General features: G+C 41.1%; 9 protein-coding genes across 19 annotated transcripts; 4 read left to right on the plus strand and 5 right to left on the minus strand.

Moving 5' to 3' along the window:
* Positions 1 to 536: 536 nt before the first annotated feature.
* On the plus strand, positions 537 to 2,864 carry LOC115692232 (transcription factor JUNGBRUNNEN 1). The gene is made up of 3 exons (XM_030619024.2): positions 537 to 773; positions 1,645 to 1,952; positions 2,300 to 2,864. The coding sequence occupies exons 1-3, from the start codon at positions 584 to 586 to the stop codon at positions 2,726 to 2,728; spliced, it is 927 nt and encodes a 308-aa protein (XP_030474884.2). The 5' UTR covers positions 537 to 583; the 3' UTR covers positions 2,729 to 2,864.
* Positions 2,865 to 5,729: 2,865 nt separating this feature from the next.
* LOC115692230 (elongation factor 2) lies at positions 5,730 to 9,984 on the plus strand. Its single transcript, XM_030619021.2, has 4 exons — positions 5,730 to 5,781; positions 6,731 to 6,779; positions 6,883 to 6,970; positions 7,215 to 9,984. The coding sequence occupies exons 2-4, from the start codon at positions 6,777 to 6,779 to the stop codon at positions 9,653 to 9,655; spliced, it is 2,532 nt and encodes an 843-aa protein (XP_030474881.1). The 5' UTR covers positions 5,730 to 5,781; positions 6,731 to 6,776; the 3' UTR covers positions 9,656 to 9,984.
* Positions 9,985 to 10,587: 603 nt separating this feature from the next.
* LOC115692231 (KRR1 small subunit processome component homolog) lies at positions 10,588 to 14,088 on the minus strand. The gene is made up of 11 exons (XM_030619023.2): positions 13,758 to 14,088; positions 13,550 to 13,660; positions 13,358 to 13,426; positions 12,620 to 12,676; positions 12,335 to 12,373; positions 12,128 to 12,232; positions 11,964 to 12,046; positions 11,777 to 11,858; positions 11,437 to 11,580; positions 11,257 to 11,331; positions 10,588 to 11,064 (listed from the first exon to the last, which is right to left on the minus strand). Exons 1-11 carry the CDS (start codon positions 14,016 to 14,018, stop codon positions 10,930 to 10,932), a joined length of 1,161 nt encoding a protein of 386 aa, XP_030474883.1. The 5' UTR covers positions 14,019 to 14,088; the 3' UTR covers positions 10,588 to 10,929.
* Positions 14,089 to 14,330: 242 nt separating this feature from the next.
* Positions 14,331 to 21,338, plus strand: LOC115692233 (UBP1-associated protein 2A). Of its 6 annotated transcripts, XR_004007102.2 has the most exons (3): positions 14,331 to 15,973; positions 18,750 to 18,854; positions 19,017 to 19,253. XR_004007102.2 is itself a non-coding variant. In XM_056317113.1 (2 exons), the coding sequence occupies exon 1, from the start codon at positions 14,446 to 14,448 to the stop codon at positions 15,961 to 15,963; it is 1,518 nt and encodes a 505-aa protein (XP_056173088.1). In that variant the 5' UTR covers positions 14,331 to 14,445; the 3' UTR covers positions 15,964 to 15,973; positions 20,687 to 21,338. The 6 variants fall into 6 exon arrangements, 5 of the variants coding, with proteins under 5 accessions (XP_056173088.1, XP_056173085.1, XP_056173087.1 ...); XM_056317113.1 differs by lacking the exons at positions 18,750 to 18,854; positions 19,017 to 19,253 and adding an exon at positions 20,687 to 21,338; XM_056317110.1 differs by lacking the exons at positions 18,750 to 18,854; positions 19,017 to 19,253 and adding an exon at positions 19,873 to 20,148.
* Positions 21,339 to 29,938: 8,600 nt separating this feature from the next.
* Positions 29,939 to 31,395, minus strand: LOC115692265 (probable BOI-related E3 ubiquitin-protein ligase 3). Its single transcript, XM_030619067.2, has 2 exons — positions 30,831 to 31,395; positions 29,939 to 30,734 (listed from the first exon to the last, which is right to left on the minus strand). Exons 1-2 carry the CDS (start codon positions 31,260 to 31,262, stop codon positions 30,117 to 30,119), a joined length of 1,050 nt encoding a protein of 349 aa, XP_030474927.1. The 5' UTR covers positions 31,263 to 31,395; the 3' UTR covers positions 29,939 to 30,116.
* A 6,850-nt stretch (positions 31,396 to 38,245) lies between these two features.
* On the plus strand, positions 38,246 to 43,314 carry LOC115692240 (protein Iojap, chloroplastic). Its single transcript, XM_030619037.2, has 5 exons — positions 38,246 to 38,620; positions 39,301 to 39,424; positions 40,779 to 40,917; positions 41,032 to 41,120; positions 42,768 to 43,314. Exons 1-5 carry the CDS (start codon positions 38,405 to 38,407, stop codon positions 42,887 to 42,889), a joined length of 690 nt encoding a protein of 229 aa, XP_030474897.1. The 5' UTR covers positions 38,246 to 38,404; the 3' UTR covers positions 42,890 to 43,314.
* A 601-nt stretch (positions 43,315 to 43,915) lies between these two features.
* LOC115692239 (uncharacterized) lies at positions 43,916 to 48,338 on the minus strand. 4 transcript variants are annotated; one of them, XM_056317136.1, is made up of 4 exons: positions 48,101 to 48,338; positions 46,004 to 47,089; positions 45,130 to 45,460; positions 43,916 to 44,436 (listed from the first exon to the last, which is right to left on the minus strand). In XM_056317136.1, exons 2-4 carry the CDS (start codon positions 47,043 to 47,045, stop codon positions 44,421 to 44,423), a joined length of 1,389 nt encoding a protein of 462 aa, XP_056173111.1. In that variant the 5' UTR covers positions 47,046 to 47,089; positions 48,101 to 48,338; the 3' UTR covers positions 43,916 to 44,420. The 4 variants fall into 4 exon arrangements, with proteins under 4 accessions (XP_056173111.1, XP_056173110.1, XP_056173112.1 ...); XM_056317135.1 differs by having other exon boundaries at positions 46,004 to 47,092; positions 48,101 to 48,337; XM_056317137.1 differs by having other exon boundaries at positions 46,004 to 47,092; positions 47,962 to 48,102.
* Positions 48,339 to 50,417: 2,079 nt separating this feature from the next.
* Positions 50,418 to 56,619, minus strand: LOC115692242 (protein NARROW LEAF 1). 3 transcript variants are annotated; one of them, XM_030619038.2, is made up of 6 exons: positions 56,225 to 56,619; positions 54,840 to 55,425; positions 54,569 to 54,712; positions 52,588 to 52,828; positions 51,496 to 51,996; positions 50,418 to 50,965 (listed from the first exon to the last, which is right to left on the minus strand). In XM_030619038.2, exons 2-6 carry the CDS (start codon positions 55,326 to 55,328, stop codon positions 50,529 to 50,531), a joined length of 1,812 nt encoding a protein of 603 aa, XP_030474898.1. In that variant the 5' UTR covers positions 55,329 to 55,425; positions 56,225 to 56,619; the 3' UTR covers positions 50,418 to 50,528. The 3 variants fall into 3 exon arrangements, with proteins under 3 accessions (XP_030474898.1, XP_030474899.1, XP_056173304.1); XM_030619039.2 differs by having other exon boundaries at positions 54,840 to 55,476; XM_056317329.1 differs by lacking the exon at positions 56,225 to 56,619 and adding an exon at positions 55,630 to 55,791 and having other exon boundaries at positions 54,840 to 55,476.
* Positions 56,620 to 59,157: 2,538 nt separating this feature from the next.
* On the minus strand, positions 59,158 to 60,145 carry LOC115692243 (auxin-responsive protein SAUR76). Its single transcript, XM_030619042.2, has one exon. The coding sequence runs from the start codon at positions 60,054 to 60,056 to the stop codon at positions 59,655 to 59,657; it is 402 nt and encodes a 133-aa protein (XP_030474902.1). The 5' UTR covers positions 60,057 to 60,145; the 3' UTR covers positions 59,158 to 59,654.
* Positions 60,146 to 65,578: the final 5,433 nt, after the last annotated feature.

Below are 65,578 nucleotides of genomic sequence, written 5' to 3' on the forward strand. Positions count from 1 at the left end.
ACCATTTCTAAACGATTCTGGTAGATGCCTTTGGACGTGGCCCGACTCCAAACTCCCTATCTATGGTAACTGCCCCATTGTCATTGGATCCTTGGGTGATGACATGCTTTTTTTTTTAATTATTCAACCAAATTCTCTTCCCATTATGTAGACCATTTCCGCGCATAGATCGTCTAAAGTAAGGTTGGTCTCAATGCTTCTAATGTCAGCCATAGAGAGCTATTAAATTTTCTCCCATGTCGGGTCCACTCTTGCCATTATTGGTGGCTTTGACTAGTTTATGTTGTAGTTTGAAGTGCACATGAGTTGGGACAAAACGCTTTAGCTTCTGGGGCCTTTAAAAAAGTCATCTGTAATTTTCACAGAGGCTCCGAAATTGAAAGACTCGTTCCCACCTCTCAATATCTGGTTCAATTTTAGCTGATACAAGCAAATAGTCAAACCTCTTGACTTTGACCTTGAAACTAATCACTTTCACTAACTTGGCGTTATAAAGAAGCTTCTCCTGTTTCTCAGAAGTGCACTCCTAATGGTGATCTCTTCCTTGATAAAGAGAGAAATTAGCTATAGGGCGAAAAAAGAAATGACATCCCCGGATGCAGCGAACTCGAAGCCGGATGATGAAGTTCCTCTGCCAGGGTTTCGATTTCACCCGACGGATGAAGAGCTGGTAGGGTTTTATCTTCACAGGAAAGTTGAGAAGAAGCCCATGAAGATCGATCATCTCATCAACCAGATCGATATCTATAAATATGACCCCTGGGATCTCCCAAGTACGACTTTTCTGTTTCTTGCTGGTGATCTTTCTATTCCAGCAACACATGAAGTGAAATCCTGGATTGTTTTCTCATCTCTATTCTATTAGTTTCTTGACGATTTCATATATGCATCATCAACTGTTTTAAGGTTTTCGCATGACTGGTGGACTTAACTGGATAATCTAGGGTTAACTTTAAGACTAAAGAAAAGATGGTGTATACCGACGTGCTGAAGTACTTTGAAAACAGATGGTTTCTTTGCTAAAATAAAATGAGCTGATGGAGAGAACAACCCTAATTTTAGTTAACATGGGGTTCTTGCACATCACGCATGCGATTTCCAGCCAAATCAACCGTCTCATAAACGCACTGATAGTCAAGAAAGCTATACTATTCAATTGAACTTTATGTAACTATCTTATGCTAGCTGACCTCCAAAAAAAACGTATTCTTTCTTTCATATGCAAGCTCGCAGTTGAAAGTGTTAAGAGATGATTTCATAACCATGAGATAAGTTTGTATTCCGTAATTTCTACCTGTGATATATCCTTATCATCCATGATCACTTTTGAATGTTTCTATGTTTCAAAAAGCCCCCAAAATCAATAGAGATAACAAGTAGTCTAATTATTATAGTCTTGTGAGATGTTCAGATTAATAATAAAGGTCTAGCAAATTTTTCTAATTTCTCCGCAATATCATGAATATCCATGCCCTTCGACTCGTTTCAAAGGATGGCTAGGTCAAAAACTAGTGGTATTGTGCCCAATAGCTTTTTTGGGGTTGTCCATTTTGATGGAAATGATGATGATATTTTTTCTAAAACTATCAAACAAGATTATGAGATCTATCTATTCTCACTGAAGTAGATTTTGATTGGCAACAGAAGCAAGTGATACAGGAGACAAGGAGTGGTACTTCTTTTGCAAGAGGGGAAGAAAGTACAGGAACAGTATAAGACCTAACCGAGTCACAGGATCCGGCTTTTGGAAAGCAACCGGCATCGACAAACCTGTGTACTCTCATGGAGGAGAAGGCCATGAGTGCATTGGACTCAAGAAGACTCTTGTGTATTATCGTGGATGCGCTGGGAAAGGAACCAAAACCGATTGGATGATGCATGAGTTTCGTCTTCCTGTTGATAGCCCTAGCCCCAACAGTTCCATCATTGATAAATCCACTCCTCAAGAAGCTGTAAGTATCGATGTAATCTGGCCAGAATCTCGATCCTCTAGGCTAAACCAAAGTTTCAAACATGCGCAAGCTTTGAGCTCACAAAGGGTCAGATTTGATATTTTGTTTCCATTTGGACAACTACAGAATAAAGCTAGGGTTATTAAGACTTGCTTACAAAATACTAAGTGATGCGATAAACTTCTAGTAGGTGTGGAATAAGGTTCATTTGTTCAAATAGTCACTTGTAATCTCTACAGTTTTATTGTATCAATCGTGTAGAAGAATGCCGGTATTACTCTTGACTAGTTGAATTCATGGGGTCATTCATACAATGAGCTTCCGATTAATTTTGCATGAAATTGCAGGAAGTTTGGACGGTATGCCGAATCTTCAAGCGCAACATCTCGTACAAGAAGTACACCCCGGATTGGAGAGAGCTACCACGCAAACAACCTACAGCAGCAGTGGTGGATACAAGCAGCTCTAAAACATGCAGTATGGAGTACAGTGACCAGGAAAGTTACATCAACTTTGGTGCTCCTGTAGATGTCACCAACTATCATCATAACGACAAGAAGCCAGTTGTGGTTGGTCATCATTCAACCGAGAAGAACCAGCATCAAATGCAATTGGGTGCCTTGGGAGCATTCAGCTCGACTTCTCACTTGCAAGCTCCATCCATAGCCTCGTCTTCCAGCCAATTTAGCTCGGATGTGATGGAGCACCTCAATTATGAGAACTGGGATGAGCTTAGATCTGTCGTAGAGTTCGCCTTTGATCATCATCATCAGTAGTCTTTGCGCTTGTAGATACATATGCAGCTTAAATCATAACTTCGCTGGCCTTGCTTAGTACATAAAAGTTTGAGTTAATGAGGTTGTGTGTACAGGAGATCATTCCAATTTGAATCTTATATATTTAGCTTTGCTGCTATGCATGTTTTGAACCATTATTATTATACTTGCTCATGAGCTTCACATGATTTCTGAATGGTGGCTTAGCTCAATTATCTAGAGAGATATCGATAGTTTCTGACTTGTTGCTGATCCACTAGTATTTGATTTATTTTTAGTTTATGATATGTCATGAATTATGACTCTCTTCCATATATCTTTATTGCAGAATTCTATTATTTCGTGCTCAAATTTTGGATATCTTTCCGTACCAGTAAATTTCAGTTTGTGTTGGTAAATGTAAAAAAACCGTCGATAAAAAATAGGATCAACGGCCCTTTTTCGGGTAATTTATTAATAACTTATGCACACTATTGTAAAATTGACAAGTCATTTTATATTTTGCAAATTAGAATTTTTTGTATTAATTTACCAAATTTTATTTGTATAACTTATCAATGCATCGAATTTATAACTTTCATATGAAATACCAACTTAAATTAGAGTGATTAACCAACTTTTGTCAGATTAAATTCCCAACTGGTTTGGGATTACCAACTCTAATTTGTATGACTCACCATTGTTTAATTGTTTTTGTTAACCGCTAATATTCAATAACATTTTTAGAGATTACCCACCATAATTATCGTGATGCTTTTTTCTTATTAAGTTGTCAACTAGTTTTTGGTCATCAACTCTTATTTGAGTTACTTACTAAGTTAATTTACTTTTCTTAGGAAACATTTCTTTTGAATAATAACTTTTCTTATCTTTTACCCATTCTTATTTTACCTTTTTCAAATTGTGCCTTATATTTACCGACTCTTATATAAAATTACTAAATTTAATTTTTTCTAAGTTTCTCCAATTAAGTTATCAACTAATTTTGGTTAAGTACCCATATTAGAGTTAGTTAACAACGTTTTATTTTTTCTGATGTATCGACTTTTTTAGTAGCTTACTTTATCGACAATAAAATTGGTAAGTCTCTGAGCGAAGGTTAGTAATTTTACATAGTTGGTAAATATAAGAGTTGGTAAGAGTTGAATAAAAGTTAGTAAACAATAAGAGAAGTTCTATTTTTTCTGTTAGAAATAACAGAATTTGGTAATTTTAAATGGTAATCAATAACTTTGATAACTAATTCAAATAAGAGTTGGTAATACAAAATTACTTCATATTCAATTGTAAAAAGAGGGTTGTTAAGTAAGGCAAATTGAAGTGGTAAGTCATTCGAAGAATTGGTAAATTTAGAAAAAAAAAACGTTGATAAGCAACTCAAATAAGAATTGGTTACACAAAATTGAATGTTAACTTAATCAGAGAAAGTTTGTTATAAAATCTATGAAATCACAAGGAATTCACCTGATAAACATGGTAACCAACTCATATAAAAATTGGCAACGCAAAGCTTGTTGGTAACTTGATATGTATCAATCACTTCAATTGAGGTTGGTAATTTCTAAAAAGAATGATAAATTAAACGAGTTAGTAAGCATGACATATAAAAGTCGATGACATGATAGAAAAGCTAATAAATTTTGAAAAAAAGAAGAAGAACCATTGGTAAGCAACTCAAATGAGACTTAGTAAACCAAAACTTGTCAATAACCTAAGGGGAGTATAAATGGCAAGTCACACTAATAAAAATTAGTATACTTGTATAAGAGATAAAAAAATTTAAGGTGATTGGAAGAGAGACAAAGAAAAATTAGTAACGATGACAAAAATTGATAAACTAAAAAGGAACCAAATAAAAGTTGGTAAGTAATTCAAGTAAGAGTTAGTGATAAAAAAAATTAGCCGTTAATTTAATTGGTAAAAAAGTCAGTATGTCACTCGAATAAAACGTTGATAAATACAGTTTGGAAAATTTAACGTGTTAATAAGAAAACAAATAAAAGTGAACAAAAAAGAAAAGAACCGTTGATAATTTATAGTCTACGGAACAAGAGTTAATAATTTTACCAAAAAAGGTCAACGAGTAACACATATAGTCTAAAGAGATATTACGTGATCACTAATTATCTCCACCAACAAAATCTTAATATTTATCAATTCTTTCAGAAATCATTAATAGAAAAACGCCGTTTTTTTTTTTGGAATGGAACAATAGAATTAGGGGTGATCGGTTTCATAGCATCATGTTCCCACTTTATCAATGGGTTTCAAAAGTAGGAACTAACCCACTCTAAAACTTGGAAATGGACTAGGTAGGGTCGGTTCCCAGTTTGTGGAACCGGGAACCAGCCCGCCCTATCCTAGAGCCGAATCGGACTAATTTCTTCCACTTCTTCTTCTTTTGTTACTTCTGTTCCCAACAAGTGGGAGTTCCCCAATATTAAAAGAGAAAAAAAATTTACTGAGCAGGGTTTACTTCAGAATAGAGAATAAAAATTAAGAAATATTAATCGGTCGGTGAATCAAATTCCTTACGTGGAATTGGGAACCACTCAGAACCGGTCAGTTCGGTCCGGTCCGATCCGATTCCTGGGTTGGAACGAGACCGGTGCTCACCCCTAAGTAGAATCACCCGTCAATCTACGAAAGCTTCCCTTCGTGTGTTTAAAGGGGAAAAAACAGAAAAAGAGAGAGAAAGTGGGAGTTGCGCTAAGCATCGAGTAAAATATAGATAGCGTGGGTCAAAAGCGGGGTTGGGCTTCAATAGCAAATATCCAAAAGCCGGGGAAGATGGGCTCTGAGAAGCCCAAAAGTCACCCCTTGCAAAACGCACCGTATAACGAAGGGGATTTGAGAGAGAGAGAGAGAGAGAGAGAGAGAGAGAGAGAGAGATTAGGGTTTTCGAAGAGGCGGCATATCCGTCGCACATCCCAGCTCGGTATCCTCGCTCCCCTCCCCTACTACTATATAAAGCAACCCCCGTGGCTCACACCCTCGCCTTCACTCTCGCCGCCTCTCTCTCTCTCTCCTCTCCTCTCCCCTCCTCGCCTCAGGTACGCCCTCTTCCTCTCCCCCCTTCTCTTCTTCTTCGCCGCCGCCGTCGTCGCCGTCGTCGCTTCTTAGATGTAACGAATCTCCTGCTCTCCGCCTTCTGGGTCTTGTTCCGATCGTTTTGATTCCTGGCGTGTTTTTTTCTTTTTAAGCGGGTGCCATCTTCTTTTCCTCTCGTGTGTTTATATATATGTGGTGCGAGGCTTTGTGGTCGGATCGGCCGTCGGTGTCTCTTCTGCTGTATTTAGCTTGTTTGGATCCGTTTGCATGTTTTCTGGATGCTGTTTGTTTTGTGAGTATCCGATAAAGTTTGGCCCTTTGGATTATACCGATGCTTAAAATGAGTCTTTTCCGTGTTGCGTGATCTGGGATTTTGCGCCTTTGCTGCTTCCTGTGTGCCTGCTTTTGATGATGTTCGTCGAGCTGGTAGCGGTTGGTATTCCTTAGCTTATTCGCTGATCTGTCGCTTCTTTTTTTTCTGTCGATTTCTTTTATGGCCGATTGTTCGATCCAAAGTATGAAAAGAAGTTGTTTTGAATAGTGTTTTTGTCTTGTGATTTCCATGAGCTTTATTGGCTTCCTCGAAAATAATTTCTTAAATTCTACAACTTCAATTTGTTTTTGTTGTTGTCTTGCCTCACGAATATTACAGTCGCTTAATATCTTGACGTGGCTGCGGTGTTCTATCTCGATGTTTATGGTGTTCTTGTTTATTTTTTTTACCTTGTCTCGATACGCTGGATCGTAAAGCTGCAGCTTTTCTAGCTGTAGTAGGATTTCTTTCGTGAAAGACAGTTCCAAAGGCTCTTCTCAAGATGAATTGTGTTGCCGTCACTAGTGAGATATATTTTGCATGCGGTTCTGGGACTTTTTGCTTTTTTTCCCTGTTCATTATTGTCCACGTTTTCTTATGTTAGTTCACTGAATGTGGTTTGATCCTTCTCTTTGCAGATTTCTTCTAATTTTGTGGAGGAGTGCCTTTTAAGAACCCGTCAAGATGGTGAGTTTGGTGTCAATTGATTGTTTTTCTGGAAAAAAAATCCAGTAAATGTTGATGTTTCTGCTGGAATGCACAACTGAATAGTCTTTTTTGGTGGGTGCAGGTGAAGTTCACGGCTGATGAGCTCCGAAGAATCATGGACTACAAGCACAACATTCGGAATATGTCTGTCATCGCCCATGTTGATCACGGTATGTTTCCCATGATCAATTGTTTTGACAGCATGGGCTATTGTATCTGTTTGACAATTAACTAGCTTCTGAATCAATTTCATGTATTATCTCACGTTTCACCAGTTGTATCTTTGTATTTAGACTAGGTTGTCTGTGTCCTCAACATAGTAGCCCTAGTTGATCTAGCATTCCTCTGCTACCTTTTCTGTACATCTCCTCCGCATTTAATTTGGACTGAGGTGATCTTTTTTTGACTTTGCAGGGAAATCCACCCTCACCGATTCCCTCGTGGCTGCTGCTGGTATTATTGCTCAGGAAGTTGCTGGAGACGTTCGTATGACAGATACTCGTGCAGATGAGGCAGAGCGTGGTATCACGATCAAGTCTACTGGAATTTCTCTATACTATGAAATGTCTGACGAATCCTTAAAAACCTACAAGGGAGAGAGAAATGGCAACGAGTATCTGATCAACTTGATCGACTCACCTGGGCACGTGGACTTCTCTTCTGAGGTCACAGCTGCCCTCCGTATTACCGATGGTGCGTTAGTGGTTGTGGACTGTGTTGAGGGTGTCTGTGTCCAGACAGAAACTGTTCTTCGTCAGGCTTTGGGTGAGAGGATCAGGCCTGTCTTAACTGTCAACAAGATGGACAGATGCTTCCTCGAGCTGCAGGTTGATGGTGAGGAGGCATATCAAACATTCCAAAGAGTTATTGAGAATGCTAATGTCATCATGGCCACATATGAGGATCCCCTTCTTGGTGATGTCCAGGTGTACCCAGAGAAAGGAACTGTTGCTTTTTCTGCTGGTCTGCATGGTTGGGCCTTTACTCTCACCAATTTCGCCAAGATGTATGCATCCAAGTTTGGTGTTGACGAGTCGAAGATGATGGAACGTTTGTGGGGTGAGAATTTCTTCGATCCTGCCACCAAGAAATGGACAAGCAAGAACACCGGTTCTGCAACATGTAAGCGTGGTTTTGTCCAGTTCTGCTATGAGCCAATCAAGCAGATCATCAATACGTGTATGAATGACCAGAAAGATAAGCTGTGGCCCATGCTACAGAAGCTTGGGGTCACCATGAAGTCTGAGGAGAAGGATTTGATGGGTAAGGCATTGATGAAGCGTGTGATGCAGACTTGGCTTCCGGCAAGTACTGCTCTGTTGGAAATGATGATATTCCACCTTCCATCTCCATCTAAGGCTCAGAGGTATCGTGTTGAGAACTTGTATGAGGGCCCCCTTGACGATCAATATGCCACTGCCATTAGGAACTGTGATCCTGAGGGACCTCTCATGCTCTATGTCTCCAAGATGATTCCTGCTTCTGATAAGGGTAGATTCTTTGCTTTTGGTCGTGTTTTCGCTGGCAAGGTCTCTACTGGTCTGAAGGTCAGGATCATGGGTCCCAACTACGTCCCAGGTGAGAAGAAGGATTTATATGTGAAGAGTGTCCAGAGAACTGTTATTTGGATGGGAAAGAGGCAGGAGACTGTTGAGGATGTGCCTTGTGGTAACACTGTGGCTTTGGTTGGTCTTGATCAGTATATCACGAAGAATGCAACTTTGACAAATGAGAAAGAAGTCGATGCCCACCCAATCCGTGCCATGAAATTCTCCGTCTCCCCAGTCGTGCGTGTTGCTGTTCAGTGCAAGGTGGCTTCTGACCTTCCCAAGCTCGTTGAAGGACTTAAACGTCTGGCCAAGTCGGACCCTATGGTGGTATGTAGCATTGAGGAATCTGGCGAACACATCATTGCTGGTGCTGGAGAACTTCATTTGGAAATTTGCCTGAAGGATTTGCAGGATGACTTCATGGGCGGAGCTGAGATTGTGAAGTCAGATCCAGTTGTGTCTTTCCGTGAAACTGTGTTGGAGAAATCGTGCCGTACTGTCATGAGCAAATCGCCCAATAAGCACAACAGGTTGTACATGGAGGCTCGGCCTTTGGAGGAGGGGCTTGCTGAGGCCATTGATGATGGCCGTATTGGTCCCAGGGATGATCCCAAGGCTCGCTCAAAGATCTTGTCTGAAGAGTTTGGCTGGGATAAGGATCTTGCGAAGAAGATTTGGTGCTTCGGTCCTGAGACTACTGGACCTAACATGGTTGTTGATATGTGTAAGGGTGTTCAGTACCTCAATGAAATCAAGGATTCTGTTGTTGCTGGTTTCCAGTGGGCATCAAAAGAAGGTGCTTTGGCTGAGGAGAATATGCGTGGTATTTGCTTTGAGGTATGTGATGTCGTTCTGCATGCTGACGCCATTCACAGAGGTGGTGGCCAGGTCATTCCGACTGCTAGGAGGGTTATCTATGCTTCGCAGTTGACAGCCAAGCCCAGGCTTCTTGAGCCTGTCTACCTTGTCGAGATCCAAGCTCCGGAGCAGGCCCTTGGAGGTATTTACAGTGTCCTTAACCAGAAGCGTGGGCATGTGTTCGAGGAGATGCAGAGGCCTGGAACCCCTCTCTACAACATCAAGGCCTACCTTCCTGTTATCGAGTCCTTCGGTTTCTCCAGTACATTGAGAGCTGCAACCTCTGGGCAGGCGTTCCCTCAGTGTGTCTTCGACCACTGGGATATGATGTCGTCCGATCCTCTGGAGTCTGGGTCTCAGGCATCTCAGCTGGTTGCTGATATCCGCAAGAGGAAGGGCTTGAAGGAGCAGATGACCCCGCTGTCTGAGTTCGAGGACAAGCTGTAATTGCAGGATGGATTGAGGATGCGATATTCGTGGCTCCGCGCACTAGTTCTCCTTTCCTGGATACTGTCCCTTGTGTAGTAGTAGTCACAAACTTTTCAGTTTAATTGTTCTGCTGGTCGTCGTCATGTTTTTGAGTTTTTTGAACATTGTCCTGGTGTCTTGAGAGGTGCAATTTTTATTCTCATAGGTGGTTTTGTTTGTTGGAGCTGATTAAAGTTCATGGTGCCATAATGTACCAGATCATCGCAACTTATATTGTTGACTCTCCCACCAGAGTTTTTTCGCTTCTAGAGGTTTATTATTATGAATAAGTTTTCTTTTGTTCTCCACCAGAGTTTTTTCGCTTCTAGAGGTTTATTATTATGAATAAGTTTTCTTTTGTTCTCCACAAGTTTCTGCATTAGAAGCTTATATTTCTCGAGATTTTTTTAGAGTTGAATGCTATTAAAGTCGGAGAGCGTGGATCCTTTTTTTTTTTTTTGTGATTAAATCAACTAGCTAGCTGGTGAGGCAAACCAATTTGTGTTCTGCGTGTGGCGACGAAAAGCATCCACCAAGTTACTCAATAAGCGTGTCAACGTCTTGCTTCCCATTCCTTTTCTTTTGCCAATCGGTGTTGATGATGCGTTTTCATCTAGGACTACTGGGATTGATTGAATATGGGATCCTACTTATTTTGATTGGGAAATGACAGCATATAATCAGCGCTTGGTGCGTCAGACGGGAATTTACTATCCTTCTCTTAGTGCGCGAATGCAACGATTTGTGAGGATGCTAAAAAGAAACCACAAACAAGCGTGCAGAGGTACAGCAATAAACGGGATTGTGGGCACAGCCCTCGTCTTTTAATAGCAAAATATCACCCGCCACACATACGATTGCTAAAAGGACGACCCCCAAAGGAAATTGTGGACCCAATTGCCAGAATACCGTTTGTGATAAGGTGACTTGACCGACCATTAATTCGGTAATTCATTACTATAAGTTCTGAAAAGGGACAAGTTACGGTTAAAGAGCAAGGGTTTGAGCTCAACGACATAGCCTCATAAAATATAACGGGCAAATGAATGCTCGATAGGCATTAAGTTTCATATAACAGGCAAACTACTTGAGGATGGTGCGAACTCTCCAAAATTGGGTTCAGGACCGTTCCGAACTCTGCAACACGGTCACTGGTCCACAACTCCACATTCCTTGAAAAGTTTCAGAGGCAAATTCGGCCAGAGCAGAGTTGCGGTGCTTTCTAGTGTCACAAGTCACGACATGCCTCCGCATCACGAATTCTCCGATCCCTCTGACTTGGACCGCTTAGATTTTTTCCTTGATGGTTGTTCTCCGGATGAAGCAATGTATGCTTGTGGGTTTATGTTCTCAATGGACTTTTGCTTGCCAAAATCCTTCACCTTTTTCTGCAGCCATAGTTATACCACGTGTCAATTAACTTGGAAATCTGCATTAACTATGACAGACGTGTTCCCATCTACTATGAAAGCATTCAATTGATTTCCCTTCAAAAGGGCACGTAAGAGAGACTAGTGAGCTTCAATGAACCAGGTGCAATTATAAAATGTAACTTCACAACCAACTTGGCTCTAGCTTACCTTAAGGGACTTGGCAATGGCAGCAACATCAGTTTGATCACCTCCAACTTGGGTAGAATCTTTCTTAACTGATTCCTGTTGAAGCATAACCACAATTGACAAGAAACCTAACAAGAGACATTGACAGGAAATTGAACGGCCTGATCTTAAAAGACCGGGTAAAAATTGTTTGAGTCGAACCTCGGGGGGAATAAATGCAGCTTCTCTTTTCCTTTTGTTTTCAGCAGTTTTTTCTGCTTGCTTCTCCTGCTTATCTCGCCATTGCTTTTCAGACTTCTTTTTGTCGCTTAAGAAATATTCACCGCTCTCTAGTTGCAAATCAATCTAGCAATATAATCGGAAATTAAGCAAATGAAGATAGGACAAAATATACTGAAGAAGTTCAGATCAGCACCAGTCCAGGGCCAATCAATCTGTTCCATAGATAATTAGCAATTGCACGGGGAGACATATCCATCAATCTGATTTTTAGTGCATCAACTATATTTTAGATGTTGCATATCACAAAGAATAATCTCACCTTACTAGGTGGCTGAGGAGGAGGAAATGGAGTATACGGTTTCTTCTCTTTACTCTTAACCTTCTTCTGTTTGACATTCTTCCTGACAAATGTGACCCCAGATATTAAAGAAAACATCACAAGAACATCTGATGGTGGAACACTGAATATAACTCATTAAAGTAAACAAAAGAATAGGAAATCATACTTCTTGAACTTCGGAAGAAACCTATCCCAATTTTCATTAGCAAACGCGGGATCTCTTTCAAGGTCCTTCTTCATCATGAGAATCTAACATAAAAAGGAGAAAGAGAGAGAGCATGAAATAAGTTCTGATGACAATAATTGCAGAAAAATTCCATCATCTGTTACCTTTATGTGATACACAGGATGCATTCTATTCTGGATGCAGTCTTCTACAATCCTCCTGACTTGTTTTAATCCCTTAAATGACCCCATAGCAGCAACAGTGTTTCCCTACAATTATAAAGGCAAAATGAAAAAGTGTTTCTCCAGCACCTGAGAGGTGGAGACACTGTCAAAGAGAATGCTTATTGTAAAACAGAAACAAGCAATTACCTGTACGAGTATATAGCAGCTGGTTAAAATTTCAAGAGCCTGCACACCAAGTTACAAATTAAGAGACATCAGCCAAAAAGAATTTTAAAATCATACACAGTACTTGAAAGGGAATTTTAATGTAATATGGTTAACCAATGGCTTCAGCATAAATAGAAATCAATCATTCAAACATCCGCAAATGTTCTTCTTTATCGTTCAAGTTTAAGCTCTTTGATTTTCGAACACTGAAGAGGACAGGCAAATTCTATCATTCAAACAGGCTGAAATCATTTACTGATATACCTTCAGAGTGGATGAATTGGGGCCTACAAGATGTTGTCTCCGTTTAACAAATCGCTCCTGCATAAAGCACACAAGGCCAATAAGAATCTTACAAGTAGTTAAAAGTTCGACATGATTCTAAGCTACACATTTACCAAGTTTGATTCAAAGAAAATAAAAACTAAGCAGGGTCTACCGATAGCATTTCAAGCAAATCATGCAAGCATGAATCGTCATAACAACTTCCCACTTCATTCTTTAAAGAACCAACAATTATTTGGAATCTTTCAACAACCAAATTCCAGAAAACTAGAGAAAAGAAGTTCTTGCTTTTCTCCCCTTTTGATCACAAGCCCACTTAACACTGAAGCACGGCAGTGGTTTTTAACCGTGGTTGAATTCTCCCAAATTGACATGCACAGAACCAAGGAACCAGAGGATTAAGCCATTGAACATTGAATAGAATAAATACGCATCCATGATCAATTGTTCAACCGAGATATGCTACTTAGACATACAAGTTGACATTTAAGCGTGTTTCTCTGGTTTCTTCAAAGTCCAAAAAAGGCTGGGGCGAACTCAACAATAATAATAAAAAAAAAAGTTTGACATTGTTCCACCAGTCATGTACAAGAGGTAAATTTGCCAGTATCAACAAATTGGCACCTAGGAGGGAGGCCCTTCTTTCAGATATTCCGCGCATTGTTTGTGAAACAAAAGATACATCAGCATGTACCGAGAAACATAGGCATTACGCACCTTATTCCGGACCAAGTTGCCGATTTTGATAATATCACACTGCACCTCATCATCCAGTATTTTTATGGCCTGCACAAAAATGGAAGAACCGTTCGATATAAAGGCTTAGAGGAATAATCATCAGTTCGATTGCATATTGAATAGGATGTCCAATCGAGTAAATGAACAAGGCGATGAGAAAAAAATGCATACTTGAGGGGCGGGGACACTTCTAGAGAGGAGCTTGATAAGGTCTCTAGCTTTGATGATGATATACGGGTCCCTCGTCTTCCTGGTAGTCGAAACCGTCATCGACCCTTCAACCTAAGCACATCATAGGATCATCGCGCGCTGTTAAACTGCGAAAGATCGACCTTTGTCGAGTGAATATGAATTGGGAGAAGGAGGAGGAAGGACTTACGAGGTTGAGCTCGCAGGCGACGGCGTACTCTTTGAGGGCGGACTTGACCAAGGGCCAGGCTTCCTGAAGGTACTTCTCGCGGTACTGAGGGAAGAGGGTGGAGAAGGAGCTGACCTCCAGCATGCCGCCCTCGTTCCAGGACGGGTCGAACTTCTCGATCCTCCAGCGGTCGATGCTCGGGTCCTCGTCCCACGGCTTCGGCTTGTCGTGCTTCCCCTTCGTCTTCCCCTTCTTCGTCTGCTGTTCTTCCTCCGCCGCCATTCTCGCACAGAGACAGCGAGAGAGAGAGAGAGAGAGAGAGAGAGAGAGAGACAGCGAGCTCGACGGTCCAGAACCGGAAGGGTCTCCAAAGGGGGAAGAGGCGTATCGGTTTTCACGTCGGCGGCAGCCGCGCGGGGATGCGTCTAAAGGGTAGGGCTTGGCTTGGTATTGGGCTTGGGCTTGGTCTTGGGCTAAAAAAATGAAGCCCAGTCTCTGGACTTCTCTGATTATTTGGGCCTGCACGGTTCAGTCCGAAGCCCAGATCATTTCTTCCTCCTCTTTTCTCTGATCGACGTTGTATCTTGTCTTCATCGTCTCTCTTCGCTGCAAGCAAAAAAACCCTAGCTAGACCGACGAGCCTGCGCTAAAATTGTCCTCGGGCCATCTCTCTCTTGCTGCCAAGTTTCGTCGCCACCCAGTTTGGATAATGGCGAGAAAGCGAAAGCAGGAGTCGACTCCGAGCGTTGCCGCCGAAGCAAGTCAACCGCCGAAGAAGCAACAACAACAGCAACCGATAAAGCAAGAGCCGCAGGAGCTGCAACAATTGAAGCAGCAGCAGCAGCAGCAGCAGCAGGACGCTGCGGCCCGAGAACAGCACGTTGTTGAGTATGAAGAAGTAGAAGAAGAAGAAGAAGAAGTCGAAGAAGAAGTCGAGGAAGAAGAGGAAGTTGAGGAAGAGGAAGAGGAGGAAGAAGAGGATGGGGAGGAGGAGGAGGAGGAGGAGGAGGAAGAGGAGGATGAGGACAATCAGACCGCTAATGAGGACGACGACGACGAACCTATACAGCAGCTTCTAGAACCATTCAGCAAGGACCAACTCATCGCTCTGCTCTCCGAAGCAGGAGCTGAGCATCGCGACGTGGCTGATCGGATACGCCAGATGGCCGATGTGGATCCGGTTCACCGTAAGATATTTGTCCACGGGCTTGGATGGGACGCCACTGCAGAAACCCTAACCAACGCATTCAAGCAGTACGGTGAAATTGAGAACTGCAAGGCCGTCTGTGATAAGGTCTCCGGCAAATCGAAAGGATACGGTTTCATCCTCTTTAAAAGTCGTCGCGGTGCGCGCAATGCCCTGAGGGAGCCCCAGAAGAAGATTGGGAATCGCATGACTGCGTGCCAGCTTGCGTCCATTGGCCCCGTGCCTATTCAATCTGGAGTGCAGTCAGCCCCTTCGCAGCAGCAGCAGCAGCAGCAGCATCAGCATCAGCAGCAGCAGCAAGTGTCTGAGTATACACAGAGGAAGATTTATGTGAGTAACGTCGGGGCAGAGTTGGATCCAAAGAAGTTGACTGAATTCTTTGCCAAGTTTGGTGAGATCGAGGAAGGGCCATTAGGGCTCGACAAGTTGACTGGCAAGCCGAAAGGGTTTTGCTTGTTTGTGTATAAGACTGTCGAGAGTGCCAAGAAGGCTTTGGAAGAACCGCACAAGAGTTTCGAGGGTCATATGTTACATTGCCAGAAAGCTATTGATGGACCAAAACCTGGGAAGTCTCAGCATATGCAACATCAGAATGCAAACAATCGCCAATCCCAAAGGAATGACAGTGCAGGGTTTGCAGGTGCAGCTGCTGCGGGACTTGGGCAATTGAACCCTGCAGGAATTGGGTTTGGTCAGGGTGCTGCAACTGCACAGGCATTGAACCCCGCACTTGGGCAGGCGCTTACTGCTTTGCTTGCAACTCAAGGTGCTGGATTGGGGCTAACAAACTTGTTGGGAACTCTAGGGTCAGCTGCGGCTGTTAATCCAGCCGTGCCACCTGCTGGTCATGGATTGCAGGCAGCCTACGGAAGCCAGATGAACATTACCCCTGGATTAATTGGAGGAGGATATGGAAGTCAAGCTGGATATGCAAACCAGCAAATGGGTCAAGGTGCAGCTGGTAGAGGGCAGCATGCTGGACAGTTTAGTGGCAGTGGACCATATATGGGTGGTCATTAGACCCTGAGAGGTATGGATATGGGTTACTCTATAGTGGATAGTCTTACATCTTTTATTGAATATTCACATGAGCGATGTAGCAGTCTAATTTTTTGACAGTTTAGGAAGTGATAAGGGCGAATTTTATTGTTGCTTGATAACGTAAGTGAGTATAGAAAGGTTAATGAGGTTTATTATAGGGTGCTAGGAGTGTGACAGATAGGCAGCCCATGTATGGAAAAAGCTTAAGACCCCCAAAAAGAGCTCATCACTATGTCTAGCAATGTGTTCACACCAACTAATAATTTTCCTATGACAGAATGGAAAATTCTAAACCTGTTTACCTGCAATTTAACTATTACAAGATTGTTCCTGCTTGGAGTGTCTCAGTTCCCCCTTTCCTTCGAGCCAAAATGAGGAGGGAGACTGTGAAATCCTTCTCAGCAACTGGATCTGTGAACCCTGCCATGCCTAAATTTCATTGTTTAACAGAACCTTAAGCCAGTTGAAGCAAAGATTGTTGTCCGTATTTTCTTGCTCATGAGCAATGAAACAGAAGGTGAAAAACAGTTTCTTCTTGCTCATTACAGAGTGTCTTTTTAACTGTAATTGACCCCTCTGTAATATTGATAGGAATCTGCTCCCAAGTGGTCTCTTGCACAAAAAAGGAGATCTATGTGAAATTACTGCATGCTTACCACCTGAACCCTCAATTTCTTCCAAAATTTTGTAACATAATTTCACGGAAAGGCTCTAGAAGTTTTATCACCGGGTTCCTTTCAGTTGTGGGTGAGTGTTTTTCGGGGTTTTTTTGGGGGGTGGGTGGAGGTGGGGGTGGTGTGGGGGTTGGGTTGAAAGAGTCTAAGATTATTTTTACTATTTACTTGCATTCAACATATTCCATTCGCATACTGGCAGAGAGTTCCTTCATAAACCAGATATAAATGCTGAAAACTCTTAAAAAAATATACGGAAATTTTACTAGGTAGAAACGCAGACCAGACATTAGATGGCACCTTCTTGATTCATGGCATATGTCTGATTGGATTGATTGGGAAATGACAAAGCATTCCTATAAAATAAGCTAATTCAGAAAAGCTCAGGAGCTCATTCCTTACAAGTCTACTCAGCCTCCATGTTCAGTCCTCTAGAACTAATAGTGATCTTCTATTGGTTAGTTTGATTGATGAAAGGTCCATCTTTCCTTTTTATTAAGGATAAAGTCCTGACTATTGGTCATCCTTGTTTTCTTTTCTGAATTCTATCAGTTCATTTGTTAAGAGCGTTTCATTCACGACATACTTTACATACATTCGCTTTTTTCCTAGTACTGTTAATTTTTGCTTTGTTGCACATATTTTGTTAAATTCGGTTGAGCTAGAATGGTAGAATTGGTTTATTTGGTATGGCATGGCTGCTTATGCTTACTGTGCTCTATATTTTTCGTGAGCTTTTCCTGAAAAGCTTACTGTCAGTTTGGTTAAGAAACAGAATATAGCGATCATGAATGTTATAGCTGATCGTTTCTTATGCTGATATCCTCTTGAATGATCACTCCAAAGTGGTTGTTCCCGTCTGTTTCATCAGTGCACACCTTATGAGGTTTTTCTTTTTTATTTTATTTTTTTCTCATTGTGTGGGTTCTGCTTTGTGGAACTGGTACTTGGCAGCTTTTCCTCAAGCCATCAGCATCAGTTGGACAGAGGGTAACTAAGCCAGTTCATTCTTCTTTGTTTTTTCCTACTTTGGATGCAGAATTAATTTTTTGATTGGAGCTATGCGTTTTTAAGTTAATTTTGTCCATATAATGTTCTATTTTAACAATTTTAGTTTTGGTTAACTTTTTGTTCAATGGCAAGTTGGATAGACTGCTATAAAAATGAGTAAAAAATAAGCTCAATCGGGAGATAAAGTTCTTATAGAATTAGTAAGATGATGATATCTCGGAGCGTTATGCGCTCTGCAGCTCTGCGGCTCTGCAGCCATCGAGTGTAAATGAGTTGTTTCCACCTTAGTAATTGGTATGCAATCAGAATGTCTTTAACTTTACTTATTAAAAACTTTTAGAGCAATCAAAGATCAAACTTCTGGCGATATTATCATTGCAAATTTTGTGTAATTCATAGTTGTTAATTTTAAAGGATTTCGAGTCTGCACTTTCGAAAAAACCTTACGGTGTTTATTTCGCGAAAAACGAATGATTTGGAAAACATTTTCTAAAATATGATCGTCTGAATTACTTACAAAAATGAATGCGGGGAGGTCGCAACAATGAATGAATGAAAAATATTTTCATCGTCCATGAAAATGTTTAGACATAAACTTTTATCGATAATTAAAATAATTTTATTGGTTAATTATTTTAAGCAATGCAAGCGATCATTTTTTGGAAAATGTTTGCCAAATCATTCGTTTTCTGCGAAACAAATGCACCTTAGAGTTTTCTTTCATCAAATACTGATTGGAAAGGATTCAGCAAGTGGTCTAGCTGTCTTTTAATTCATACGTGATTATTTCTAATTGAATTTCGGTCTGTATCACTTTTAAGTATTGCTCAGTAACTTTTTCTGCACTTTCATATCGTGTTGTATAATGTGATATTATAGATCTTTGGTCAATGGTCTGAATAAGAAAAGGAAATGGTACTTGGATTTTAGTATGCATCGTGTCTTGGCTGAGAAACTTGTTGAGTATTTCACATGACAAGACTAAAAATACTGCCATGGGAAGGGTTTTACTTGCTTTATTTTCCTTTTTGGTTTTGCATAAATGTTGTGCATTCATATTTTCTGTTGGTATTTTGCCAGAAGCTCAGACTTATTCAGCTGTTTTCTTCGACACGGTAACAAGCTATCTTTTCATAGACATTCGGAATTTTTTTAAATTTAATTCCAAAGTAGCAGAAAATTCAAGTGAGTTGCACAGATAACAAGCATTCAAACACTTTCCTTTCTTGACAGACAATTTCAGTACCATTTGCTGCAGTTGAAACGTTCTTTTGAAACGATATCAGATTCTGAAATACTTTTAGCAGTATAAAAGTTTTTATCGTGTTTTACTGATTCATTTTGCAGATCCAACAAAGGTGCATCAGTCTTTTAGTACTGCCTTGGTGATTATTCTGAAGTTTCAAGAGCTCATGCAATCGCCTTGTTAATCATTGCTACCAAGACTACAGTATTTAAAATGTCAAATGGTGCTTCCAATTTTATGTACTTGTTTTTACCTACTCTTTGCCATTGTGCTACTTCTAAAACATCCAGTGTTTTGAATTTTTAATATGGTTTTCAGTAAAAATTCTGTAGTTTAAATTCCCAAATTTGTTTTCTTTGTGTTTGTGGTGTCTTCGAACTCTCCTTGCTATGGATGTTATGGGACCTGCATTAATTCTCTCTGATTGGTTTTCCTCTAAAACCGGCTTGCAGTCTATGTTTTGTAACTTTGCCAACTTCCTCAAATGACGAATCTTTGCTTAAAGTAGGGTGGCTAGTTCTGATTGTCCTGGGTTGGTCTGATATAAATAAGATTATCTTTTCTGGTGTAGAATCTTCTAAGTTAGTTCCAGTGTGGCCATTACCTAAAGCTAGACCTTTCACACCCAGAAAAAGTGCTCAATAGCCGTTATAAAATGTGCTGGGATTTCTGTTGATAATATGATCCTCAAAGAGACAATCTGTTTCGTAGCAAAGTGCTATGCTAAAGGCAGTTAATTTTCTGTTACCAGCTGGGCTAACAGTTAATTGTGTGTTCCTTTTCTGTTTACGGTATGATCAATCTACCGTTGTTTTATTATTTAGATTTTCTTTTATTTTCTCCCCCTATATCAGTGTGTTATGTAAAATTAGAGTGTATTATACTTAGTTTGATGCATGGATCTGATGTTATCTAATGGGTGATAAGTATGGACTGTGATCATGTCTCTGCAAGAAGCTGTCCTCGTCATCTTCCTCTTGCGGACTGTTATTCGCATGGTCATTCCTGCTGTATGTGGATTTCTCAGAAGCAATAATCTAGTGGAGAAAAATTGAAGAAATCTACCATTGGGTCCATGAACTCGAAGAGGTTGCGGAAATTGAGTTCCCATTTTTTGTTTTTTGCATGTGTGGAAGCTGTACCCCGCAATCTATGGATATGCTGCTTGCTTTGTCTCATTTATTGTGAAAACTTCTGCAATGGAAGATTGAGCTAAAATGTAAACGGATTCAACTCTGTAGAAGGATTTAGGTAGAGGATTAGATTCCTTGGAACCTCAAAACGTTCGTGTGCAATTATTGTAAGGTCTTAGCTGGTGATCCTTGGAGGATGGCCAGAAAGAATTAGAATGATTTGAAAAATGACCGGAGACAATTAAAGCCTGAAAAGATAGGGCCGCTGATGAAATTGTCTTAATTCAACATCCTTGAAAACTGCGATATGTCAAGTGCCAATGACAAAATGCGAATGAAGGGAGTCAAACGATAGTCGTCGTTTTTTGTCCATTTGCTTTTATAAATTGTAATAAATTATTATTGTTCTTGCTTCTTTTTGTTTTTCATCTTTGCTTGAGATCAAGGGTAAAAGAGAATCTGCTTTCGCGCTTTTAGCTGTTCAACCAAAAAGTTCGTTAATATATTGCTGCGATCCCAACAATGTTAAGGGCGGTAACTCGCTACCAAGTAATCTACTTATGTTAATAGTACTTTTGCCAAAGGGTTCTTGTGTCTATCGGACATAACAATCTCAATTCTTTGTTCCTGGAAAGAAGGATGAGGGTGTGAGGGCAGTGCCATCAAATCTGAGTATATGGATCTCTTTCCTAGCTGAGGTATATTGTTGAGCTAATCATAGCTTGAGGCACATTGTTGGAGCAGTAAGAAAGGCCATCAATGTTGGAATGGATGAATTGCTTAGAAGATGGAGCATTGTACGTATAGAAGGCATTGTTGTGTAAAATCCACTGGTGAACTTTACAGAAGATTTCGACATACCGTCTTAGTTGAAAGAGCGCCTGGAAGTGGTAGTAAGTGATTGTTGGGTTGGAGTCTTGTATGAATGTCACGATACTGATTTAATAACAAACGGGACGTGCTCGATGGTCGAATAGCCTCATTTGCAGGAGATGAGTTTATGGCCTGTTAGAAGTAGAAGACGCTATGGTCATGGAGGAAACATCTTAATTGGAAAGTCTCCAAAACAAGTTGATGATTCCAGTGTAGAGTCCTTTTTTGCGCAAATGGTCGGAGGTCAGTGATGAAATGTGCACTCCAATGTGCATGCTCCATTCTGTTCAGCCCGCTGTCTGCACGATCATTAGTGTATGATTAAGGGAAACAGTATCGAGCCAGGGGCATTAGGGGAAGTGATTGAGAGTTGTGGCCCATTGTATCTTCCTAGTATTGTACTTCTACGATTCTTCATTTAGCTGTTTTCAATTCATGCAAAGCTCATACACATTAGTCCATCAAGAAACGGGCTATTCGTACATTTTATGAAATGTATAACTTCTCAACTTTCTTTAAACTTCGTATGTATCGCATAACATTAGGGAACATAATTACTCGACCCACAGTGGATATTATTTCCCGCTTTCCAGGTATCTCTCTCTGGCCCTTAATTTTTGGGTCACATTTGAATCAACAGGCAATCCAATATCTGCAGTCAATCGTCATCCGGAAATTCATTACGAAATGGGTATCTTTGAAATATCAGTCAAAAATCAATGAAAATTTCAAAAAAGAAAATGAATAGGATATATGACGACGAAATACACATATAAGGGTTGCACAGCTAACAATGTCACCTAACACTCGGTGCATGTTCAATTCATGGAGCTATTTATTCAGATGTTTGGTGATAAGACCATCATGTATGTTGCATAATACATTTGGGCATGTCGGTGGTACCGATTCGATTAAGTCATTTGGATGAAATTGTGTTTAACAAGATGACAATGGCCTGTGTTGAAGTTGTCGACTGAACCGATACTTTTTAGCTTTAGAGATGCGTCATATGCACCAAAAAGAAAGAAAAAAGTCAGGTAAGTGGAAGATAGGAAGACATGGCAAAGGAAAAGGCATTCCCCCAATATGCACTCACCTGGTCCCCTCCCATGAAGTGATCTTCTTGTCGGTGTCTGGTTCGATTTCAAGTTCGGACACGAGCTTTTCCACTGTTTCAGATGCAAAACTTTCAAAAAGCGAATAGGGAAAAGCGGAATAAGACTCAAGCACAGTGATTTTGATCTTTTTGCCGTTTGACACCGACAGGAATTAAACTCACCCCTTCAGTTTTTTTTTTTTTTTTTTTTTTGTATCACTTTAAAAAGTTCGAAAAAAAAAGGGCAGCACGCTTAAGTCCCAATCCGGTCTCACAGCGATCTATCTATCCACCTAGAAGATCCACTCCCATGAAAAAATTAACATGTGATGTGCCCCCACCTCACACCAAACGACATGAATGACTTTAATGCACTTGCTTTTTCAGTGATGCCTAGGCTACACAACAAGTCTTTGCAAGCACAATAACACTTCGTGGTCCACTTTTTCAGAGAGAGAGAGAGAGAGAGAGAGAGAGATTTGCTTCTTTCGCTTCACCCAACCCAAAATCGGGGAGGTTGGGGAGGACCCAATGGATGGATGAGTGAGACGTGATAGTACAAGCACATGAATCTTGGGTTAGTGGTTGAAGCTGATGTCCACACCAACACACTCTCTAGAAAAACCTTGAAATCCATAAAAAAGAAAGAGGCTTTAACAACATCAGATCTACTTTTTTTTTTAGCTCTTTTCTCCTGTGACTTTGCCAACTCACTTTTTCAGAAAGATATTAGTGGGGAGGTTCTAGTTTCAAATATGCAATGGATAATGTCCTTATCTTTGGCCTCACTCCACTCACGCCCCACACTAAAAACATGTTATCCCCCACCCAAGCTTGGTAAAAAGCATACTCATGGCAGGCCATTGAAATTCCCGCAATAAAGCAAAGTCTCATTGTGAAAGCTAATGATATCGATTCCATCAATGTGCATTCCTAAAAATATGCCCTCTCTCCCTCTCTGTCTTTGTGAATTGCTCACCTTGACCCCACCCACATTGCCCTTTTCATTGAAAAATACAAATAGTCACAGTCCTCCCATTCTCCCACCTCCATCAAGTAGGAAAGGAATAACCCACACAAGCTCTTGTGGGGAATCTTTTCTTGTCGATTTTAACCTAGCTCCTAGTTTTTGTGTTTTTCTCCCCACCCCCTTTCGAGCATGCGTAAAATTTAAAAGCTCGATATCATGAATTGACCTTTGATCATCCGTTGGACCCCGGGGTGCTTTGAGGGCGGCTGAGGGAATTTCCAATCGGAAAAGTCTAAAATCTTAATTAGGCACTCGGGGGTGGTCCAATCAGGGGTGCAATGATGACTTGTGGAATGGGGACATGGCGTGTGTGGGTTATCCAGTGAAAAGACAAGGAGGTGGATTAGCAGAGAACAATGAAAGCGACACTCTTCAATTATGAAATGATGACTAATACAGAACAGGGGTAGCCCCCACCACATCTCGCAATCATCTCCTGCCTCATTTGATAGGCTTCCCATTTATAATGTTGTTGTACCGTCCCTTTGCTCGGCCTTCCCTATTTTAAACACACACACGCGACAGAACAAACAAAAAAATGGAGAAAAAAACACGAATATGTGTGTGTGTCGATATTAGAAGGTGGACAGCTTAGGTGACACCCATCTCCATCCTCTCTCTCTCCTTCGCACCAGAAGCAAAGAGGGCACATCTCACCTCCCAAAAGCATGCACGTCGCTTTCCTCTCTGGCAAAATCAGCTTTTCTCTTCTCTCTCTCTCACTCTCTCTCTCGAAATTTGTCATTGTCCTCGACGTCTGCGTTAGGGTTGGGGCGCACTGCTCTGGTGTATGCGTGACGGTCAAGTCGAGCAGCAGGCCCTACTCATATCCAAACGTCCTTTTATTGTAAGGCACTCATTTTGATGTGCATCTTTCCTCTTTTATCATTTCTTCTCCATTGTCAAGGAAAGTTCCTCCCCCCCTCCCCCCCGCCCCCATCTTCGCAACTTCCAGTCCCCTCCTTTTAACTTTCCCACCGCGTCGGAAGTTTGGGTCGTCATTTTAGAGAATATTTTTGGCGATCTCCATGTCTCTGCGTCAACCAAGGTTTAACCAAACCCGATCTCACTGTGAGAATCAAGAAACCAAATTGCAATATACAACGTGCACGTCTTTGCTAGTATACTATAATTATTGAATAAAGAAGGTCCACGCTAATAAGCGAACTGATTACGGAAGACTAATGCACATGAAATAACGACGGTAACCAAGTTGGGATTACGCTAAACATCTTCCTTATCATGTCTACTTAGTCAAAGGGGTTTGCTGTGGGGGCCACCTTGTCCTTGTTTCGGGATTAGCGATACTTTAAATCTAGTTGGTGATTTTGCTAAAAGCGCTTTAAAAAATCGGTTGATGATCCCAACGTGCAATATGCCCTGAGATATGATCCACCCCAACCCCATTTAGACACATAAAAAAATTATAGTTCTCCATCGAAAGCGCCAAATCATGTTTCCCAAAGATACCATTTCTTTTGATGCAACTGGCATTAGAATATTGATACCATGTTAAGGGCTTAGCAAACATAGCACTCACGCATTCACAATTGAATATACGTCTGGCTAAGTACTATCTAATCGTTTTGAGACTCACCCATAAGTCGTGAATGACAAGAGCATCGACCGAGCCACGAACACCATCAAACTCGACCCGATCTATGTGCCGGTCAAACTTAATGATGATAAAGGAAAAAAAAAAAAAGAGGGAATCATTAACATGAACGCTATGGATATTTCTAGCACAAAAAGGAAAAAAGGTAGGCCGGTCTCTCGTTAGGTCCCCAAAATGTGTGACAAAACAATAGCATTCGATTGCCGAGTACATTAGGAAATTGCTAAGAGATAGGTCTAATTTACTGACATTATGAAAGAAAAGAAAAAAAAAGAAGGAAGAATGCAAAATGGGGTGTGAAGTGGGGAGAGTTGATATGTTATGATATGATATATGATAGTGCTAGGAGATGTTACATGTGTACAAAGCACGAAAGCAATGACAAAAAACCCAAGAAGAGGGAAGCGCACTCGATCGCTTGAATAACCCAAAAGAATCTCCTTCGGACAGCCGTGTGGCAAAATTCGGACAGCAAAGACAAAAGCAGAATCGTCAAATCAAAATTTCTTTAATCATTTCTTCCGTATGTTGTTAGGATTACGAATTACATCATCATTTCTTTTCTTTTCTTTTCTTTTTTTGCGTCCTCCCCGAAGGAATTGCGGAGCATCATTGCATGTGGCAGATTTGCCGATTGACGAGGCACGCAAAAGGACAAAGCCATCGTCCCCCCACTCCCTCCCTCCCTCCCTCCATCCCATGTGAATCCGTCCTTTATATAAATCTATTACCTTCCAAATCAGTACCATTAAAAAGGTTCCGTGACCCCCCATAATTTCATGATTATTAATGCCCCCAGCAAGTTCGATTTCGTGGACATGTGCTGACAACAACAAAATAAAAAAAAAAAAAGTTGTCTTCTTTTTTTAACTCATGAGACCTGACATGGACCCAACCAAACACAAATGTTAAAGCCAACTTCTGATCACATCGATTCTTTACTCCAATAGTTTAGTGACATCGGTATTCATGGGACGAGGCATTATAAGGAACGTGCATCGGAAAAGTCATAGATACTATACACAAGACGTACCGTTTTGGAGGAAAAAAGAGAAGATAAGTTCATGGGTTTTTCATATCGGTTGCCGACAAACTATGTGCCATCACAAGAATAAACAATCGTACCATGTGATGAGTTGGACGATGACCATACGCGACATGCGAGTATCGCGCTCAATTACAAAGAACAACCCATGAACAGATTCCGTCGCGCTAGATGAAGCATGTAACTAAGGAAATCCAAATACATTGCAATTACGGGTGGGAGAAAGGAGGGGAAGTGACACAATTATTAGCATCTTCAGTGAATGAAAGGGAGTGGGGAGACATGGTTGGGATATGCATGGAGCCACGCCATTATTGACGATCTCTCATAGTCAAAAAAACACAATCCCCAACTGGATCAAATCGCCCAATAGCGTCCCTCGTTCGTGATTTCGATTGCCATTTTTACCCCAAATCACGTGATAAAAAGAAAGAAAGAAGAAGAAAAGGGAAAAAGAGAAGGGGGTGGAGAGCACCGTGGTGGGGGAGACGCAGACTACTTTGAGAAACACCCCCACCAAAACCAAAAAGGGGGGATGATCCATCCATCCCCCTTCCCCCTTCCCCTTTTTTACAGGTTCAATGGCTTCCCGAAACTTTTTCCTGTTTTGGATTGGATTGGATCCATCATTCTTTCTTCAAATTGGGTGCTGCCGAGTACACTTATCATACCCTATAAAGTCCGAACGAACAATATAAACCTTTTTAATGCAATCTTCTTTCTTTGATGAATCCCTGTGGCTCGGATGAATATACAGCATTATTGGCCCCCCTCCCTCCCTCCCTCCATGCCTCTCCCCGGGGGTTGATTATAGTAGTGGGCCGCAATCCCAAACCGATTTAGGAAGACGACCCCATTCTTAAAGTTAGACCGGAAAGTTTAGGAGGTTCATTACGGTCGCTGTCGAGGTGGCCCCCCCCGTTCACGATAAGCGATGGTGCGCATATCGAGCACCACTACCTTAATCTCATCAATCAAAATAATAAATATAATAATAACGACGAAAATAATAATAATAAAAAACAATAAATGATGATGAAAAGGAGGAGGGAGAACTGTGCTGGTGGGGGGAATCAGATTCACGTGTTGTAAGAGGGCATGCCGGGTCATGAAGGAACAACAGATGGTCCTGATCCCGTGGGGTCCACCCCCTTCCCCCAAAAAAAAACTAAAATCTAAAAAAGATACCGTTGAATAATCAAAATTTTATTCATTTTTTTAAATCAATAATGTAATAATTTCCCCACCTTCTCTCTCTCTCTCTCTCTCTCTCTGGGTGCGTGTTGTCGCTGTTAGCCCACACTAACAATCAATGCCATGTTTTTTGGGCGCATCGTCGTTCCAATTCTTTACACACCAAAAAGACAATTCAATGCTTTGCTTCCAAAAAGCACGAACGCATCTGCCCAAACAAACCATTGAATCGGTCCACACACGCACGACAACCCAAAAAAGGAAGAAAAAAAAATTAAAAAAAAAAAACTATAATTGGATCGCCACAGCACACGACCAGTCCCCATCCCAAAAGCACGATTTTCCACGGGAGCTGATTCCGATGTTCGTTCTGATATATATTTATATATATATATAATTTAATTACAAATCAGCTTTGGGAATTGTCCCCTCGCATTTGAACCATTCCTTTCTCCACATCTCATCAATTGCCAGGCCCCACCTTCCTCCTCCTCCTCCTCCTCGCCCATTCAATAATTTTAATTGATAAATATACACGTCAACTTCACCAAATTCAATGGGCAATTAAAATTCCTTTTGGAGTTGGACGGACGACAAAGCAACGTTACTTCCTTCCCACCCACCCCTCTCCCTCTCCCTCTCCCTCTCAAAATTAGCGCGTCCATTTTTTTTTGTTTTGAGACGTTTTCTTAAGTTGAATTCCAAGTGGGTCTCTCCCGTTCCATCCCCCGTTTGATGGTTTTGCATGTTAATAATGTATATTCAAAACACCAAACGTGAGGATGCTATTCGTCTTGTTCTCATCTCGTGTGTGTGTGTGTGTGTGTCCCACCCCATTCGTGTTTTTTAAAGTGATGTTGATGACGAGCGCTCAAAGCCGACTTAATAATAGTAATGAACATCCTTTTGTATTCCTAGAATGAGGTCATCTATCAATCAACAACCCCCACCCCGCTTCTTCACTCCTCTTCATCCCTAAGTAGTCACGAGGAAGGTGTTGCCTTTCTTTAGTCCTAACCCATCGTCATCCTCATATTCTTATGTACGCACTCGATAAGAAAATCCTTTTTCAAAAGCGTGGATATCGATATTAGGTGAAGTATCGTATCCATAATCCGATCCAAATGTCGACATAATCCCCCCTCCCCCCCTAATGTTCCTCCGAGAAGCTAAAAGCCAAACCACTCGATCAAACATAAATGTCATCGCAAATGGTTCCGATTCTACGTCAGCGTCGGATGGGCGATGCCAAGAAAGAAAGCCAAGCAGGAGCTTGTCGTGCCATTACCATTCAATGCATGCGGAACGCGCGATGAAGGCTCGGCTCGGCGTCGCACGCCTCTGTACCTTTCCCATTTCAGCTCTTTAGCTTCACAACAAGAAAACGACTCGGCGGGTCGCCTAATAACAACACAAGAGATAGGAACATGGCAAAAAAGATCGGGTACACCCCAAGTCACTAGGCCTCGGCTAATAGCATGTGGTTAACATGTAGCGAAACCTCCAAAATGGGGCAATCGAATCCAGTCTAGAAAGAGACAATAATTTCAGAGGACAAAGGCGACAATAATGACGCGGGGAAGGGGGAGGAGGGATTGGGAATTGGATGGAGATGGAGGAAGAGAGATTGGATCGGGGACCATCAAACAACACAAAGGGACACTACCCCAAAATTAGCATTAACCCTTGCTGTCCCGTCATCCATTTGTCTTTACTGCTTTTCCCAAAACCACACACCCCCCCCCGCACAAATCAACTTCGGCTCTACGCTTCCCCATCGACATAGACATAGAGACATTGACATCGACATAGACATCGAAATTGAATTCTAATGTAAAATGAAAAAGCCTTTTTTCTTTTTGTCATTGTAAACAATTTCAACAGATACGAAGTCTCGTGCTCTCATCTGTCGTTGGGCCCCCTCGAAGGAAAAGGCGTGGATGGCAACAATTCTCGTGCTCTCACTTTCCATTATCGTCCCCGAATAAAGTCGGAAAATATCGAAAATGAGAAAAGATCAGAGATTAGAGAGAGAAAGAGGAGGTGATTGGGATTTTAATGCAAAGCGAGAGCGACCTGGGAGACAACACAACAACGTGATTAGGACGGACCCTGGTTCAACCACCCTCCTCCTCCCACCTGGTCCACCTCGCAACTCCCAACCCACTGATCTTTATCTTTTACACGCAGATTAAGCATAAAAAATATCACGGGATTTCGAGATTTGCTTGCAGAGCTTTGAAGGTAAAATCTCTCCTCGATCCAATCCACGCAACAAGGCTGACGTGGTTGCGTAAAGAAATGACAAAAGACCATTCACTTGCTTTTTTTCGGGGCCTTTCTATTTTACCCTTGTTTTATTAATAATTCTTCTTTATTTATTTATTTATTTTACATTTAGTTTAATAAAAGGGTGGATCGTGGGGTGTTTGATTTTTACGGGGTGCGGGATATTTAAGCGAAATGACAGTGGCGGGTGGGGCCGACTTGCACGGGGAAAACAGCGACATTTGCGCGCGTCGGACGTGTCAGCTCCTTTGGGCCCCACCCCTTCCCCTCACATACGTCGCTGTCGCCCCGTCCCCCACCCGTTGACCCATTCTCTCGTGCGGGCGCGTAACCGTCACGCGCTCCCCCCCGAAATGACCTTCCGAACTGGCATTTGGTACCCCGATCCTCGTTCTTTTGTCCGATAAGTTCTCTACCTCTACCTCTCTCTCTCTCTCTCTATCTATATCTCCCTCCCACGTATCAAATCCCCCGATGTAAATAAAATATTAAACCACTTTTAACATGGCATCATCATCACCATCATCATCTCTCAACACACACCACTAAAATGGGGTCCTAAAATGTTGCTAATCCTCTCCCAATGGATTTTTGCCAGGTTACCATCCCCCCCACTCATTTCACCAGAGCACATATCGTCCCTTCCCCTAATAAAAGGAACTTTGACTATTGAGTAATGAGACAACTGCCAGAACTAAAGTTACTCGCCAGCAAACCCAGTGGAGGGGAGAATCAAAAGAGACGAGGATATCACGGCAAAAGAATTAATCAAATCATGAGACCAGAAAAACAAAAATCAAAAAAGAGAAAAGATTATGATCAGAGAGATTTCTATCTAGGCTTGGAAATATTTTCTCCTGTTCTTTTTTTCGTTTTTTTGTGTTCCTGGTTTTTTTTTTTTTCTCTCAAAAAGAGAAAAACCCGATCTAGGACAGATTAACATGGACACTGCCGGATTTGGGAGAGTTACAGAGGGGACAAGTATGGAGGGAAGACCCGCACACCGCGCACAAGCACAGGTGCCTGCACGGCAGCAGCAGCACGCTCGCCTCCTCCTTCCCGCACTTGCGGCACCACGTCGTCATCCCCCTCCCTCTCCTGCTCCTCCTCTTATCGTCCTGCGCCTCCCCTCCTACCGCCCGCCTCCCGCTCTCCTCCTCCTCCTCCTCCTCCTCCTTCCCTCCGCCTCCGCCTCCGCCTTCGTAGTTGCTCCCGCAGCAGGACGCGGCGTCGTCCGCCTCGTCCTCCGGGGCTGCTCCCCCGCGGGGTCGGTCGTCCTTGCTGACCTGCGCCAGGACCTGCTCGAGGTTGGTGCGGAGGGCGTTGGCGGTGGCCTCGTTGGCCTGGGCGAGGTCCCGCCATATCTGGTTCTCCACGCACAGCGACTTCACCCGCTCCTCCAGCGCCCAGTTGAGCTTCCCAATCTTCTGGATCTCCTCCTCCTTGGCCCTCAGCCTCTTCGCAACCTCCCCCTCTATCCTCCCCACTATCCTCCTGGCCTGCCTCTTCCTCCTCTCGTCTATCTCCATCCTCACCTTCTCCATCTGTAAATCAATCAGCGAAAATAGCATTACAAAAATGGACCCTCCGTAATCGACCGACAGTATAAATAAATGCGCGCTGGGGCCGCCCGTGCTTACATGGTGAGAAATGAGGCGATCGATGTCCAATTGCTGCTGTTGCATCTGGAGGGACACGTCTTCCCCGAGAAAAGAGAAGCAAGCGCGAGTCTTGTTGTCCGGAGAGGACGTCCCGTAGGAGAGGACGGGATTGATGGAGTCCCTGCCTCGCTTCCTCGATATCGAGGGTACGTTGTAAGTGAGGCCACTGTCGGATGGCTTCATCACGGTCTTCGGAGGGAGGGAATCGCTGATCAGGGACCCGTGCGGTTGCAGGAGCGGCAGAGAGTCGGTGGCCGTGGTGGTTCCCGACAGCGGGAGCCCGCAACCCAAATGGGCGGCGGCGTGGTACGCGTCGGGGAAGGCGTCCATCGGGTTCATGAGATCTCGGCTACCCAAGAAGTGATGGAGAGCGAAGAGATTGAGATGGCCAGAGCTAGCATCGACAGCCATATCAGAGGAAAATCAAACCGGGTGTTCTTGGCTATTGCGGGTCTTTTCCCCGTGGAGAAACGGAAGCGTGGTGGTGAGCAGAGAGGGCGATGCGGGTTTTAAAAAGAGGGAGGGACGAGACGAGGAGGAAATGGACAAACTGGGGCATTCACATAAGCACATAGAGAGAGAGAGAGAGGGACAAAAGATAACACGAAACCAACGCACTCGATTCTCTTCAATTACCGACGCAAAGTGGAATAAATACAAGCGAGGAGAGAGAGAGAGAGAGAGGAGGGTTGTGCTGGCAAAAGGAGTTTTGTCTTGTAAGCGCGATTCGGTTGCCAGAAACGCCCTTGTTTTACTCGACTCTCTCTCTATTATTATGGCGTTGGAGATCCAGTCGTGGCCGTAATTCCAGCTATTTTACAGGCCCATTTCTTTACTCCCCCCCTTTATCGTAGTGGGACGCAAAAACGTTTTCCTCTCTCTCTCACCCCTTTTTTTTTTTCCTTTATTTTCTTTTCAAGTGAGAGAAAAAAACAAAAAAAAAAAAACGCATTGAGGGAAGGATACGACGGGGTAGAAATTTTTTTTCTTTGGTAATAACTGACAGAGGGAGCATCGGCCACGTAATGACCTGCCGACCGGACGACTGCATGGTCCCGCCACGTCGGCTCAAAGCGTACAGGGAAACGTGAACGGGGCCGTGGGCCCGGCGGAAGCACGTGCGGACAGGCCCCCCGGGCTAGGAACCCGACGAGGCGGAGCGGTGACGCCCTCCGCCACGTGCGAGGCGCCACCTTGGCGCGCCCCGCGGCCGGCCCCACGCTCCCTGGCTACAGAACAGAGCGGGGCAAGCTCCCCAAGGAGGACCAAAGGGTGGAAAAAAAAAAAAAAGATTAATATTATAAAACACTCCGAATCGGTACATTTATGATAAATTTATCATTCATTAAATTAAACTGATAACACGAAATCTAAATCCTAAATTAGTACACCCATTAATTATCACGTGTCATCTAATTTAGTAATTTAAAGGTAAAATTTAACGAAAATTAACATATGGTAAATTTGTTATATGTGTACTAATTTAGAATTTTTCGTGATATTAATTTAAAAGATAACGAATTAATTAAAAAGAGAAAAAAAAGGAGGAGGAGGGGGGCGGTTGAGAGAGTACGGTGTACCGGACCGGGGAGGGTGTTGGTTTTGGCGGGACGTGGGTGGGGATGAAGTTGGAACCCTCCCTCATATCACCCACGCGCATCGTATCGTCAATCGTTGTTTACCTCCTCTCTCTCTCGCTCGGGTGAATATGCCACGTGGGCGCCCTGCTGACGGTACGGACTCTCTCTCTCTCTCTCTCTCTCGATCGGGGGGGGGGGGGGGGGGGGTTTGCAGCTGTTACGTTTCCGGTGAATTCGATCCTGGCCGTTCAAAGTGCCGTGAATCTCTGATGATGGGATGATGCGATGCACATTGTTTTCCTTTTTGTTCGCTTCGGTTCGCTCGGACAGTGCTTTCTTTTCTCTCTCTCTTTTCATTTTTCCCTTAAAAATAAGCCCCCATCCACCCCGTCCCCCACGAACTTGTCGGGGGGACCCACCTCGGCTTTTGTCTGGTGCGGCAGTCGCATAATCCTTTGCGCTAACTCCGAGTGTCGTACACGTGTATCTCCCTCCTGTATTCGGTGGATTCAAATGTCCTTCACTATAATCTATTTTAATTGATATGTTACATGGGACTAGGCGGTCCACAAAGGAAGTCCTACCTCGCCCGAACAAGGTTGCCCGCAAATTACGAATATGACGTTTTTACGTTTACATATCTTAAGGCGTGTAGTCGTGAAATTACTTACGTAGCCTCCGCCCATAAAGAAAGGAACCCTTGAATTTCTTCTCTCTTGTGTTTTTTTTTGGGTCGAGAACACTAGGATTTCGAAGTGCATACCTGATTTTCAGATAGCAAGTGTTGTAAATAGCAACTATTGAAAAGAGTCGTCTACTGAACGAAGGCGTTTTATGTTTCATGAAAGTGCATTTAGAGAAATGATGCTATGTTAATGGCCGGTGAATGCGGTATCGGCCGGGATTGCTTTACCCGCTTTTTCCATCATTTGCATTTGCGATATCGAATGATAAAAAAAGAAGGAAAAAAGGTGCATCATTTCTCAACAAAAGGTTTTAATTCATAGTAATTGCCCCGCATGGCACTTCATCTTGGGTTCATTAACTTCTTATTTCAGTGCTAGGATGGCTATAGTTTTACCAAATTGACGCTGATTAGGATTCGCCGTATGTGCGCCGTTACCTCCAATAAGCAAAAATAATACATGGTTTTCCATATTATTCTAGCTTACTAAATTCGAAGGATTTGTTGCGCGCATTTTCCATCTTTAGATGACATTATCATCTTTAAGCTCATGTTTTTACTGGCTACAACATAGGTGCGTAACCTATTAACGTTTAAGGATTCATGATGAGCACGGCTATGAAGCAGGCAATAATACCCCTCACCCACTTCTTCTAATGTTAGATTCAATCTTGTCATTTTCATGTAAAAGTAGGAGGGTCTGAATTGATTTATGTCCAGGCTCTCATTGTCTAGTCAAGTCGAGAGTTTCAGCTTTGTTACCGATACCGAATTGTTTGCTTACCGATGAAAAAAGAAAAGAAAAAAAAGAAAGATCGAGGGATTTTGCATGAGAAAAGTAACTTCACTCGCCTTTTTTCATCTACACCAAATTAGACGGGGAAGAAGAAAGAAATGATTATGAACGTGACGTGCTATTTCCTAGCTAGTTCCTGGTTAAATAAGGCCTTTGATTGTAGTTGAGTTATTTCGCCTTCTTTCGCTCAAACTATCCCTTCCCTATAATTATATATGCCCCACAAGTGGACGGTCTACACGCACCTCATGAATCATAAACTCGACCAAATCCAGTGTCGCATAGCCCTATACACGTACGTGATCATTTGCCATATCAATTAATAAACCTACATAATTCTCTAGCTGCTAGATTACCCCCCCACTTTGACGTCTTAGCCTAGTCTTCTTTCCACCAAACCCCCCATGTGGCTACATGCCGATCAATGGCATCATCAAAGATATGATACACTTTCTTAAAAAAGCAAATGCATTATAGTAGCGTCCCCAACTAAATATGTTCGTGTACACCGTAGGTTTAGAAGATAAAGAGTCCCTTCTTGCCCTTTTCTTTGGGCAGGCTTTGTCCCTATCTCGTGGAATAGTGCCTGGAGACTTGAAAATAGCAATTTACTAAATGAGTATTGGAAGTGGGCTACTTATTTAGATGCCCATTTCATTTCCAGCTTTTTTGTCTACTAAAGTTTATTTCATACGAATGTAGCATTATTCTAGGCCGGATGCTACCACCTTGAGATCCTATCGGACGAGGTGATCGTACTTAATCCCTAAAGTAACCTAGTGCTCACCGATTGCTAGGCATCGGCACAAGCAAAAATGAACTTTATTCACTGTATACGACACGCATTGACGAGCCCGAGGCAATCTATATAGTTTAGGTAAATAAAGCGACTTGAACATTGGCAGCAGATGCATATCGACATGCATCGGGGAGTATGCAGATCGGCCTAACTTAAGGAGAGAATCCAGGCCGCCTTATCAACAAGAAGATGCCCTTGGGTCTATTATTTTGTCTTTATCCATCACGACACCCAACTCGAAATCGCATGATGCATCTCCCATGATGCTTTTTGGAGTCTTTTTTGACACTAAATTCTGTTTCTCCTTTTGTGTTCGGTACATGAATGTAGCAAGTGCAATGGCTTTTCCTAGAACGAAGTACGCGATTAACGTGGTGTTTTGACTTTGCCATCAACTCCGAGGACGATAAGACGAGAAGCGATGGAACTGATATCTCCCGTTTTCTCTCGTTCCCTTCCTTATGGACGACCCATGAGTGAACGGTGTGCCAGAAACGAGTTGGCATCACTATTCTCTTTGAAATCAGCTCAATACGGTTCAACTTCATTAATAAGCTGAGAAGAACTAACGTTATCAGTATACATTTGACTGACTACATGATACAGCGGAAGCAGAAACTCCTAGATTCAAGAAGATATATAGAACAGCATACACACTGACATGCATGCGGCTAGGATAACGACAAAGTGAATATAAGTGATCGGAGAGTCGATAAGGGCTTTGAGGATCATAAAAATTTTCAAGGAGAACCGGCATCTCCGAAAACCTCAAAGTAGAATTCTTTAGGCCAGCAGGTGGTTTAAAAGATTGAATAATATAAAAAGTAACATGGAGCGGAGAGCGGCTATGATGAACATCAGTTAATGCAGTTCTTTGTGAGTCCACTTCTCTGATAGCTGAGTTCTTCGATATCCAGAAACTATTTAAATGAGGAGAGGTTTCCTATGGCTATGCTAGGAAAAGTCAGATGAATAATCTGTTTTTGGACAGTATGTGATAAATTAACTCCACAAAATAAAGTAGAATTCTTGGCAGGGTCTCAAAAATCATGGAAAGAGAGGCTTTCATAGAAACCGTAGAAAGTGGACATTGAGAATTGGCGGGTGCATCACCACCCAACAACCATTCAGATATTTGCTTTGCGGAAAGAAAAGATTCAAGCTCAAACGGCCATAGATTGCATTGATCTGTCCAGAAAATTCAGGACGTTGTACAAAGTGGAAAAGAAAAAGGGAAAGAACCTAATGCAATTGCGCACAAGTTGGGTGAGAGTGAGAGATCATGTGTTCTTTGTGGATTCCCTCTTTTCAAGGGCAAACTTTTGTTGCAGAATGCAAACCCTCCCTTGACTTGTGGAGCTTCTTTATCTTTTCGTCCATTCAACTTAAAGTTGTTCTTCTCGCATTGTACATACCAACAAGTTATCTGTGTCTTTTTCCTCTCACCAACAGCGAGACCTCTCTCTCTCTCTCTCTCTCCTGAGGATACCATTTCATAGGTTACCACGTAAAGCTTTCAGTTTCAGAAGCTTATAAAAGTTGAGACTTGAGTGTCCAGTCAGGCTCACTAATTTGTTGGGAACTTTCGTTGCATATTATGCTTTTACTTTTTCTTATCTGCCTAATCAGCTTTACTGTCAAAAACAGCTGAGGGGTTTCATGTATAATGAACACGCGCATTACCCGTTACACAGAGAAAGAGTTTTTTTTTTGGTCTGTACACAGAGAAAGAGTTGAAGGGCACTGAAAAGCAAAGCAAAAGCCAAAAGCAGCTGGCTTCTTCTTTGGTTCTTCCCGGGGTTCCACATGGCTCTGACAACCTTACTGTAATGTTGGGTGAGCCTGACTCGGATCGACTATCAACCATGATGATGATCTCTCTGTACTGAATACATACCTTCCTTGTGCACAGCACAGTGTCCACAAATGTATCTCTGCCAAAAAAAAACGCATTTGACCTTTAGGTAGAGACTCAGACTAGGAAAGAAAAAAGAGATGGGAGGACCATCACGTAAAGCTGCATCTGATTCCCCTCACCAGCAATGCTTGTGGCAACACCGCCCAATGCACTTAACTTTAACACTTGTCAGCATGTTATCCCCACCTTCAATGTCTCCTTAACCAGATTTAAAACTAAGATGGAATGTACTTTAATATTTAGCAAATCACAATAGTTGCGACCGTGAAATTTCTCAGCAAAACTTTTGGAATATAGTAGAATATCAACTATGGAAAGTTGATTAATTTTAAATTGGAGGTTTTGAGCGATGCAAGATGACAATGAGGATCGACCCGCGTGGCCAATGTTCCATAAATTCATCAGCAAGTCAGCTTGATGAATATTTGCTTGAGGATGTTTATAGGCTTGATCCGTGTCATCAACTAGAGCATTCATTTGATCGTCGCGGTCTAGCTTTTGGACGAAATTATCTATTGGTAACTTTTGTATCGACCATGCCTAAGTTGAACATTAGCAAACAAGTGCAACATGAGTTAGCAGGAGCTTTTAATCTTGATGACCACTTACACTATCAATTTCATGGATATGGGAGGATGTCATAAGTATCCTTGAAAGAGCATCTCCATTTACAAGTAGTTTTTCCAATGAGAACTATGCAATGAAATCAGCCCACGAGATGGACAAAGATAGATGACACCATTTGGCGAAATCCAAAATATGAGATGAAGAGGGTTTGCACGTCGTCCACGGCAGGGGCACTCATCAGGACAAGACAACTCGCTTTCACTTCCTCACCGGATTCGTCCTCGAGGGCAATGTAGAGCTCTGCCGTCGCAGTGCGATATCTGCTCACCTCCTACTCCTAAATCTTTCGGTAAAATCAAAGCAAAAAACGACATGGACGGATCTTCATGGGGGAAAAAATCTGTACGTAGCCAAAGGCGTGACGGAGACTAGTGGGATAGCGCATTAACTGTGGGTGGGTGAAGGCTGTTTCTGCTACCAAACGATAAAAATCCATGAATACGGAGATGGACCAAAGTGGAGTCTCGCGTTTGATCTTGGTACCAGAAGGGTGAACAGTGGCAGATCTTATGTACTACCCACTCCAAATTCGATGATGTGAATCGACAGCATTCGTCCGTGTCCTGTCCTGACACCGACACGCGCGATCCGATGCATGGGCATTTGTTGGTCCACCGGTTTGTGGATTTCGCAGATCTGGGCCCTGTTAAAGAATGGGTTCTGCACCTCCAATGAATCTAAATCCAATCGATTCGATTCGATTCGATTCGACCCATCGTTGTTCCTGTAAAACCCAGTGGGCCTCGTTCAACATCTCCACGTACCCATGTCACGATAGAGGGGTCAGGCTTCGAATTTGAGTGTGAATTCAAGCGACTGCAGCCTTGTAGGAAAGGGGTGTCCTGGGCAATTGCCATTGAGGTCCAGCTGATGCTTTTCCTCATCCTCACTCCTCACTGAAAAATCATCACCAGTTATTAAGACGCTATAATCTTCGGGGCAGCGTAATTAGCATTCCAGTGAATATGTAATGGCTCTGATTATTATGTGCAGTTGAAGGGCCGGGGGGACGTTCAGATGATAACAAAGCCCGTTTACAGCTCCAACTCACTGGCCAGTGTCCCTGCTCTTCCGCTTTATACCGTTCGTTTTCTTCTTCTATCTTCTATCTTCTTTGCCTAAAAGATCTCGGGTGCGCAAAAGGCGGAATGGCGGTGGCCACGGCGACGGCGGTGTCACTCCCCGGCTCCGCCGCCATGACTCGGCTTTCCGGCGAACTCTCCCGTGCGGAAGCGAACTTCCCTCGACTTCATGTCCCTCCCACGCACTTTCTTCAGACCAGATGCCTGGGGAAGATGGCCACGTTCCGTGGCTCCAATTCGAAGCAGACCCACCACAAGATTCCTTTCGCGTATGGCAAAGAGGTAGCCTCTCTCTCTACTTATGTGATATGGCCACTCTAGTTTCGTGAATCCAGACTCGCTCTGTTTTGTCTAATTCAATGTCACGATTCGTTGGGTGTTGTGTTTTATCTTGTTCCGGTCGCGATCGTTTCATACCTCTCATAGATAAGAGTATCAAGTATGTGCCACACTGCTCCTTCCTCTTGAATATGGACTTTTATTCCCAAATGCAGCAAGGAAAACCCCCGTCTTAGAGTTACGAATTCCCGGATGATGGGAACAAGGTTTATGTACAATCTAGACCTTGTTATTGTGGAATTCTGTACCTGACACTAATCAAATTTGTCGGAGTGATCCATCTAATCGCACCGAAAAGATTAATGCCTTGAAACAGAGCTAGAGATATGTGAGTTCTCTCCATCCATTAAGAAATGTAGGAAACAAGGACAGCACTGAGGATGCCATAATTTCCACCATTCCATTGGGTGAGTGGAAGCTAGTCTGTACTAGGCATAATCATATTCCCGCGTCATGCACTTCACTCGTCCTTTTGTTTTCCCTGGGAAGAGGCTGAGTTAGTTATTATTATTCTGTCATGTGTTTGAGCTGCTTATTCTTTGTAAATCAAATTCTATCACAGACATTGGCTACGGGCTTGGAAATTTGTTTTGCATGTCAGTGATTGTCTCTACTTTTTGCAGAACGTGAATGAAGATACCGATGACATGTTCGATGATTTGTTCAATAAGTACGGAAAAGTGGTGTTCAGGAGAAATGACAAAAGACCTAGTGCCGAAGTTGATGATGATGCAGAAAGTTTGTCGTGTAAGCTGATCTTGCCACACATGTTATACGCGTAGAGAAGTTACAAGTTGGCAAATGAGGTGGTTCATTGAATGGAAAGTATCCTATGCAACAGTGATACCACATGTCTTGCAGACGTGGAACGACTCCGTCAATCACATTTTTCCATTATATTGCTGACGTGATAACCTCCCATTTTCTGAATCCTGAAATTTGGAGGGACATCATTGGGTGGTGATACTGCGTCAGCATGACATGTGACATTGGCGTTGCACAAGATACTTTCTTCTGATTGGTAGAATCGATATACTTAACTATCTAAAGACTTCTTGTTTAAGTTACTTCTATGCCCTGAAGTGTTCAGTGATTTAGAACCTCTCCGGCTCAGTTAAGAAGTTTCAGTGTTTTCTTCTTAAGTGAGCAATATAGGGTAAGATTATTTGTTTGCGATTTTGTAGCAATTAGGTTGCTTCATGACTTCAAGTGGTAACTTTTTCTTCCCACTTACAACTTAATAGTAGATGTGTTTGCTTTTTTAGAGATTAAAAGCATGACTTTCTTCATGATATGCCTTATCAAGTTAGGATTATTCAAGGCCAATTGATGAGTAGAAGCTTGAAATCACTAGTTCATCCTATGCAGAGAATCTCTTTGTGATCTCCAACAAATCTTTGAACAGGAACAAATAAGAATTCGCGTTGAAATCCCTGAGGACGTCTGAAGTTACAGGAAAGCTTGTTTGTGATGCCAATTAATAAACCCAAAGAAGATATTTTGTTTAATTTCTTTTCTTTTTTTTTGAAGAGGTAGGAGAGAACATAAAAGAACCACAGGATGATTTCTTTCCGCCAATTATTTTAGATACAAATGAAGAGGAGTTAAGAAAAAAAATTGTGCAGAAGGAAAGCCATTTCTCTTTATCCTGGAGTCTACTTTTTTAGAAGAAAATGGTTCCATAAATCAATGGATTGTCCTGAAAATGTGAAAATAGCATTTGTCATAGTTGATTTTTAATTCTTGTAATATCCTAAATGTTTTACAACTTAGTCAAAAGATGTCAAGTTTGGGCCTATTTTAGTTGATTTAGTTTTTGCGTAGATCAATTGATAATTTGGTTTTATGCTATCTAGTGTATTTTCCCACCTAATACCTGTGGTTATTTCTGCTATCTAAATATTGAAAGCAAGTTGTATACTTGCAGCCCTTAACACATGATTTTTATTTGACCAAAGAAAAAAACATATATGCTTTATTACGAAGCCAAACATGTAATTTCTGCTCTACAGGCACTAAAGATTAAAGTGTAAAGTTCAGTTGTTGTCCTTTGTTTTTTCCCAAAATGGTCCTCTAGTGGTCATTTTCTGCCATTTTTCAGTTGCAGTGGCAATGGCTAAGGTTGCGAGTGAGGTGAAAGCTGCAGACATAAAAGTCCTCTTCGTGAAGCCTCTTGTGTATTGGACCCGCTTTTTCATCATTGCCACAGCATTTTCTCGCCCTCAAATCGATGCCATTGGGTAAGGGCTAACATGATGGAGTATTCATTCAATAATGGACTGGCATAATAGCTGCCAATCTAGATCTCTATTCTTTGTCTCCTGAGGTCTTCCCTTTTGGTCTCACTGTCTTAGGTCAAGAATAAGAGACCTAGCAGAGAAGAAGTTTGGGAAAGTTCCATCTGGGGACTCAAAACCTAACTCGTGGACCCTTTTAGATTTTGGTAAGAATTTTTATTTGACAATAGCTGGTCTCAATGAAGTAAGCATTTAACAGTTTAGAAAGGCCAATCTGGCTTATCTCCCAGCAAAAAAAAAAATCTGGCTTAGCTCCTTTAATCTTCTTTTCAGTCACATTATCAAACGTTCTGACTAAAACTTGTCTCAAGCAACTTTTTGGTGAGCCCCAAGTTAGGTTGGTGTTCTGTCATGAGGGTATGGAAATTATCTCAACAATTTTCCATGCTGTCAAGAATGAGTAATCTGAGCTCTCCATGCTTATTTACTGTACTAGATGAGATGCTTGTTGAGAATCAGGTGGATGCCCAATTACAATAAACACTCTCTTAATATTATAAGAACACTCAACACCATTCATACACTTAACACTACTCAGCACTTTTTATTCTATGTTTCTGTTTATGGGCGTCTAAACAAATGGAGAAGGCTGGGCTATCTATAGCCTTCATCCATTGACTCTTTCAGCATTATCTGACACAAGTAGAGATTTTTGCTTCTTTTTTTCGTGTTGGACAATCTGCAGCCACTAGTTCTAACTACCACTAAGTTAAGCTACACACCACAAGGTCTAACTATCTCTTCATGTATTTTTCAGCCGCTAATTATACATTGATGCAGAATGTTCAAGAAAGGACAATGTCTAGAAAAATCTAGGCGAATGAAGACAATTCTGGAACAGGGAAGAGAGAGAGAGGGGTGTTTCTCAATAATGCTATCAATAATCTCCATGCTTTTATTACTGGCCTCTATTCGTGCTGCACGAAAGTACGGCCGTTTGCTACACAATCAACTATTTAAAGAAAGGATAGCTTCAATCCCTCTTGCTATTTTTTGGTTGATTTGGAACAAGCTAAATAAGAGAGCTTTCATCGGAGAAAAGATGCCTGTTAATGTAATTATTGAAAGTTGGCTGAAGTCTTACAATTTTGGTGTAGTGGAAAGTTGTGCATGGATGCAAATGCTTTAATCAAGATCGTAGATGATTTGTCTTTCTACCCAAGCTCTTTTAATTCTGAGCTTTTTTTGCATATGGGTTTGCACCCCCTTGGTGTCTTATAGTAGTCTTTTCTTTTCCCTATTAAAGGAAACGTTAGCTATTTAAAAAAACATATATATGGAGGTAACCATAGCTTTTCTGGCCTTATTTTCCTCAGTGGCAATAATGAGTATGAGCTTTTTGTGAGAAAAGAAAGAACACATAAATTGTAAAAGAGGTGAACAAAATTAAACAAAAACTGAGATTTGTTGATTTTTTTGGTTTGACTTGGGTTGAGGAAAAAACGAAACCTGTAAGTTTGTTTGGCTTTTAGTTTTTCTCTGAACCAAGCAAAGCTGATGAACCTTGACATTTTACACATTCTTATCTATTTGTTGCTCGTTCTTAAGAAACACACTTGCACATATATAAGTATGGAATTTATGTGCTTAGATAAAAAAGATAAGTATGCTGAGTATATTCAAAGTTGCCAGGGATGCTCATCTGGAAGATTGAATGGCCGTTTCTAAGTTTCATGGCATTTTAAGTTGCCTGTCTTGCGTTTAACATCTCTGTAGAGGCTATTTTCTTGTATAGTTCATTTAGTATTGCTGACAGACCTGTTTAAAAGTTGTGGTGGTTTGATTTATTTCAGGTGACGTGGTTATCCACATATTCCTTCCCCAACAGAGAGAATTCTACAACTTGGAAGAGTTTTATGGTAATGCGACGCCTATTGAGTTACCTTTTGAAAACCAACCGCCATTCCGTCCTTGAGAGAGGCATCGACTCCTTGTTTGAGGATAAAAGAACTCATGGAAATGCGATGCATTGGTCTACTTCACTTGGGCCGCATTAACTTTGCTTCTTGTTGTTCTGCGGAGTCGACCCTCTGACATGCTTGAGGGCTGAAAGTCTATCAGGGTTCTTCAGGCATGACCTTCCGGCTCAGATGGTCCACATACATTAGAGACATGATTAAGGCAACGGGGATCATGGAGGAAGTGGTCTGGGTATTATTTTGGATCTGCAAATTTTACAATTAATATCGTGCTGTTTTTACTACTTGAGGGTCAACAAGGTTTGAAAGTGACGATCTTCCCCAACAGTCGGGCTTGGATATGCTCATATGGTGTAGTTGTGGTAGCCTAGAAGGTGATAACTTGTACTCCACAGTTGCTTTTCAATATTTTTTCATCTTATCTTGGCCGTTTTTGCTCTGTGCTATCATGCTTGTTTAATGTTTTGCGTGGAGAGAGAGAGAGAGAGAGAGAGAGAGAGAGTATGCTAGGCCATACGGTTATCGCAAATTATGTAGTAAAAGATTCAGCCATATCAATTGTTTCCTACTAATGCTTTTGTTGCCAGAGAGAGAGAGAGAGAGAGTATTCTAGGCCATACGGTTATCGCAAATTATGTAGTAAAAGATTCAGCCATATCAATTGTTTCCTACTAATGCTTTTGTTGCCAGTAGCAAAGAGAGAGAGAGATGCTGCATCATAGCTGTATATGAAACGGAGTGCAATGATGGAAAATAGCAGACGCGACTCTGTAAAATAAGACTTGATCTGTAGAACTCTTTCGCTTCTCTTTTTAGCTGTAGGCATATGATATCTAGCTATGAGATCGTCCAGGAACAAGAGCTAGATCCAGTACCTGTCCATACTTTCTACGATCTTCAGAAGCTACCGTTAGTTCCCACTTTCTCCTCTCTACTCGCGCAGCAAAAAGAAAAAGGAACTGCCATTCAACATACCCACAAGCAGAAATATACCAAACTCAAATAAACCTGAGAAATCCGCATCAAACGAAGGGCTTTGCCACCATCGAAACCGTAGCCTCACTTTTCAAAGACCAATTAAGGAGTACCTAAAAAGGCAAAGGAAAAAAGCAAAACAAGAGAATGCCCCTCCAGTTATTTGTCACATGAATCCCTATAAGCTCGCCAAAGGGCAGTAAATGCATCATGAAATGACTCTTCCAGTCATATGAAGCTAAATTACACGTTATTTTGAAGGAACATTTGTACAGAAATAATGAACAAGAAAAAAAACTAGTCTTGAGCCGAGCCATTCATGACAATCCGGCTCCATCATTGAGATCTCCATCAGAGCTTTAATCATAATTTAAGTTGCATTCCTGAGGCCCCAAGAGCAGCAATAAAACTCAGGATGCAAAGATAAAATTCTGAAGGAGCGGTCACTATATCATGCGGCATCGCCAGTTAAAAGCTGGAAACTAGTCTGGATCAATCACAAGGAGGTCACAAGTTAATTGCAGGCTTGCAGCTGGTTGGCCACAGCAGAAACTATGGAGAGGGATTCCTGCAGAGTTCAAGGTAACTACATGTTCAGTTCGTAGAAACTGAGGAAGAAAAGAAGAAATGCAACTGCCAAATGGTCCAAATGTTTGCATGAGAACCCTAACATCACATTCGAAAGGACGAGCCATTGACTGAATATATGCATAATGTACGCAATTTTTTCTCGAGAAGACCAATGCAAAGTCATTTCACATCACTATTTACATCATAACAGCGTCAATACCCTTTGTTTGATAGATGTTTCTTCAATCTGAATGTTCTCTATCAAAACATGTTTTGACTGATGAGAGCCTCCTAATTAGTTCCCATGCAAATCTTAATTAAAGAAAGAAAGACACATGACAGTTCCAGTTAAATTTCATCACTAAAATGCTCCTTCCCCAAATTAATTTGAGCCGAAAAGAAAAAAAATAACATCATGCAGACAAATATATATTCACAGAGCATTCTGAGACAGATGACTCCACATTCATTTGCTACACGTATGCTGAGTGCATGAGCAGGTAGTCACTTTGAAGGCACCCAAACTAATCTTATAAATGGCATGCATAGTCCGTGCTTTAACTAAACAAAGAACTGACAACTTAATGTATGAACATAATAAACAAACATGTGAGCATGAAACGTGGCAGAAGAGCTACAGTTACAATCAGCTGAATGTTGATTGATCTGTGCGGGTTCAGTGAGACTTAACTCTGTATCATTAGTTGGCGTCCACCCAGGTTCATATGCTTTCAGAAATTCAACCTTTGCTTTATTGGGTAGATCATGGGGATGGACAAATGGAACTCCTGGTGGCCACCCAATTTCCATTCTTATATTTGCACAAGGGTTATCTAATGAGTGAATATGAGTCTCGCATTCCTTCAAGGTACAGAACCTCAGCTTGATGCCCCTTTTATCTGCGATGTCCTGAACTCTCTCCTTCAAAACTCTTTGGGCTTCAAGGCGCAACCTTTTGGAAGGTGGGAGTGGCTTGCATTTGGAGCTATTCTTCTTCCTTCTCATCAAGGGCTTCATAGATCCTGTACCAGCATTTCATCGATCCAAGGTCCTGCTGTTAAAAACCTCTCACTAAGAGCATTCACACACAAGCAGCATTCAGCATCAAGATTGCCCATACATAAAATCGACAAGGAGAAAAAACCTAAAATAAGGTTCATTGACTATAAACACAACAACATGAGCGCATACCAAGTCAAGCAAAACTTGATGAATTCATTAAGGCAGTATCCACTTCAAAATTCAATCACAGTAACAACAGATTGCCAGGATGATTAAAGGTATATGAATTATTTAAACGTTGAAAAACATTGGTATCTACCAATATACATTATTTGGTTATGGTTTGTTTTATAGTTGATTTATTTGTGTTCACCTCTGAAAGGAACGAGAAAGCATGTTAAGCCTTCAGCTACATGGTGTGAAAATCTTGACCAAGAATGAAATGCGGAGCAATAGCAACTATGAAACAACTTCAATCTTCTGTTTGTTAAATTCACGAGTTCCAAGTTCAGCCATAAAGTAGCCGAAGCTTAACAAGTAGTCTAAATTGCCATAGTTCATACCATCTTGAGCTGTAGGGAAGTTTAAACTTTGGAGACTATGCCTGTTGAGGAGCTGATCTGTTGGGTGGGATCTTTGCATGAAATCATCAACTGGTACTGGAAGCTGGAATTGAGCTTCAACCCCATGACCAGCTGCTCTCATCTCAGAGCAGCTAAGACTGGTCATTGACTTAGGCATGAGCCTGAAAGCCAATGAACACCTTCCATACATGTTATCCTGCACGTTGGTGATCTCCGTTTTAAGCAGAGCTGGATTCACATAGCCTGCTGTTGCCTGATAAAGTGCAAGTCCAGGAAAAACAACTGCTTCCTGGGGTCCAAGGTCTCCATCCACAAGAACCCATCGGCCTTGGAAGTCTCTTACATGTAAACCTGCTTTATCTGATTTCATAAGAGTTATTAAGCTTTTATCAATCTGCTGATCATTGTCAGAAAACATAACTGATTGGCCATCATCTTGATTTATCAAATTAGGGTGTTGTGCTCCTTGAAATGATGGCCTTGCATGACAGCAAACAGACAATACTGAGGATGATATTTCCCGATTTCTCAAAGGGACATTATCGAGAACTTCAGAGAAAGGAGAGCTCCGCAAGTTTAGGTAGAAACTGATGGCATCCAAGATATCCCTAGCAGCTTTTCCCAGAAGAGAAAATACATCTGGTAGACCTGCTGGTGGTAATTCCAATGTGTTTGGTTCAATGGGTGTTAGGCCAGGTCTGTAATCATAAGTTTCTTGCCACAACTGAGGATCTGCATAGTAACCAGACGTCTTGCACCACTCACGAGTTTCATTGGTGTGAATCATATCACTAGCAGGGTACGGTGCTCTTTGATGGAAATAGAGGCGAGCAGAATCTATACCAGACCTCAAAAGAGCCCCATCGCTAGTTGAAAACTGAATAACTGCAGCTGAATATTGAACGAGTGATTGTGACAGGGTTGAGACAGAAATTTTGTAGGCATCAGTAGGGAGCCCTTCGGAAGGTACAAGATCAGCAAGCTTCACACGGCCCAAGGATGGCAGGCCATTGCCTGCCATGAAATGCTTCAAGAATACCTTCAAGGATAGGAGGAACTCTAAACCTACTGACAAAACACACACAAGGAGGGTATCAATTTCTCGTAAAAGTTGCATGACTATCCTTCCTCAATGACATGAACATGAAGGGCAAGGAAACAACCACCCATCAAGTAAGCAAAATATGACACAGTTATTTGCCATCATTTCACTTAAAGACTATTCTAACGGTTCTCCTCGGATATAAAGCGTTAACACCACAGAGAAATTGCATATTGATAAGTGAACTAGCTTAACAACGCTACATCTCCTATCAAAATAGCACTACTCTGAAGTGAAAAAGATAGGGCTAAATCTATCTTCCGTCCCAGGGTAGAGTCGGGTGGATGAGTCCTACAACACCCTTCATTTGTAAACCCCTTTCCCCATGGACATTGCCAAGTCAAGCCCATGTGCACTCATCTTCATCAACCGAGCTCCTACAAGAACAGAACCGCTTCAAGTTCTATAGAGAGTGCGCACTTATCTTCATCTTCTTAGTCCATTCATATAGCAATATCTGAAGCAACAGAGGATGCTCCTGTTAAATTAGTCCTTCCACTCCATTCATTTTCTACCAAAGGATACGTTCCGTTACGAATCGTCAAACGACGAACCCCCCAACCATTCGAACTTAGGAGCGAATGAAAATTGTTGGAGAACAAAGGGGATAAATTTCAAACCTCTCCCAAAAGCATCTTTTTATCTTATTATCAATTCCAGCAGCAGGAAAGCATTCGAAAATCAACTGCCCGAAATCATTTCCACAGCATAATTAACGACCACGAAACCCAAGGAGATGCAATACCCAACAAATTTCCCAAAGCAACACGATCGTCGTTCCTGTGCAAGAACTCACGGAAAACTCAGAATTTGAAGTCGAATTGCAAGAACTCACGGAAAACTCAGAAGCTGAAGTTGAATTGCCGGTCTCGATACGCACAACAGTGGCGCAAAACCAGGAAATTTCAGCTCGTGACTGCTGATTTCGAGGGTAGAGAAGAACAGGAGCAGAGGAAGGAAGGAAAAGCGCTTACCCTTTTGGCTGATTTGAGTAAAGTCGCAGTCTTTGATTGTTGAAGATGAGAAGGAGGCAAGATTGAGATTAGGGCTTGGCAGAAATCAGAGGAGATGGAGAGGATGCGTTCAACATTCAAGAAGTGAGTTCTGTGATCGATTGGGTTCTGTTCAAGTTTGCTTTTTTTTCCCCCTCTTCCTTTTGAAAGGAGAAGAAAAAAATGAAGAACTTGGAAAATGTCATCTCCTTTCACATCCTTCCAAGGGGGCAAAAAATGTCTGACTTTGTATGATTTTTCTCCGGATGCCTAACTTGTACTATATACAATCAAATTCTAGACTTTGTAAAATAATTACCTCAATTATGTCTTCGATTACCGTTCCAATAATTTGATCGACACAAATTCAATGTTTTATGACAAGAAATTATACAGTTCCCCAACTAAATTTACAAGAACGGTCATTAAAAGAAAAAAAAAACCATTGAATTTGTTTAATTGGTTATTTGGAGAACCGATTTTAGATCGTAATTTATGGATAAGGAAAGTTACGCCAACTCATAATTTTTGTTAAAAGTAATAATTTTAGCTGATAGAAAATAATTTCCTTAAAAGGAGTTCATTGGGTTTATGGGTCAGTGGCTTTCCTTTACGGATTGTAATTAGCCTAAATTTGTCGTAAAATAGGGGGTACGCATTTCGTAATTTATTTTTATGACAAGTAATTTAGCTATAGATTTCATAGTATGAGAGTCCAACCAGTCACTAAATAATAACTAAATTTCGAAGAAAAATTTTTATTTTGTAAATTATCTATTGTTCTTAAAGTAGTGATAATCCGTTTGGCATAATAATTTATAATTATAGTTTGCATACTACTCTTTGGGTTCCATGAAATAACCTTTTTGTTTCGTAGATTCCCCTTTCGTAAAGTAACTATAGTAATATTCCTTATGGTATCATGCTTATCAAATAATGTTCGCAAACTACCTTTTGTTAGTAAAGTGTGCACAAATTGATCGTAAAATAATCTTCAGTACCGTTGCATTATTGTAGATTGCATCATAAATTTTTAAATTAAGTTTTTTAAATTACCCTTTCGATACTTTGCATAAGTTAACTTTCTTCTTGGTAAAAGTTTTCGAATGTATTCATGTTGGATCGTATATGGTAAATAGAGTTCGTAAGATACCTTTTAGTTTCGTAAATTACTTATTCAATCGTAAGGTTTTTTGTAGTAATACTGCATATTGTTTCATTAAAAATAAATAAAGTTTGTAAATTACTTTTAGGGTTCGTAAAATACCTTTTCCTTTCATGAATGACTTGTTTGATTTTGCATTAACATTCATTTATTGTATCATAAATGATAAAGCAAGTTCTTAAATTATCCTTTTGTCCCCAAAATGCTTTTTATGTCATTATTACCTTTTCGGTCAGTAATTTTTCATAATACAAGAAAAATCCTAAATTTTATGAAGGGGATGTGGCCCCGTTTTGCTTGAGACGGCAACCTAGAAGGAACCCAACTATGACACCAAATTTTGCTTGCATTAATCCTTTTTTCTTGCATCTACAAACATGTCATTAATTTGTCAAAATCAGAGACCCTCTCCAACCTTGATCCGAAAAGACTCACAATTCCGATGCTTTGATCATACGAGTTATATGTTCGAAGATTACATTAAATAAATCATGAAAATTTAGGAACCAAACATATATTTCTATTCCTTTTCGCATGTGTAGTGAATTTTTATCTCGTCTTGCTGCCCCCATCGTCACCATGTCGCGTCATCTATCAAACTTGCCTCGGACATACTTAATCCTCGACAGCAGTAGATTAGGAAAACATATTAAAACGAGGGATTAACAATGAAAGGTTTGCATCAAAATCGTTGATTAACCAACAACTAAGGAACATAATGATTAGTTCCCAATAAATTCTACGGTTAACCCGCCATGTTTGCTGTTTATGCCGTTATGCTATTGGTGGCCCAACATACTGATCATAATCCTGTTATTGTTTGTTACCCCCATCTCCCCCTGAGGACATGTCGTACTTCTAATGTTCAGAAATCTATGCGAGTTGCAGTCGCGCATGCCACATTCAAAGATAGAGAATTTACTTATGTGCTGTCTTAGGCTCACATGACCGTAGTGTGGCTCTTCCCCCGGTCGTCTTCGGGAATGTCAACTTGTTTTCTTGGTCTACTTTCTAAGCATTTTTCTCCAGCATGTGATCAAGATGTGATCCTACTCATAGAAGAGCTCCGCGAGACCTGCTATACCAATGGCGACGGGCTTCTAAACCATCTCACTTATTTACGGCTACTTAGTCTTGATCCACAAATTAACATAGTCCACTTCAATTTAAATGTGCAGAGTCAGAGATTAAAGATTCGCACCATGGTTTTATGATGCGAATGCACGCAAATGTAGATGTACAATGTCATTTCAGATCTCCAGTGTCACTTGAAGCATCAGAACGTCTCCTCCTGGCCTCGTTGTCACCCAACTGCAGCGAGACACAAACATCTTCATCGCAGTTGTTTCTCAGTGACGATAGATTCTGAGAAACCATTTTGTCCGGCGATTTGTTCTGATGGAGAGGAGCCCATCTACAGAAGCTTGGAGGAATAAACTCGTGTTCAATGCTAGGACCAGCCTTGATTCCATCTTCTATAGTGAAGTCAGGATCCATCAGGGACGGATTCATCTCCGAGCTGCTCGGTTCTACTTCCAGAGGGATGTGCTCTATCTGAAGACCGAGGGAGTCTAATTTCTCATCAGTTTTGTCTTTACCCATGATGCCATCTGGGGGCGATGAGTCACCAACAGTTGAGCCGATTGCTGTTGCGGAGGCAGCTCTTTGTTCTTGCACTGCCACTGTTAACCCAAGGAAAGTAAATAACGGCTGCATAAGAAAACTACGAAAAACCTCACAAATTTTTAAGCATTCGACCATCAACGGTCCACCAACTTTGCATGTGTACTTACTCATTTGTCTTCAAGGGTTCCCGAGCAGTTATCCACATTTTCATGATAAAGTGCAAGGGAAAACCGGTGATGTCTTTATTAGTAAAATAATATATTCGCTAGGGGTAACTCCAGCATTGGTTTTGTACCGCCCAACTGAAATGTTTTGTGTCTCTTTTTGAAGAACAACCGTTTCTAATTCTCTTTCTTAAAATTCTGGCCGCAAAGTAAACAAAAGGAACACTTTTCCTAGAGATGCAACCCAGTCTTACTGGGAATGCTGTCCAACATTAGGTTCATAAAACAAGTGTTCCTAGAAACAAGATAGTTTTTCTTTTAATCTTTGATTAAGTAAGAAACATGACAGCTAAATTCAAGATCAGACAAATATGAGACAGTAAAATAGTGCCGAAGTATTATGCAATTGCCAAAAGACAAACCTTTCAGCCCCTCGTTGGTTGTTATTAGATCAAGTTCAAGAAGATTGAGGAGACGTCCAAGATCTACTCCACTGGTCCAATTTTCAGGAGGCTGGCCGACTTTTAGTTTTAGCCGTCCCCTATTAGCTGTTCCTCCCCAGATAATCCCAATAGGCCGTGGCTTCCCACTGCCCTCACCCTTCAATATTATGAGACTTCCACTGTCTCCTTCGAGATCAAAAGTTTGTTGATTCTCTCCCACAACAAGGAAGTCAGTTAAAAAGCAGATCCCCTTCTCATCATTGTACTCAAGAGCATAAGCCAAAACTGTTCCCGTGGTCAAGCCAGAACTTCTCCCAACCTTCATTACTTGCCTCCCAATTAGGCTGCCTATTGGAGCCTGCAAATCTATAATCTTGACATCACCAATTCCCCCCATGCCTCTGACAGATGTAGTAACAGTCGACACGTCGAAATCATCAGCAAAAGGGATGAATGCCCCATCAGCTCTCACAAATGTCTCTGGAAGCAGGAAGCCTCATTAGTTAATGCACACAAAGAATACTAGAAGAGTATCTCAATACAATGTTCATTGTATCAACATAACAGCTCCTAAGCTAGGATGAAAACTCATAGGGATCATATTGAACAAGTAACAGGTTTTCACACTGATCCGATAAAAATGTACGTGAAGCACCCTAGGAAAGGTGCTTCATGAGTAGCCAAATTGCAAACCTGTGCCCAAGATCTCTCCAACCTCACATTCATAATATGATTGACTATTTGTATCGGTGATATAAATTTATGAATCGGCCCAGTTCGTTTTCCAGGTTTTAGTTCAGACACCTGTCCCCTATATCAGATTATGACTGTCCATAAGCCATCCTGTTTTACCAAAAGCTATTTAAGAGAGCTCTACCAGTTTGCAGTTACACTACAATGGTTACCACAATCCACCTACCAATTGCTCCTAAAGACTCTGTACATCATCCTCAAATCTAAAACAGAGGCACAAATTATATATTTGTTGCATTCCCAAGTAAAGACATGCAAATAGTTTGCCTGCAAATGCTTCATACATTGCACAAACCTCACAATTGCAAGTCATTTTACCTGGGTTTATCCCAGCAAAAATGCCGTACCAAAGTTCATCTGTGATGAACGAAGTTGCCCTCTCAACGGCACCTAGGTAGGCCCCAGGCCCAAGAGTTGGAGGCAGAGGATGAAACATTTTCTGATTTGGATAATCTAAGTCAACAGCAACATGACGATTGGTGAGAAAGCCAACTTGCCTACTTCCTGTTTGGCTCCTCACTATGGCACCCAAAGTTCCATAAGTCTCTTGGCTTGCCACCTGAGCAGAAATAGACATAAAGCAACAACTTGACCAGATTCAAAAGAAAAATTAAGGTCATATGAATCTAAATAGTATCATAAAGTGCAAAGTAACACTTGAGAACAATACTGACAGAAGGCTCTACCTATCTACTATGATAAGATGGATCAAGCAAGCAATCACTCACGGGAAAGGAATTATAGCCCATGACTTTTCCAATAGCGAGTTTGACAAATGGCTGTTATAAAAGAAAAATTCACTAGTTTTCTATACCGCCAATTCAAATGCACCATCAGGAGTCCCCATTTGTTTACCAGTAAATTGAAAAGAAACATTGGCCCGTTTGGGTTGGTTTTTAAACTACTTTATATATTCTTTCCGATGTGATGTTTATTTAATACCTGAGGCCTTAAATCTGTTTAAAGTACATAAAGTACTAACATTCAATGCCATTTTAAATTTACTATTATTATTAGTAAAATAATTTTTCCACCTCAGTGGAACACCGAAAGTGCTTTCTGATAGGGCTGTATATCCAAGCAAACAATCTATTGTATTTAACCAAGAACAACCCACTGGAAACAACACAAGGAATTTAGAGTCCAAAAGCCAATTATCAAGATGGATGCCATATGAGGAAGGCACAGGTATCTGATGTTATGCTGGAATCAGCAGGGAGGATATTCACAACATAAGATAGGGAGGATACTCCTAACATGCAACTTCAGCCTAACTCTCCCTTCCTGTCCTTTAGGCAGTGCACTGAAGAGAAATGGGGAACCAGCACAGAGGGAACCGGTAGCATGTCATGTTTGCCATTTGGCATAAAAATTTAGCTACGTATACGACTTTCTCCAATATTACCAAGGTAAAAAATAGTTGTAACTGAAGTTATATGCATGAAAGTCACTTTTTTTAAGTATGAAAAGGGCTTAAAGCCGAATACAAAAATTAACGTTGAGAATCTACTATTGTTAAAGTATTATCCCACATCGATTGACAACAGGTCCTAAATGCTCTTTATAATCATGTAGTCTCCTCCACCTAACAACTTAAGCTTTTGAGTTGGACTTTCTAACATGGTATCAGAGCCAATGCTATCCTTTTTGCGAAATGCTCATAATCCGACTTGCACGTGAGTGGGTGTGTTGAAGTATTATTCCACATCGATTGACAACGGGTCCTAAATGCTCTTTATAATCATGTAGTCTCCTCCACCTAACAGCTTTAACCTTTTGGGTTGGACTTTCTAACAACTATCCCTATTTTATTACCTAATAAAACATGAAGCAACTCTCTAGGAAGCAGTTGAAAGAACGTAGTGTCCAAGTGCTAATCGATTCCAAGATTTGGAAGCCAGTCAGCAAGATGATTTCCTTCTTGCAGTCAAATTTTTAACTACAGCTTAGAACCCTAATGCTGTTCTCAGCAAAAAAATTCTCACAAGTAATGCACAAGATTTTAAAAACTTGAAACTCAATGCATGTGACTCTAGCATTCATCAGATTTCAGACTAGCAAGTTGCCTAGACAAATAGAAGAGAAAAATTGGATCGCAAAAAATAAAGACATAATCTCAATCCACTATAAAGATATAACAGAACCAAATTGAACTACTAAAATAAAAAAACCCCAACTCAGAATAAGAGAAGTGAATATCTTCCAATCTTTGATAGGTTTTTTTTTTTACAAAAAAAAACAGGAAGTTTTTCCATCTAAATTCAGATTCATTTATATGTTGGGAAGGCGCAGAAACTACCTGTGAGCCTGAACCAATGCATGGATCGCCTCCACGCAAGTCATCCACAATCTCAGTGTATAACTGCTCTTTAGGAGCTGGCTCAGGTGCACCGAAGTACGAAAACTCAACCACGTCAACATCACACCACACCCCTCCAGGTCCCTGATTAAAGGTTGCGCTGAAAGTTTATTTACAACATAGAGAAAGAAGAGGAGGTAACACAATTTTCACCTTTCCTCCCCCTCAATGAGAATGGAGAAGGACAAATGATCAAATATACTTCTCTGACCTCTAGAGCAGTTGGAAGACATTGGATGGGGCTGAGCCACTGCTTATGGACTTTCCTAGAGACAAATACAAGAATGGCTGGTATGTCAGTCAACACACCACGTCGAATGCGAAAACCAATGGCAGTGCCAAGACTGTAGCAGCGCAAGATTTTGCTATGAAATGCTCTTATGGTCATGAGTTCAAGCAATGTGGTAGCTTGCTGTCCTTTTGGCAACCGACCAAGAGTTTCAGGTAGCACCCCTTTCTGCAAATTTGCAAAATAGTTTGCACGCTCCTCAGCACAATCATTTAACCGACTTGGCCATGAGAAGTAAGCGGCATTGCTCTCACAGTGCTGTCCAGCGGATGCAAATGGTTGGAGCATTGGTGGACTGAATGAAGGAAGATTAGAATGATTACAACAGCTCCTTTCAAGATCTAGAGCAGACTCTTCTGATGGCGTTGAACCGGAGCAAACAGCCCTCATATGCATTTTAGTCCGCTCCATCTGTCACTTACTATGCACAGGCCAAGCTAAGCAAACCAAACTGAGATGCCGCGGTGCGTGGAAGGAATAACTTTGGGAGCAGTGGCTCATGGGAAGACTAGAGAACAGATGAGCAGACATACAAACCTTCAGTTAATTGCCAGAGTTCCTATATTCAAAACAAGCACGAGATTCCATCCGAAAATTAACAAAAAACACAAGATAATAATATAAGTCACTATTCGACCCAAAAAATAATATAAGTCACTCATCCTGTAAACCAATCACCCACATCAGATAATCACAACACAATGTGCTGTACCTGCCCAGATTTCAACCTATGTGAACTCGAACAAAGTAAATCCATAGGCCAGCGGCGGCATGGCGACACCGACTGAAAACTTGATGTGCAGTAGAATGAAAAATACAGCAACCCAGAAGTTTCTCGAAAGTGTTAAAAGGTTATACACGGACAGATTGCAAGTAACCACGAAGTGGACGCATGCTGCTTGCCTGCTTCATTTCGTAACCCAAGAGAATTGAGAAGATAAAAAATGGGCAATAAGAACACCAAAAAACAAAAATCAGATACAGCACAGCCATCTAACTACGAGTACACCACCGAAAGCAAAACATTTGCCCTTCCTACTCAAACTCAAAGCGACTGCAGACATAACTCTCGAACCCAGCAAAATTAGGCCCCGACAGAAGACCTAGGAAAAAGGAAACACTCCAGCTCACCACTGAACGACCATCCAGCGAAGTGAAGCTCACACGACACAAACACCCAAAAGACAGCGAGCCCAAACGATCTCGGAAAGCAGAGCCAGTACAACGAACAGGACATGCAAATTGCAAGGGAAAAGCGAAACAGCAGGAACCCGAAGAAGGAAAGTGCGAGAAGAAGAGGGACTCACTCGATCGAGTACAGAAAGAAAAAGCTCCGAGTGGAGGAAAATCCGGTGGTGCTGCAGGCTGAGGCACCGTTCAAAGCGTATATTACCCAATTCCCATTCGTCCCTCCGCAATAAGAAATTCGTCAAGTAGGAGTGCGGGGGCATGTAGCCCATTTGTCGCCCCCGCACCCCACCCCATGGGCATCGCCAATGGCCATCATCATGCTCAGGGGAGACAGCTCGATGCCTTAAAGCTGCTTTTCTCTTTTACTAGCGTATAATGTAAGGAAAAGAACTGCCTTTTACGGGTGTTGGAACTTGGAAAGACGAAGGAGGAGAGAGAGAAGCAGTGATCATTCATGGGATGCGGGAGAAGTTGTACAGTTTGGCGGGCCTCAGCTCAGGACACGACTTCTTGAATCAGCCATCGGTGGTTCCCGCTGCCGTAGTTTAAGCTTTTTGATTGATTCTATTCGATTTGATGAACACCTTTCACATCCTGTCGGCCCCCCGACAATCTTCTTCTTTACACTGTATGGCTGTTGCACGGAGGATTTGCTATTATTGTACATCCAAAAGATTTTGGAAAATTTTCAAATATAAATCTAAAATATTCTTATTTTCTCAAATAATAAACTAAAATGAACACCGCATTAAATAAGCACTACCTCAAAGAAGATTCAAGCCTCTGCATAATTCTTATAGGAGCTTGGCTATTCTAACCAACATTATTAGCATCCATAAATGAAAAGAAACTAGAAATATATCTTGTTACGACTGGATTGACTTGAAATGGTAGCGGTGGATTGGATGATCATGGCCACGACAAAACATCATTTACAGCATTTATGATGATTGGCTTGATCACATCCGGCACGCGACTTGTGATGTACTTGGCCATATATCATTTCATTGTTATTCGAGCAATCTTCTCATGGTAGATACCATGTTGGAATTTAGAGCACCAGTCATTAACTGCTCTTTAGTAACATGCCTTGGAAGATCACCCTCTTCGACATTGCCCTTCCAGGGACTGAGGACTCTGAATGTGCAGCAACATCATTTCTAGTTTGTGATACTAGATTGTTGTTGCCGGCAACATTATTGAACTCTTGTTGATTTTTTATTCTTGCCATTGTATTATGCTTGAATTAACAAAATTTGTATAATCGAACGTGCCAAATAGATGTTTTCACCAAAAACTGTCAATGGAATATCTTTTAAGAAGATGGATGGTACAATACAGATCAACAAATGTTGCGAATTGTCGTTTGTTGATTTTTTGATAGGACAGTAAATGACAAGGAATTTAAAAGTTTGAAAACTAGAAACAATTGTGGCTAGCCATTTGCAAAAAATATAGATGAAGATAAATTTGCAAAAGAACGTTGAGTTCTGTGATGGATTAAGGATCTGTTATGAGGAGTACAATGTAATTATTTATAACCCACAATCAACGATTACAAGTTGTTATTGAATTTGAAAGAATAGGTTTGGCTTCCTAATCTTATTTTCAAAACAAATAACTTCCTAGTCCTATTTGCGATTATAAGAAGTTATAACAAAATTAATCCACAAGAAGTTACAAAATCTTAAAATAGCAGCAATAAACATAACTACGAAGTAGTTACCTTCTTGTGTCGATTGCTTGCTGTCAATGACTTCCTTCTCATTGCTCTTCAAGTTGTCGCTGTCTTTTTCATCGATGACTTCTGTTGCTTATCAAATTCTGCTATTATCAACTAAATTTGTCACTTGTTAATTATAATCAAAAGTTGGTCATTTTTTGTGTCAACAAGACCCAATAGATATCCTTTTTTGTGTAAAATATTTTATAGGATGTACTTATGAAATTAGTAATTGCGATGGGAAGAAAGCAATTCTTGAATCGAGTTTCTTATTGAACTTTTGATTCTTTTTCTGAAAATCCATCTCGTGCTTTGATACCTACTTTTTCAGGGAAAATTGTTCAAAAAAGTCTTAAATACATTGCGCTTTTGCCAATCTAGTATTATGCCTTTAATTATATCAATTGAGTCATAAACATTTTGGCGTTTTGTCAATTAAGTCAATATTGCTAATTGTCCTACATGGTACGTCTGACGCCGACGTGAACAATTTTTATTATTTTTTGAATTTTTATATTTTCTTTTCTTTTTTCTTTCTTCTTTTTCTTTTTTTTATTGTTAAGGGTCGGCAGGTGGCTGACGACCACCTGCCAAGGCTCGACGACCCCCGCTAGCCATTGGGCAAGTGCTCGCAACTGTTGCTCAGAGTTGGGCAAGGGTCGGTGAGGGTCGCGAGCCCTCGCCTAGTAGCCGGCATAGGTCGCTGCTCCTTGGGTAAAGTTACATATTGGACTAAATTTCAGGGACAATGTTGCATATTTGACTAAAATTCAGAGGCAACGTTGCACATTGTACTAAAATTCAGGGATCACATTGAACAAATTTAAAGTTGATGAGTTATTTATGCCATTATCTCTTATAGAAAAATAAATATCTTTTTAGCATAAAACAGTTCGCCATTTTTTATATGGGGAAGCTCCTTATCTGGGTAATTTGCAACAGGAGAAAGTATCTATTATACTTGACTCGGCAAATGATAGAATTTATGTATACCTTTTGGTCCTTGTCCACATGTAGCACCTTGAAATTAACTCAACATAAGGTTCGAACACAAGCCCGGCTACCTAGCGGCGTGCGAGTCCCATAAACCGATTGAAAGCGGTCCATCAAATTAGAGGTTTCCCCATCCGGAGAAAGCTCAAACTGTACCAATCCACTAGCGTGTTGTGTAATGCGAGCGATCAACTAAACAAATGCACGATCGATGCTTTATGCTTTTTTTTTTTACTTAAATCCATATATACAATTGCAGAGACCCGGTTATTCGAAGGCCTAGAGAACATCCTGCAAGCCCCGTGAACAAGGTGATTCTTTTTTGGTCCATCAACCAATGAATAAGAGATCATATATGTCTAGAAAAAAACTATGATTTGTCCAAATATCTGATATTGAATCACCAAATTTATTCAAGAACAAAGGGATCTAAATAGCAGAACCATGTACTAGCCCGGGCGTGTATAGATCATATCATAATATTGTGACAAAGCAAGAATTCAACACCTTATACTATACGCATACAGATCCCCTTCCCCCATCAGCGCCCATCACATAACTTGAGTCCAACTTGCGACCCACCAGATCCATGGACTTGCTTCATTCGTATATTGTAATTACGTTTATTGCTGTAGATCCACAAAGAAATGCCGAAAGCACTTGATGATTCGATCATCAAAATTTTTGATCAGGTGCATTCGGCAGTCTTGACCTAATATGAAATGAATCAAGATTTGAATTATCTATCTCTCTTAAAAATAAAAGAATCATCAATAGCTGGAGATCTAGGTAAAATTTATAGTGTAGAGAAATAAGAGCCCTTATCATCATCAGAAAACATAGAGCTCAGCCAGTTCTTCCAGCGACTCGGGACCGATGCTTGGGTCAACATTGTCGAGCATCCACAGGAGGTGGTCGAAGAGAACCACTTCGCACTTCACCTGAATAACACCATCCCTGTCTCCCGGCTTCTGCTTCGATGACGATGAGGACTTCTGGATGAGAGCGTTCAACAAGGGGTGGCTCAAGTGCTTGGAGCTGATCAAGTAACGCTTCCTTGAGCTCCCAACGATTATAGTCTCGCGAGGCTCGTTGGGGTCGTCTAGCATGCCGCACCACAGCTCGACCTCTCTCGCCGACTTCGACCTGAGGTTGCTGTAGGACGAGGATCTCCCCAGTTGCCGGGACAAGCTCTTGCACTTCCTCAGTATCAGCTGATTGATCTTCTTCATGCTGCGCTCTCCCTCTCCGTTGGTTGAGAATGATTGTGTGTGCAGAGAGAGGTGAGACAAAAGGGTGACTTGATATACACTCTTGATTGAAAGAAAGAAAGAAACAAAATTAAGTGGTGAAGATGACGGGGTTGGGTAACGAGTCATTGTTTTCCGGTGCGGGAAAAGGATGGGGTCTACACAGATAAAACGCAACCGAACATAAGTGACGCAAACAAGTCATCTTTTTTCATCGCATTTTTTCTTCTGCTATTAAATCGCACCAGACTCTCTTCCGGTCACCAGTCATATACATCTGTAACGCGGGATTAGAACCAAAACCTTGTATTAAATTAAGCGGTTCATGCAGAAAATCGTCGGGCTCATTTGAATTGAGAGGTCTCGTTAATTGTCGTTCCATTCTAGCAAAATTTCATTATTCCGTGCCTAAAAATACAGACTTTCTTATACGTTGGTAAATTTCAATTAGTGTTGTAAGTAGCAAAAATCTGTTTGTAAGAAAATGACGGGTAAAGTTGTCAAATGGGTGTTAAATGGGTTCACAGTTTACCAAAGCCCAACTCACTTTTGTAATTCTCTATTCACTCTCTATGAGAAAATAATTATCTCCTCGGATTGTTCCAAGTTCAAAGAAGTCTTGGATGGCCCGCAAGATAGGCCCGACTTCACTCTTATTGAAAATGACGACTTCTCTTTTTCCTTATAATTTTTTTTATTTTTATTAATCTTGTAAGTTTCGTTTGTTAGTTATAAGAGTATATCTTTTCTTAGTTGTATTTGACATTGTTATTTTTATGTAATATTCTAATCTTAGTTTTTGTTATTGCAATCCATGGTCAGCATAAATCATCTTCTTCAATATCATACATTCCATTTAATTAAAATCAATCCCTCCACTTTATTTGTTGCTATAATTTTATAAATTCACTACCAAGTAACTTTCTCTTATTCTTTATTGTAAATCAATATAAATATTGAAAATTCTATACAATTTTGAAAGCCAATTCTTTAGCATCTTATAGTCGAAATAACGATATTATCCAAATAACATATACACATGAAGAACTTAAAGTGGGTTAACTAGGTGGATACAAATCTTCATAAGTTGGATTAAATATGGAAGTATTTTAGAAATGGGCCGAGTACGTGTTAGGTCAAATATGAGCCACTAAATTTGTATTTCATATTAAAGAGTCAAAACGAGTTAAATTGGTTGATTTGAGTCGAACCATTTTCGACCCGATCTACACTTTTGATGACCCTAATGACGAGTAACCTTCTTTTATAATAACTTGCTAATAACTTATCAACATTTTTATTATATTGTCAACTTTTTTTACTATTTTTCCAACTTCATTTATTTGCAAAACTTACCAATATTTTAAATTTACTAACTCTTATATGAAATTATCAACCTAAATTAGAATGATTTATGAACTTTTGTCAAATTAAACTACTATTAGCTTTTAAATTATCGACTCTCATTTTAGTTACTTACGAGCATTTTGTTTCTTTTTTTCTAATATACCAACTTTTCCTTTGAGTTACCAATTTTTATTCAACTTTATTAACATCCCTTTACATTTACTAAAATATCTTTTTAGAGATTACCAACCTAGGGGACTCATTAACTTTCTCTCATTAAATTACCACTTAGTATTGGGCTCTCGCTCTCACTCTCATTACAGACATTTATATATCTTTTTTTGATTTGTCAACTTTTCTTATGGTTTAAACACTTTTATGTGCACTTTTTAGCAATATAAATTCAAAAAAGTCATAAACCAATTGCTTTAGTATCAATTTAGTCATAAACCTTTTAACCTAATTTAATCTTTCCGGCTAATTTTGGCCGGATATTGCTGACGAGGATGCCGGCCGGCTTACGTGGCATGTCTAGTGCTGACGTGGATAATTTTTAATAAAATTTTAATATTTTTTCTATTTATTATTATTTTTTCTGATTTTTTTCCCTTTCTTCTTCCTTTTGCAGGTGATTGGCCACTGGCCATGTTAGGGCGGGTTGGCCTTGCCTGGGCTAGGGTCGACGTCGTCCGCCACAGGCAAGGGCGGCGCCTGGGCGAAGGCGGCCTTCGCCATCGGCTGTTCACCTTTCATATTTGCAGATTAGACTGGCTGCCTATTCTAAAATAGGCAAATGACAAAATTCGAGTTGAACTCTAGTTTAAATCGAGAGGAGCTCTGGAGGACCCACGACACTAGAATGTCGTACTCCCTTCACATAGGGTGAGCAGATGTGATGATTCAGTACGATTCTGGACTAATCAACGATGAACAACGTGTGTTCTTCGGATCTATTGATAAGTTAAGAGGTAAATTTTCAATTTTTGGTTCAGGTTTCGAGTCTTATTCTTCAAACATTTTCATCTGCATGGAACATCAGTCGTAGCTAGGGGATTAGAGTTTAGGAAGAATGAGTCTAATCGAGCTTAGCTTTCGAGATGGAAAAGTTCCCCCTTAACTGCACTTTGCTTAGAAGCAAATGCATCATCTGTCCATTTGCGTCAATGATGCGAAGGAACTTATGTAGTTGATTAGGATGCATATAATACCCGTGGCAATTGTCCCACGAGAAAGCAAAAGTTTAACTCAAGACATCATCCTGTCCTCATTGCACCTCTTATCTAAACTCACCAAATTCTTTATGCTAGAATGCTCGCTGTGCTTACCTTCTTCCAAGTCGCGCGCTCCTATTCATTTCCACATCGGCGCGATCGCCATTACATTTTCCTCCATCCAATTATTGATTGATGGCTTATAAACTTAACCCATGAATGGGGGTATTCCTGAAACGCACAAAGGAAAAAGGAAGTGAGTTAGACAAGAAAAAGAAGATTACTTACATTTACATTTAGTTAAATTTGCATATATCATAAAATTGAGAAGACAAATTTCAGACTTTCAAATCTTGCTGTAAACGTTTGAGCACCACGACTAAAACCACATTGAGCACCTAAATTTTTTAAATCATGTCAATGTTAGTATTTAAAGTTATTGAAGAGTCACTACAAAAATACTAGGATTTTGCCACGAAAATTTGCGACGAAAAATTTTTCGTCGGAAATTAGCGACGACTTTTGCGACGAAAACTAAATTCGTTGGAAATTTGCGACGAAAAATTTTTTGTCGCTAATTTCCTACGAATTTTGCGACGGAAAGTTATTCGTGGCAAATTTGCGACGAATTTTGGCACGGAAAGTTATTCGTGGCTAATTTGCGACGGAAAAAAAATTTGTCGCTAATTTGCGACACGGAAAATAATTTTTATGATATCCATCCCCACCACCAATTTCTCTATCTCGACTGATTCCTCATATCCCCCTCACTGTTCTCTCTCCCTCTCTCTCTTTCGTTTCTCTCGATTTACCTATCTGCGCATGCGCAAATCAATCTCGGTAAAGCTTTTCCGCCGGTAAGTGTCGTGGCTAATTTCGTTACTAATTGGCGATGAAAACGGTTCGTCGCAAAACTATTCATCGCTGGATTTGTATTTTTTGGTGTTATTGAAATTTTTTTTTCCCTTCCTTACTGGTTTGGCCGGTCGCCGGAGACATCGTCGGCCATGGGGCGAGGTCTAGCGGCCTGGCCATGGCTGTCGGTCCACCTCGCCGACGCCCAGGTGGGCTAGCCTCGCCATGGCCGGCGAGCTCGAGATGTGGGCGAGCTCGAGCTCGCCGGCCATGGCGAGCTCGGCCCTCGCCAGTGCCCGCGAGGGCTAGCCTCGCATGGGCTGACGACGAGGGCCGAGCTCGCCATGGCCAGCGAGCTCGAGAACTGGGCGAGCTCGGCCCTCGCCAGTGCCGGCGAGGGCTAGCCTCGCATGGGCCTCGCCATGGCCGGCGAGCTCGAGCTCGCCCAGAACTTGCCCAGGCGAGCTCGACGGCCATGGCGAGCTCGAGCTCGCCGGTCGCTGGACCGGCGACCGGCTAAGAAGAAAGGAAAAAAAAATAAAATGAAAAGGAAAAGAAAAAGAAAGAGAAAAAATAAAAAATAATTAAAAAATGCATCTTAAGTAATTTGTTTTTATTTTAGGTACGTGTCCATTTGAAGGTCTCGCAATCCAAGTGAACGTTGCAATTCTTATCAAATTGACCACTTTCTACTACAAAGATTTCAGTCAAATACTTGGTAAGTCTTCTTGACATGATAATTTTTTCAATTTGAAAGTAATTGTTTCGTAAAAAATAAAATTTTAATTTTTAGAAATTTTTGGTTTTAATTAACAATATTAAACAATAGATATTATATTTTTAATATTTTACGAGAATTTTTTTATTTATATACATACACAATGCAAAGAGACAGGGGTTGGATGTATAATAAGAACTTACCTGGACGTCGAGGATTGACCGATGAGTTTGACCGATGAGTTTCGTATCGGGTTGGAACTATTTTTGGACTTTGCTAGTAGTAAATATGAGTTCATGGATGGAAATAAGTTAAGGTGTCCATGTAAAAAGTGCAGTAATGGAAAATTTCAAGACATTGATAAAGTTAGAGAACATCTTTGTAGATTTGGGTTTACTCCGAACTACTATAATTGGACTTGCCATGGTGAACCATTTATATCTGATGACGGATATCGAAGAAGCGACCAATTTTTAGTTAGGGAAGAATGTAGATATTATGACCAATTGAACCCATACCAGAGGATGGTGTTTGATGAAGCCGGTCATAATTTTGTTTCAGAATCGAATCATGCAAGTGCTAGTTTTACTCCTACACTTGAACAAGTGGGAACTAGTCATACATCACAATTGGAAGAGATAGGAGTTACAAGTTTTGATAAGAATGTGTGTGATGGAACTTTTCAATCTAATCAGTTCTGGGAAGTGTTGAAAACAGCAGATGAACCTTTATGGGTAGGTTGCGACAACCACACGAAGGTATCAGTGACAGCAAGACTGTTAAATATCAAGACAGAGCATAATGTGTCTGTGGATTGCTTCAACTCTTTTGTTGAAGTAATGCGGGAAACAATGCCTCGTTATAACATTATGCCAAGTGACTTTTACGATATGAAAAAGCTAATAGATAACTTAGGTCTTCCAGTTGTAAGGATTGATGTATGTAGTAGGGGTTGTATGTTATATTGGAGAGATGATGAAAATGCAGAATCTTGTAAATTCTGTAGCCAACCTAGGTACAAGATTAACAGGAGGCAGGGTCGTAATCAGAAGTGTAGACCATGTAAGCAAATGTTTTATTTGCCTTTAATCCCCAGGTTGCAAAGGCTTTATGCGTCTCAAGCCACTGCTGAACACATGACTTGGCATGCAAATCATGAAACAGAAGAGGGTCTAATGTGTCATCCTTCAGATGCAGAGGCATGGAAACATTTTGATAGAACATACCCCGAGTTTGCGATAGAGCCTCGAAACATCAGGTTAGGTCTGTGTGCTGATGGATTTGCCCCATTTAGGAAATCAAGAAAAAGTTATTCATGTTGGCCAGTTATCTTAACTCCGTACAATCTTCCACCCGGTATGTGCATGAAGACA

Source organism: Syzygium oleosum, unplaced genomic scaffold (assembly GCF_021117445.2).
Source record: "Syzygium oleosum isolate NSW1041296 unplaced genomic scaffold, Sole_v2.1 Sole_v2.13, whole genome shotgun sequence".
Taxonomy (NCBI): Eukaryota; Viridiplantae; Streptophyta; class Magnoliopsida; order Myrtales; family Myrtaceae; genus Syzygium; species Syzygium oleosum.

Coding starts and splice junctions, on each gene's coding strand:
- LOC115692242 (XM_030619038.2), bottom strand. CDS start 55,328: ATGGAGCGGACTAAAATGCATATGAGGGCTGTTTGCTCCGGTTCAACG. Junction 54,713..54,839: donor GTCTTCCAACTGCTCTAGAG/GTCAGAGAAGTA, acceptor ACCTTTAATCAG/GGACCTGGAGGGGTGTGGTG. Junction 51,997..52,587: donor TTTTGCTGGGATAAACCCAG/GTAAAATGACTT, acceptor TCCTGCTTCCAG/AGACATTTGTGAGAGCTGAT.
- LOC115692233 (XM_056317113.1), top strand. CDS start 14,446: ATGGCGAGAAAGCGAAAGCAGGAGTCGACTCCGAGCGTTGCCGCCGAA.
- LOC115692243 (XM_030619042.2), bottom strand. CDS start 60,056: ATGAAGAAGATCAATCAGCTGATACTGAGGAAGTGCAAGAGCTTGTCC.
- LOC115692230 (XM_030619021.2), top strand. Junction 6,971..7,214: donor CATCGCCCATGTTGATCACG/GTATGTTTCCCA, acceptor TTGACTTTGCAG/GGAAATCCACCCTCACCGAT.
- LOC115692265 (XM_030619067.2), bottom strand. CDS start 31,262: ATGGCTGTCGATGCTAGCTCTGGCCATCTCAATCTCTTCGCTCTCCAT. Junction 30,735..30,830: donor ATCGCCTCATTTCTCACCAT/GTAAGCACGGGC, acceptor ATTGATTTACAG/ATGGAGAAGGTGAGGATGGA.
- LOC115692240 (XM_030619037.2), top strand. CDS start 38,405: ATGGCGGTGGCCACGGCGACGGCGGTGTCACTCCCCGGCTCCGCCGCC. Junction 38,621..39,300: donor CTTTCGCGTATGGCAAAGAG/GTAGCCTCTCTC, acceptor TACTTTTTGCAG/AACGTGAATGAAGATACCGA. Junction 39,425..40,778: donor TGATGCAGAAAGTTTGTCGT/GTAAGCTGATCT, acceptor GCCATTTTTCAG/TTGCAGTGGCAATGGCTAAG.
- LOC115692231 (XM_030619023.2), bottom strand. CDS start 14,018: ATGGCGGCGGAGGAAGAACAGCAGACGAAGAAGGGGAAGACGAAGGGG. Junction 12,677..13,357: donor GCAACTTGGTCCGGAATAAG/GTGCGTAATGCC, acceptor TGCTTTATGCAG/GAGCGATTTGTTAAACGGAG. Junction 11,332..11,436: donor CTGCATTTATTCCCCCCGAG/GTTCGACTCAAA, acceptor ATGCTTCAACAG/GAATCAGTTAAGAAAGATTC.
- LOC115692232 (XM_030619024.2), top strand. CDS start 584: ATGACATCCCCGGATGCAGCGAACTCGAAGCCGGATGATGAAGTTCCT. Junction 774..1,644: donor TGACCCCTGGGATCTCCCAA/GTACGACTTTTC, acceptor GATTGGCAACAG/AAGCAAGTGATACAGGAGAC. Junction 1,953..2,299: donor AATCCACTCCTCAAGAAGCT/GTAAGTATCGAT, acceptor ATGAAATTGCAG/GAAGTTTGGACGGTATGCCG.
- LOC115692239 (XM_056317136.1), bottom strand. CDS start 47,045: ATGGCAGGCAATGGCCTGCCATCCTTGGGCCGTGTGAAGCTTGCTGAT. Junction 45,461..46,003: donor CTTCCCTACAGCTCAAGATG/GTATGAACTATG, acceptor ATGCTGGTACAG/GATCTATGAAGCCCTTGATG.